General features: G+C 46.1%; 1 protein-coding gene and 1 pseudogene across 1 annotated transcript; both read left to right on the top strand.

The window, feature by feature from the left end:
- Nucleotides 1-8,968: 8,968 nt before the first annotated feature.
- LOC120842735 lies at nt 8,969-29,604 on the top strand. Its single transcript, XM_040213908.1, has 5 exons — nt 8,969-9,088; nt 16,877-17,034; nt 17,110-17,204; nt 23,441-23,524; nt 29,447-29,604. Exons 1-5 carry the CDS (start codon nt 8,969-8,971, stop codon nt 29,602-29,604), a joined length of 615 nt encoding a protein of 204 aa, XP_040069842.1.
- A 3,714-nt stretch (nt 29,605-33,318) lies between these two features.
- On the top strand, nt 33,319-34,594 carry LOC120842705 (annotated as a pseudogene).
- Nucleotides 34,595-68,413: the final 33,819 nt, after the last annotated feature.

Below are 68,413 nucleotides of genomic sequence, written 5' to 3' on the forward strand. Positions count from 1 at the left end.
AAAAGTGTCCAACAACCTAAACGTCGTCATCGACGGCCACGACGCATCGGCGCTTGTGGAAACCGGAGCAGACTACTCAGTCATGAGTGGGAGGCTCTCTCGCCGCCTTTGAAAAGTCGCGACGCCGTGGGAGGGACCTCAAGTACGAACCGCCGGAGGACACCTAATTACACCAGTGAGAAGATGCACTGCTCGGGTCGAGATCCACGGTGAGACGTGCCCTGTGAAGTTTGTCATTCTAGAAGACGGTTCCAGAGACGCCATCCTCGGCCTGGACTTTCTGTGTGAATAAAATGCCGTCATCGACCTTGGTGAGAACACATTGACGCTGCGCAAGCCTGTTCCACCTTCAGAGAAACCCCAAACAACGTCAGCCGCTGCCCGAGTCGCTGCCGACCGCGTGAACCTGCCGCCGCGATCAAGTGTTTTCGTACCCTTCGTGACCGATGAAGCGACCTGCGGGGAAGTTGTTCTGGAAGGCAACCTTCAATTTCTCCTTGGAAGAGGAATAGGCGTCGCAAGAGGAATGGCTGAACACCAGGATGGGCACGCCGTGGTCCTCGTGAAGAACTTCCGACAAGAAATGCAACATCTCACAAAAGGATGCGCTGTGGGCCACGTCGAGGAACTTCGGAACTCTGCCGGAATCGCCGTGATTGCTGAAGAATCAATGCCACCTCAGCAAGACACTACGCCGCCAGCGCAGCTCGACATTGACCGTAAGCTTCGGGGCCCGAAACGGTGGCAGGTTTGTGACCTCCTCGCCGAATACAGCGACTGCTTCGCGACGTCGTCGAGGGTGCGCCAAACCGCCGCCGCGAAACATCGCATCGTTACCAAGGACGACGCACTCCATGTGCACCGATTGCCGTACGGAGTCTTCCTAAAAGAAAGGAAGGTCATCCAAGAGCAAGTGCAGAAAATACTGAATGACGACATAACAGAGCCCTCAAGCACTCCGTGCGCCTTTCCAGTCATACTGGTTAAGAAAAAGGACGGAAAGCTTAGGTTCTGCGTCGACTACCGGCAGCTGAACGCCGTAACAAAGAAAGACGTCTATCCACTCCCCCGCATCGATGACACGCTAGACCAGCTACGCCACTCTCGATATTTTTCATCGATGGACTTGAAGAGCGGCTACTGGCAGACCGAAGTCGACAAACGGGACCGGGAGAAGACAGCTTTCGTCACGCCGGAGTGATTGTACGAGTTCAAGGTGACGCCCTTCGGACTATGCACGGCGCCAGCAACTTTCCAGCGTGTCATTTACACTGTACTGGCAGGACTGAATTGGCAGAGCTGTCTCGATCGTCTACCTTGATGACGTCATAGTGTTTTCAAGTGACTTCGAAGAGAACTTGCGACGACTTCGAGCTGTTCTCCAAGCCATATAGATCGCCAGACTCACCCTCAAGCCGTCAAACTGCCGGTTCACCTATGTCGAACTGAAATTCAAAGGTCACGTGGTTATAACGAAGGCGTCCGTCCAGACCACGAGAAGACTCGCGCCGTCGCGGCATTTCCAGCGCCCACAGACAAGAAGGCTGTGAGAATATTCCTTGGACTTTGTGCGTACTATCGACTCTCCGTGCGGGATTTCGCAAGGATTGCCGCACCGCTCACTAAACTCACGAAGGACGCCGAGAAGCTCGGATGGGCCGAGGAGCAGCAGCACGCATTCGACGAGCTGAAGCAACGCCTCCAGACTCCCCCTGTTCTTGGACACTTCGATCAAGATGCGGAAACCGAGATTCATACGGACGCAAGTAACGAAGGACATGGCGCGGTACTGGTTCAAGTTCAAGAAGGCACCGAGCGAGTCATCGCCTACGCAAGTCGAACACCGTTCAAAGCGTAGAGAAATTACTCCAAGATTGAGAAGGAATGTCTTGCGGTCGTCTGGGCAATCAAGAAGTTTTACCCGTACTTATACGGCAGCCCTTTTCGCGTTGTCACAAACCACCACCCACTCTGCTGGCTTGCGAACTTAAGGGACCCATCAGGACGTCTCGCTCGATGGAGTCTCAGACTGCAGAAGTTCAACATGACTGTGGGCCAGAAGTCAGGCCGCAAGCACAGCGACGCCGATTGCCTGTCCAGAGCTCCTGTTGAGAAATCTCCCGGCAGTAGCGACGACGATTACGACGACTGCTTCCTAGGCGCAGTGAACACCGACGACATGGCGCGACGTGAAAGAGACGATCCTGAGTTGCGTGCCCTGAAAGAGCACCTCGAAGGACGGGGGGGTACTATTCCCCGTGTCTTCTCGGAAGCCCTTCCGACCTTCGTCATTCGACAAGATGTACTCTACAAGGAGAACTTCGGAGTTCTGAAATTCGAAAACAGCGCGCAAAAAGACGAAGACGACGAGAGAAGAGCACAGGACAAGCGCTGACTATCAACTGAAGTTTTATTAAAAGCGGCTCAAACAAGAAAAAACATTTTCTTGAAAGAAAGAAAAAGAAAAGAGAAAAAAGAAAAAGATGCAAGATTTCTCGTCGTCTTCGTCTTTTTGCGCGCTGTTTTCCAATTTCAGAAGTCATGAACCAACTCGCTTGCATCGCCACCTTAAGAACTTCGGAGACAATAGCTCGCCATGGCTGCTGGTAATCCCTCCCGACGATAGAGAAATCTTCCAAGCCTGCCAAGACGACCCAACGGCTGGGCACCTTGGTTACAGCAGGACGCTCGCCAGTATTCAGGAAAAATACAGCTGGACAAGACTACCAAAGACCTATCACCTCTACACTCGATCTTGCTACGAGTGTCAGCGACGCAAGAAACCACCGACGAAGCCGTCAGGACTTGTGCATCCGATTGCTACCCCTTCCACGCCGTTCCAGCAGATCCGAATGGATTTACTTGGCCCTTTTCTACAGTCGACTTCGGGAAACCGATGGATAATCGTCGCCACAGATTATCTCACGCAATACGCCTAAACGAAATCCCTCCCTTCAGGGACTGCTGTAGAGGAGGCCAAGTTTTTCATCAAGTCTATTGTCCTCCGGCACGGCGCCCCTGAAGTCCTCATTACAGAACACGGATCATCGTTCATGGCTCAGCTGACGCAAGAAATTCTTCGTCTCAGTAGCACCAGCCACCATCGAACCGCTGCGTACCATCCACAGACAAATGGACTAACGGAACGACTAAACGAAATTATCGCCGACATCATCTCCATGTATGTCGACGTAGATCACAAGACCTGGGACGAGGTGTTACCCTACGTCACGTTTGCTTACAACACGGCGGTGCAAGAAACCACAGGAGTTACACCGTTCTAGCTGGTGCATGGTAGAAAAGTAACGACCATGCTCCACGTGATGGTGCCCCACGAACCAGCTGACGATGGAAGCCCCGACGCCCAGGTGGTGGCGCAACGAGCTGAAGAAGCTCGCCAGTTGGCCCGACTACGGAGTCAAGATCAACAACGTGTCGACGCCAACCGGCACAACCTTCGTCGGATCGACGTTCGCTTCAAGCCCAGAGACCGTGCGTGGGTCTGGACCCCGATACGACGACGTGGCCTAAGCGAGAAACTCCTGAAACGCTACTTCGGACCCTACAAAGCGCTTCGTCGACTCGGGATCTGAACTATGAGGTTATGCCCGACGGAATACGGACCTCATCACACCGCACTTAACGACCGGAAGTCGTCCACGTCGTGCGCATCAAGCCGTACGACGATCGATAAGACTGTGAATCGAGTTTCGTACTACGGTGGATAGGACTGGGAACGCGACAGAACAGCACACGACAAAACAGCACGCGACAAAACAGCACGGTCAAAACAGCACGCGTCAAAAGAGCACAGCGTCAAAACAGCACGGCGACAAAACAGCACGCGTCAAAATAGCACGCAACAAAACAGCACAGCGTCAAAACGGCACAGCGACATAAAAGCACGTGCCAAAACAGCACGGTGTCAAAACAGCACAGCGGCAAAACAGCACGTGTATAGCAAGTTCGAGCGCGCTTTTCACCTCTCTGTGCGCGAATAATTTCGAACCTCCTTGACCCCTTCATTTAATATCCCTAGGTTGTAAAAGAATTTATTGCCTATTTCAGTGCTTACCAAACTCCGCAACCCGGAGAAACCCCCACGTTTTTCACAAGTCTACAAGAGGCAGTTTTAATGATTCAATGATGATTACTAGTGTCAGTCAACATAATAAAATGTATGCTGAAACTAGCTCAACTGAAATCCATAAAAAAATACTGCGGGCAGCAATTGCTTCGCAACCCCCCACTGGATTTGTCGGACCCAGTTTGGGAGGCAGGGAAGTTGGTAGTGAACCACAATTTCTAGCACAACAGGAGCTGCCGATCGGCATCCATCGTAAAGCATTCCCGTATAGGTGACAGGCGGAAAGCTTTAAACAATTAAATGGAATTGTACGAACCTCCTTTTACAGTGAAGCTGTTGCTGGTACGTTTTTTTAGGATTTTTCCGTGCCTTTGATAGTCAGAAAAAAAAAGGGTAAAATGTCAAATGTACTCATAACACCAATTGCCATTGTGTTCATCAGCTTCGCTTGCCAAACATGTCAGCAAGGATGAGTTTCAATCAAGTTTCGTATCTTAATTCAGATGTAGTAGTGATGAGTGTCTTATTTGGCAAGCACTTAGTTTTACAGCCGCAATGAAGTGTGAACCTCATGGACGATAGCGGAGTCTGCAAAGTGAATGAAGCCATATTTCTGACAGCCCCTTAAAGTTAGAGATTAATCGTACGCTGTTAACCTTTTTATAGTTAGGGCGCTGTCATGAAGGTCTTGCAAATAATGCGTCGTGTAATCCGCAGAATATCAGAAGAATTCCAAAGGTCCTCACTTGGCGAATTGACCATCAGTCCTTCGCTAAAGTGCGCGATATGTCCCTCTTTGGTTCGGCATGTAAATTCCCAGAGGTTACTTTAGCAGGATATTTATACTGCTAAAAGTCTTCTGGCTACCGATTAACATCCACGATAGTAGGAAAAACAAACTTGGAGACAGAGACAAGAGTAAAAAAGGATGTCCTAAAGAATAGATTTTATTTGACCCGCTTTCTCCTTTAACATTCAATTTACATAGTGTAGGAAAAGCGACACCCAAAAAGGGTATCAATGAGGGGCTGAGCGTCATACTGGGATAAGATATTTCGTAGCGTTTGCGAGATCTTTGCATAGGGCTTTGAGCCCGACGGTCTGCATCCCCTTTGGCTGTCTACCAGATTCTGCTGGCTGAGGCTCTGCTCGGTTTTGAGTGCCTCGATTGATCGGTATGGATCTGGATGCTGGAAACCGAGGGAAGACTGCAGACTTCTGTGCTGTTTGTCATATTGTCAATGTCCTGTTTTGACGCTGTGCTGTTTTGTCGCGGTGCTGTTTTGACGCTGTGCTGTTTTGACGCCGTGCTGTTTTGGCACGTGCTCTGCTGTCGCTCTGCCGTTTTGACGCTGTGCTGTTTCGTCGTGTGCTATTTTGAAGCGTGCTGTTTTGTCGCTCTGCTGTTTTGACGCTGTGGTGTTTTGACGCGTGCTGTTTTGACCGTGCTGTTTTGTCGCGTGCTGTTTTGTCGTGTGCTGTTCTGTCATGGTGCCGGATAGGACTGTATTTCACAAGTTTACGCAGTTTGCCATTATTTTTGTTTGTTGCGTTTTGTTTCCCAGTATGTCGCATCGAGGCGATGCGCTTTTAAAAGGGGGGAAGTAATGCCACACGCGTTGCCGAGCAAGCACGTGCGGGGCCCAGTGGTTAGCGTGCTTGACTGTCGCACGAAGGATCCGGGTTCGATTCTAGGGAGCGGAATCTTCATTTATTTATTCTTTCTACATGGCGTTCTCGTAAGTTCGAGAACCTTCTCGTTCGATCTAGTTACGAATGTTCCAGAAGCTCACGCGCGTATAGAAGGGGCTCCGCGTGGCATGCCGGAGCCAATTTCGCCCCAGCGTTCGACTCCGCTGTCACGCCGACTTCGACGCCCGCAACGCTCTGCTTTCTTCTGTTCCCTTTTTGATTTTTGGGCACAAGTTCGCTCCATTAAACGTTTACTTTCTTCAGTTACTATCGCCTCATCACTTGTCATTCGTGACAATAAGTAAATTCACCCCCAAAGTATCCGAAATGTGCTTTGCAAATCTTTACTGGCGTTTTTATCCTCGATAGACACGTCTATAAGTGTCTGTGGGCTGGACGGAAACGAAGTACACAGTGGCGCGTTGCAAAAATATGACGATTGCGGGGGCAGGCCGTCAGAGAGTGAGCAGTTAAGTAGCTGCGATATCGAGTAGACTATGAAATACTACTTTGCTCTGTTTAAAAAAAAACGCAAAAAAACACAAGCGTGGTGCCTATTTGCAGATTGAATTGACCGGCATCTTGTCAAGAACAAGCCTCAAACGCCAAGCTGTGTCGAAAATGTTCATCTGGATTCACGCTATTTTAGATCGGACCCTGAAATGAGTGCGAGGGTCACTCTTTTCTGCAGAAGTTTTCGCCTGCATCACGGTGCTGAGTGCAAACAATTTTGGCCAGAAAAGCAAGCATTGTTATTGCCGCTCAGTGTTTCTATAGAAGGTACACTGAAAGGCTTTGTTCTAAAGCTTTCCTAACACTTCGAAAATATTATTGCTTCTAGCTCAGTCGCGTCGTGGTCATCATATATATTGTGAAATGTACTTTCTAAACCAGATTTCGCAATATATGCGGCGAGGACGTGCCCATTTTATGACCCTATGCACTGTAATTAATCCGTAAGTTCAAGAGCAGAACAGGATTCGACTCTTAATAGTGCGACGCAAAGTAGTAATAATCACGGGCATTTTAGGCGACCTACCAGACTGAGAATGTTTCGATTCAGTTTAAATATATACGACTACGGTAAAAAAGACAAAAAAACAACAACACAGATTTAGAGTTATATACGGTAATCAAGCTTTTATTTCGGTGTTCCATCGAAATTAAATACCGCAATTTATTTTTGGTCCCTGAAATTAAAAGTGGATTCAACGAACGATGAAAAGCAATGTAGTTACTGGTTTTGCTTTAGAAATTCTGCCTATTGCCGAAAGAACGCAGAAAATATATTCTAAATTCAGCGATTCGAGCCGGTACGAACCAGTTGAAACCGGTTTGAACGTCATTTTTGCTCCCCGGAACTGAACCGGAGCTGAACCGAAAGCCTTGGACCCCTAACCGGAACCGAACCGATAAAAATTTCGGTTCGACACTCTGCCCAGTAGTAATGGGCGGGGCCATTGATCTGTGGGCGGTGCTTAGAGCGTGTCGTGTCCTCCACCTAAATATCGTCTAACAGCGTAAATATTGCGCGATTTTTCTTTTTGTAAAACAATAATTACAAACAAAATGTATAAGTGTTTTATCTAAGCCCTCTAAAGAAAAATGTTTCTTTTCTTTATCCATTTAAACGTTTCTTTAAGTGTGAGCGCAGCGGATGCTACAAGAGCGAGCTCCGCGATTTCACCGTCTGTGCCAAGCAGTCGCGCTCGTGCAGTGCAAGCGCTGTTTAGGACCATATGCTCGCGTTCGTCTCATCGGCTGCGTCTGTACTTAAGCTAAAACGCAGAATCGCAAGCCGGCCCCGCTGGAGATGAAAAAAACTAGCCAGTGCGGTACCCGTGCTAGATGAGTTTTAGCGTGTGTCGCGCAGTAGTGGTACACGACGGTACGCCGATACGCGTACCGCGTACCGCCGCGCCCAATCTTCACTTCCTCACTGCCGCTGGAGATGGAACCCGCGGCACCTTTTACATGCTAACATTTCTAGTGTTTAGGAGCTTCCGTGCGTAAACACACACGTCAACTGATTCTGCTGGGATTAAAATTCCTGGGAATTTTAATATTGTTTGGTTTGATGTCACTTGGATGCAGCTGCGGAATGCGGATGATGGCGTCGTCAGATTGACGCGTCTATAGGCAGAATTCACACTCACTCGATTGTTTGAGTTGTCGCCCAACGTTGAACAATAAAGATATTGGAGTATCATTTTATAGCACTAAATGCTTTTTAACAAAAACCCCCATTCCCAATTATTTTTTTTTTGCCGTCCGTCCGTTTGTTTGGGCATTTCCCATAAATTTAGCGGGGAAAGTTCAGTAACGTGGCCAAAACACTAATTGAGTTTGACAAAAAATTAGTAAACGCCAAAAAGAAAGGGTTAGTACGTTATCAGAGGATTTAAAATATCCTAGAAAAACAAAAATAAATGTATATGGTGCTGAAAGCAGCATTACAGAAGATATGTGAAGCCAATGTAAAACCTCAATTAATAAAAAAAATACGCGTGTGATAAGAGCAAGGCTGCCAGAACTCTGCTAATGCTGCTTCGCATTAGGGGACAGAAAATCACGACGGTGTTTTGTGAAACGCGTACTAAACACGTGTTTCTCTTATTTACGTTTTCAGCTTTTTGCAATAGTCTAAACTATTCCTGGCACAAAACAAAATCCTGCCCCTAACTGAAGTCGAACAACGTGAACTATAAGACGCTTGAGTAAGACGTCATAATAGTCCGATCTCACTAAGCATTCGGCGCATGCCTGAAGCCGCCCTAACTTTAGTTCAAAAGAGGCATATGGCAGTGTACGAGAAGTCTCGTGGGGCTGCTCGTGGTCTACACGTGCAGAGCTCCAGCAAGGTTGTCGCACGTGCAGAAAGACTAAAGTTCCCTCGATATATTGCAGCAGAGGTGGCGTAGTCAAACTGGCTGGTGAGATCAGCCTATTGTCCATTTTCATCAATAAATAAAAGCATAAAATGACAGGAGCTTCGACGCTTTTGACAGGCCTTATGAACAATGTTTAAATGCCTGATGACGCAAAGGCCATAACAAACAATTGCTTGTGGATCTCCTTCGCTCAAAGCAGTGAAAGGTTAAACATATGTAATGTCAAAAATTAATTTTTTCCGACTATAAAAGCTCCGACTTGAAGTTACAAGAGTACTTGTATAGTTGCTGCTTTAAGATGAAGCTGATGCCTTGTTCCTTTTTGTTGTGCTTCTTAGCAATACTTGTCGATGCGAAACCTGGAGAAATACTACTTGACGAGGAAGACAATTATTGGCAATATCAAGACATGCAAAAGGCAAGTTCGAATTTAATTTGACGTGATGTTTTTGCGATATTTAGTAAGCCATATCACTCAAGTGAGATAGTCAAGTACATTCTGCCACATATCATTCTGAAAAGAGTTTATATGAACTGATGAATTTCAGTATGATTAAAATGGGAAAGAACAAATATAATTACTATATATTAAATTTGTGCTCGTTACTTGAAAATTTTAATGGGTTACAATTACAAATTACCGAGCCTAAAATATAATGGATTACCGTTAAAAATTACTTTCGCCCAAAAAAATAACGGATTACTTCACTTGTTACGTTACAAATTAGTTTCACGTTACGTTTTACGTAAATTAATCCAGAAAATAATAGAAGCAATTTTGCTATTTTGTGAAAAAGGTTCTGCTACACTAATTTTCCTTTCTCATGCGCCCGACTTATGGTGGTCTTTCTAAAAACAAAATCTCAAATTTAAGAGAAACAGTGTAGGTGTACGCCGTTCACCTGCAAGCTGACAAGGCACCGAAAGCTGCAACCACACACTCCATTCCGCTAGCTTATGGCATCCAAAAATGACCCCTCGAATTGTGCAGACAAATTCCTAGCGGTGCGCATCCTCAGTAGCAGTGTCTACCTCTGCTGCGAGATTCGGAGCTAAAGAAGTGATCTACGAAAGCTACCTTTTAACTCGGGTGTTTCGCCTGGTATTCACAAGAAAACAAACACTTGGTTCTAGCGTTACAATGTATAGCCTCTTTAAAAAAAAAAAACGACTAAATTTGCATATTTTGATCTGCTGTAGTCTCCATACTTAAGTCAGTTAGGAAAATAAAAGTGTTTAAACGGATCCCTTGAAGATGGCTACATTTCCCTTAGTCAGAAAAGAGTTAAGGATCACGGGAATTGATGTTGAATTTGCTGTCTTCAAGAAAGCCGTCGATGAGTTTTACTTCTCCCTTTTACGGAAGACTGCTCCCCCGGTGCGTCGATCGATCCCTTTTGCCGTCATGCCCTCGAGCATGGCCGTCCAGGGTGGGTGAAACTGCTCGTCAGAATGGGTGAAGCTGTACGTTGAGTCGTACTGTAACCGTTGGTCAGCGGATGGTACGGAGTGGTTCGTACCGATGGCTACTTTGGCTTAGCCGAAGAATCTCTTCAGTCAGCTGGGCCATCAATGTTGACACCGAGCTAGTTAGGAATTTCGGGAGCACCGTGTCGGAAAAAGATGGCCTACACGAAAAACATTGGCGACTTCTGCAGCAGTACCAGATAATAAATAATAAATAATAATAATAATAATCTCTTTCTTTTCCTTTATGTACAAAAAAGGAAATAGGGGGAAATGCTGCGTGACTTGCAGCTTGGCGAGGCCCTACCCTCTGTGGCAGACAAACAGCTGAAACCTTTTAGACAACACAAGCGTAAAAAACAAGATACTTCACCTTATTACATCGATTAGCTACAAAAAATGTTGTAACCATTGTTTCTAATAACATATCATGTAACATACGTCCCTTGATTTTTTAGTAATGCCAATATTTTCACTTTCGACCTTATTTAAAACAACGCTGGCCTATATCTTAAAGAGGTTATTCTATAATTAGTGCGGTGAGTATTCACACACCAGTTCTGGCTATGTCTTCTTTCATGCGTCCGGATTGTTCTCACCAAGCCCGACAGCACGGAAAGAAAAAAGTTGTTATTTTGTCTTACTACCGTACTGTAGACTCCCATCAAACGATAGTTGTACAAATGATTAATTATCACAATCTGTTTTCAAAAAAGCTCCTCAGAAGGATTAAAAAAAAAGAAGATTTTCAATTGTGAAAAATACCTTCTGTGTTAGAAGTAGTGATGTTAAATTTTGTTTCGTTGATCTTCCCCAGACCAGTTGACAGTACACGTAATGAGTGAAAATCAAAGAAATAATAAAAGAGGAACTTCACTCGCGCGGGAAACATAAATTGAGTTTTAGATATAATTGCAATTGCTTTGCAAACGTTTGGGGGGATACATTGAAAGTGTTCAGTTCAAGAATGTGATTCAGTAAAATGACACCAAGAATCTTAACGGTTTTTGCAATCTCTAAAGAAGATGAATTCATCGTGATACTTAAAGGCCACGAAATTTTACGATTCCGTGACCTAAACAGTATGCATTTAGTTTTGTCTGTGTTTATTTTTAGTCCATTGACTTGCGTTCATAAGTGTTGTTTTTCGAGAACAAATGCCGCCGTAATTTTGATCTTAGAAGTCGCTTGGCGCTTAAGAAAACGAGAGGTACTGCCCGCATATGAAATATGCCTAACGTTTGGTGCACATTGTTTGATATCTTTTATAAAAATTATAAATAACAGCGACCCAAGTACACTTTTTTGGTTGACTCCAGTCGACTTTTTTTGGTTGCTAAATTATACTTATTTAGGCTAGCTAACTGCGTTCGATATTGCAAATATGATTAAAACAGTTTAAGTCCAGTTCCGAGGATATCATAGTGCTGTAACGTTTTTTATAGTATGTTACGATTAATTAAAACAAAGAGCTAAGAAATGTCAACGTTCACACCTAAAATAAGCTCTTTTTTTCTTATATATTTTAATATTTCTTCTTTTTGCATTATCAACGCTGTTTCAGTTGAACGCTTGTTCCAAAGACCCCGTTGAAAATTAAAGTGTAGGCGTTCTTTTTCTAGATAAGAAGAAAATCTGTGGTGCATTTCCTTTTCCCGACTTTCGAAAAAAATCTATAATAAGAAAATCGGTCTATCATTTTTAATTATCTTCTTATCGCCGCCTTTAAGATAAGCACAACTTTCGCAACCCGCATAGTGTTTGGAAAACAGCCAGTTGAAATGGACACGTTAAATATATACGTCATCTGTCGGATGTAAAGAGAAAGACTGTATAATAACCTTTGATATAACTAAGTGGACCAACCTATTTCCAAACACCGCAGCGTCACCTGCTATGCTAACGAAGTAATTATTAGACGCATTCTACAAAGAACACCCAAAAAGTGTACCTCTTTTGCAAGTTACTTAATCTAAATTATGTTCCTGCGTATATGGATTCGTTACGCTATTACTTTGTTTCCAGAATACTCCTGCTTCCTTGTTATCTTCTTGCTTGAAGAGGTTTATATTATAGGTGGACTTCGCACGTTTCTACATATCAACACGCTTATGTCGATACGTTTTAAAACTCTATAAATCCTCTGGGTTTCTCCTTTTCAAAAAATTCTAAAGCAGACTTTTTTTTCGTCTATTTTGTTCAAAAGCTCACTTTTCATCCGAGGCTTGCGAATTCTTTTCCACTGCTTGGCGGCCCCGTGTGAAAAACTCTCCTCGCACAAATTTTGAAATGCCTGTAGAAAGTCTTCATACCTAACGTCCGCGTTTGTTTGCAAAGAAATTTGGTTCTAGTCAATTACATTTAAAGACGCCCAGAGTATTCTGATGCAGTGTTTGTTATGTTTTGAATTTGAAAAGTACGCTGCGCTGAACCTTTCTTAAGTTTATGAGGTGTGTTTATTAACATAAATATCGGGAGATTATCACTGATATCGGTGCTAATAGCGTTAGGGGTGATGGGGGACGCATCGTGGTTGCTAAGAAAAAATAAATAAGTGTAGCCGTTGTGGATGTAATTCTTGCTGCTGAAATTGCCGTTATTTTAAAACCGTTAACGGCAATGCTTGAATCAAGCGCTTTTTTATAAGTTGTATTTTCCTAGCATGTTATATTGAAGTCTCCGCGAAGAAAAATAATATACTTGTTTTCTACTAAAAAGTTTAGTAAGCCGTTAAAGAAGTTTAACAAATTATTCCCGATTCCAGGTGATGGACGATAAACCACAGCAACGATATATGTGCCACAGCGCAAACACAGAAACTCAAAATTACCCATAACTTGAGTAAATTACAATACTAGTTCGCATTTGTAGTCATTTCGTGCAAGCGATGACGCGTCTCGCCACCACCTCTTTTTTTATTACGGCAGAGTGAGCAATTTTGATATTCTGGCAAAGTAAAAATGCAAAATTAATCTCTATGCCAACTTTCCGAGAACATGATAACCGAGAAAGAAAAACCAAGGCGACCAAACAGTACATACAAACTGTCATATGTTTCTTTGGCTTACCGAACGTTCAAGCGAACAAAAGATAAACAAACGGGTTCTTTGTGTACAATATATAGCACGGAAAGTCATGCAGAGCGATAGCAACTTGGGACTGAGACAGAAGGCGTCAAGCCTTTGAAGGCGCTTTCCTCTCAGAGTCTTACCTAAAGATGGGAAATATCGATCGGCGTCGTTTTTTATATGAATCACTCGTGCCCCTGCAGTCCTTCGCACAGGAGCTTTTCCGCCTGTGTGCCATGCAAACGCATGTCCTTTTTTTTTTTTGCCTGATTGTTCGCTTATTGTAAAAGATATTTGCCGTCCCTTCTACATTTTCTTGTATAACAATATGTAGCATACTGTTCTTTAGAGTATTCCCTTTCTTTGGCTACGCGTCCGTGCCTTGTTGCCTCGCAAAGTGAACAATATTTCCGGGGACGTTATCTTGCCCCGCGGGCAGCCTGTGAACAGACACGATATTGTTCTGTGCTAGTTCGGGGACCTTGAGGTTGTTAGCAACTTGGTGTAATGAGATCATCAGCTACTCGCCCTGCACCGCAGGGGTCCCGTGAATTTTCGAGGTTCAGTCGCCTACTCAGAAATTCCAGTTCCTTCACTTCCTCCAGGAGTTGATCTTGCATTATTCTGTACGCCTTATCTTTTTCCCCTAGTTCTGTCAGTCTCTTTTTTAGTTCTTTAATATCTCTTTTTTTGGCGTTTGATTTTTTTCTCGAAGTCATCGAACTGCATCGACATGTACCGGAGAGAATGTTCCACGCTCTCTACTTTTGCGTTTAGAAGTGGCAGACATTCCAGATTCAGGTTGATCCACGCTCGAACAAACGCAATACTAAGTTCAGCCTGGTTGTCCTCACCGCAGCTAGCACGCGAGGAACCACTCTCACACGTTGGACCCTGGCAGGTCTTTTTCTGGATCTCTTTTTCCTTTGTACGAATTCTCATTTATGGCCGCACATTTTCCGAAATTGTACGTGCTCGCACACTTCATAGACTCTATGGACCCCTAACCCTCTTCCATAATGGGCGACTGACATGCCTAATATACACTGAACATTTCACAAATCACGGAAACACGGCAATAACAAGGCGGCAGTGGCAGTTGCAGCCTCAGCGGTGGCGGTGGGAACTTGGGTAACGTCAGAAAATAAAGAAAGTAATGTCTACCGACCTTAAACATTGGATGTGCTCAAATTAGCCAGGTTGTTCAGTTCCCGTCGCCGCTGCCAAATGACTTCCGGATGGAAGCACTCTGCTTATATGCTTTCGATGCCCAGAACTGCGCCTGTGCCGGCCGAGTCTAATGCAGTTTCAAGGTTTCCAGAGCAGCAGGGTAGGCCCGCCAACGAAAAAGCAGCAGAACGCTGGCGAGAGCAATCGCCACAGCACCGACAGCTTGGTTCAAAGCACCGAGTATGGCCGAGTCCAGCGCGGATTCAAAAAGACACTAAAACAGTCGAAGTGCTCAGATTAGCTAATGTATCCTGCTGCCGCCGCCACTACCCGAAATAAAAAAAAAAATTATGGGCCTTTGTGTAGGCATACCGGATAGGCGACTATCCAACGGTTCCCCGACACCGACGATAGGAATGGTCCTGGTAGGTCCGTTTCGACCTGCTGAAACGGAGCAGTAGGAGTCGCAATCAGTTCTAGGGTCCTGATATCTTCTTTGGAGGTTTCTTGCGGCGTTGGCACTCATGGCACAGTCTTGTGTACTGGCGAACTGTCTTCGGAAGATTAGGCCAGTAGTACTTCTCACGAAATCGGGCCAGGGTCCTACTGTAACCGTGACGTCCGGATGTCAGGTCGTCATGACAGGCTTGGAAGATCTTTTCTTGAAGACCGGAAGAGATCGCCAAGAGCCGCGTCGAGTTGCTGTATCTAAAATTATTCTTGTAGATGACACCTTGTTGAATGGCGAAGGTTGACAATGGTCTTGAGAAGACACGGATAACTGTACACCCTCGTCCTTCCAAGTCCTCTTTCAGAGTCCGCAGTACAGGACCGTCGCGCTGGAGTTTCGCCATGCCATTGACGTTCCTGCTCCCAGAAAGCTCTCGTCGTCGCCGTCGGTGCAGGTAGGAGCTGACTCAACGGGGCTCTGGACAGGCAGTCGGGTTCGCAGTCCTTTCTGCCTCACTCTAAGACGGTCACGTCGGACTCTTGCGACCGTAGGTTTCAATGAGCGAGGCGCCCTGATGGATCTTTAATGTTGTCGAGCCGGCAACATAGTGCCTTTGACCGCTCGAAACGGGTTCCGTACAAATACTGTCGGTATTTAGTTACCGGCCAGACAACGGTATGACATTCCTTATCCGTCGTCGAGTAATTTTGCTCCGCGTCCCAAAGGGTGTGGCTAGCGTAGGCGATCACTCGCTCGGGTTTTTCTTGCCTCGTCTCGACTATTAGTAATGCCGCGTAGCCGTAGCCCTAGTTGCAGGTAGAGACAAAGGCGGTATATGTGATCGGCATCCCCGCAGTGGCAGCACAGCGGCCAACGGGCGGCCGTTCGCTGCACGTCGGCCTTTATCGGTGCAGGTAGTTCAGGTGGGCGTACTGGGCCGGGTCGTCTTGGTGTTGAACATAATGTTGCCTGACCGTGTCCCGTCGAGTCGGCGCCTGGTACTGGCGAGGAACTAGGGGGACCTCCTGGAAATCGCGGGGAACGTTATCGCAGGGGCTTCATCAAGTACTGTTACAGCGTTGATGGTGTCTGCAGTTAAAAGGCTCGCTGGCATTGCTCGCTTATAGGTCACCTATAAGGAGCTCCTGAGCTCCTTATAGGTGACCTCGCGGAAAGAGGCCGGTGCCAGCATTGAGGCTAGTCAATGCGGGGGCAGCAACGTTGGGCAGTCACTGGTAATGGGTGGCTCGCGCTTAGAGGGCCCGCTCGATGCTTGTGGCCTTTTTCACGAAGGCCTCAATGGTCGCAGGCGGGTTCCGTACGAAGCCCCCAAAGGTGCTTTGTTTTACTCCTCCCATGAGGATGTTAAAATTCTTCGTCTTTTCCTGCGCAAGGGGATCTGCGCGGTCGAACAGTCGGAGGACGTCTTCGACGAACCAGAGGAAGCTTTCATTTGGTCCTTGATCTTTCGCCTGGAGCAGTTCTTCAGCGCGTTTCCGGCGCTGCTGGTTCGCAACGGCGTGGCCTAGCTGCTCTTTGCACGTTCCCTTGGAGGTGATACCCTCTTCATAGATTTCTAAGCAGAGCGGGACCGTTCCATCCAATGAGAAATAGATTTTACGGCCCTCGGCTCTTGTGTCCATCAGTAATGCATATGGACACAAGAGCAGAGCGTCCATAGTAAAGTGCAGTAGATAAAAAGCCCAGCGTGGTCTTGACGACTCACTCTCGGACTCACGCGCTATCCAGCTGTCACGCCGACACCCCAAAGTTCGCTGCTGCTTTCTCGGCGCTCTTTAATATATTTCTTGCACAAGTTCACCGGTTAAACCTTTATTTGGAGTTTTACGTTTGACGATCCTTTTCTATCCGCGACATTTTCGGTGAATGTACGTGCGGGTGGAGAGTAAACACGAATCTCCTAGAAGTATGGAGAAGCGTTCCCTCTCGACCATGCACGCGGCATTAGGTGGTGATATAAATCGTTCTCAAAAGTATATATCATAATCTGTTGACTACACGTATAAGATTGACCTTTTTAAAATTTCAGTTTCTGAATAACCCCGATCGAGAATCTTGGTTGTACTATCGAACATATACAACGGAGCACACTTGTGTGTATGTGAAAGTGAACGAAAATCAACCAAATGGAAGTGATTACGAATTTGTCCAGGAATATAGATTGGGAACACAAGAACATAACACAAAGTAAGCTAGTTAAGCATTTGATATAATATGTGAGGTAATTTTTCAGACATTGACCACTGTGTGCATTCTCTTTAGACAAACGGCGACACTTTATGCGACTCCTTATAAAACAAAGATGTATGCCACCGAACGACAAAATAACAACGCAATGCGTATAAGCCCACATAAAGGTAAGAAAATAGTACAACCCAGTTTTCATCAGATGCTCGCTTACGTAAAATAAGTATTTTTTATGATATTTTAATATTTTATAGTAGCTTCTGATCCTAAGGACTAATCGCATGCCTTAAATTGCGGGCACAACGCCAAAGTAAATTTTTTTATGAAGCATCGAATGATGACTAGCTGATTAGAAGCTTTGCGGCGCCACCGTTGATTTACAAAACTGCTCTTACCCTTGCGGTGGCTAGGATCAAAATTAGTGACAACTGTTAACATCTGTTTGCTCTACTAACTACCAGCTCCTGGCTAGCTCAGTAGATAAAGGGCTCCGCTAGCCTTGGAGAGATTCCGGGGTTTAATCCCGGACCAGGCTAATTTTTTCACCAGCCACCAGACGCCTACAGTGCGCCAGTGGCGCATTATTTCAGGAGGAAGTCAATTTATTTTTAAGTGAAGTTTATCTTCCTCGGGGACTCTTTACAATGATAATTATACCAAATAATATAGAAAAAAATAGTGCGTGCACAGGCAAGACAGGCACACGTAAGTTTAATATCATAGGATTTGGTGTAGAGCCACATTCGACCCCGAGTAACTGAATTACAAATTGAATTAGTAAAGGCCGAACAGTATTCTGAAGAACGTTAGGGAGCAGCACTAGAAGGCAACAATATAAGTTTTTAGTTTTATGACTTTCTCAATGTCTCTCCAGACTAAACGTTTTTACCTTGTCGTTCCAAAACCTATCCATGTTTAGAGTTACGTTGGTGTCAGTCACTGCTAGGAGAAGTAGATTGGATCAAATAAGCTGATATTTGGCAGATATTTTGGAAGCAGCATTCCTCGCGTGACAAGGCCTGTGCCTCGTGCCTTTCCCACCGCTCCTTAGTGTCAGCTGTACTGAGCATTTATGACTCTACAGCCCATGTTGAATCACAATTTTTTCTACTATCATAATAGGAGCGAATTAAATCTTGATTAGAAAAATATTTAAGCAATTTGAAAGAGGCCCCAGTAGCTTTAGTTATACTTCAATAGTATTGTGACAGAAGAAGAAGTGATGTTCGGATTAGGAGGATAGAAGACAACAGCAGGGGCGAGATACGCTGAGAATAAAGCGTAGCAACTGGTGTCAGAAGTGGGATCCCGTTCGGGACACCGTCTTCCGGCAAGCATGAACCCTCCTCGACAACCTGCGGATGGGCTTCCGCAACCTGGAGGAGGATCCATCTCCCCCCGATCAGTTCGTGATCCCGTTGAGCCTAACAGTCAAGCCGATGCCTCGACCGCAATTGCAGCTCTGCTGGATGTCCACCACCAGAGGGCTGCCCAAGAGCTCAGGCAACGCGATGCGGCTCTCCTGGAGGCCATTTCAAGCTCCTTCGAGAGAACATCAGTCGCAATCGTCGAAAGCTTTCGAGCGTTGGCACAACCAAGCTCCCTACCAACCGGTGAAAATGAGCTTCCACCCACGGCTCAACCGACCATCGATCCGTCTGCTACGTATCTCAAGCTACGGGCGCCACAATTTGACGGCACCGACACCTGGTCCGCCTACGCGACACAATTTCAGATCCTCGCTGCCGCCAATCGATGGACCGACGAGCAAAAAGCACAGGTACTTGCAGTAAATCTCAGAGGGCCAGCATTACAAGTCCTTCACCACATGTCGCCAGAATCTCGTACGTCGTACACCTCTCTAGTCCAAGCGTTGGAGGAACGCTTCGGTGATGGGCATCAACGCTACCGACACCACACCCAACTGCGCCACCGGCGACAAAATTCGGGTGAGACGTTGTCTCAGCTCGCTGACGACATCGAGCGTCTTACACGCTTGTCGTTCGTGGGTTCGCCTGAAGAGACTGCAGATGCCGCTGGCACTGCGACTTTTTTTGATGCAATTGCGTCAATTGAGATTCAAGATGCCGTTCGCCTTTCTCGTCCTCAAACACTTCGAGCCGCCCACATTCATGCGCTAGAAGTGGAGGCCGCCCGTAATGCGTCACGATTGGCTACGAGGAATCCACCTGCAGCACCCGCCTCAGTCCTACCAAAGATGATCTGCTGGAACTGCCGACAAGAAGGACACAGCAAGATGCAATGTCCCCTTAGACCCCCAGATGCCCGACCGACGGGTGCTCAGGGAGCGTCACGAAAAAAAATTACTTTTACTTCCTCGGTAGCTTCACCCTCATCCATCTACCTCCAAGGTACAATGAATGCCGTCCCTGTGCGTGCACTAATAGACACCGGAGCGACAAACTCAGTCGTCCGACCCACATCCTTCGACCAGTTACACCTCTCAGCCATGTCTGCGGGACCTGATTCCAGTCTTCGAACTGCAACTGGCGCTACCCTTGCAGTTTCAGGACAAGCCAATGTTCCCTTCCAAGTTGGTGGCCTGCAGACGACACTACCTGTGGTCATAGCAGAAGTAACTGAAGATTGCATACTAGGAATGGATTTCTTAAAGACCCACAAATGCGTGCTCGCTTTGCTCAAGGGACCCTTCACGTTGGGGCACAGGCATTTCATCTCGGCTCGGCGACTGTATCAGTGTGCTATGCGAATGGGCTGCCATTAAACTCGCTAACACCGTGTTCTAGTGGTCTGAAAACTCACGTTATACCTCTCTATGCTGCCACGGCCCCTCACCTTCAAGAGAATGACGCTGTTCAACTGCAGAGTTTACTTTCACCTTTTTCGGCTGTATTCAGCAGTAGCGACACTGACTTAGGAAATACCAGTTTGGCTACGCACCGTATCATAATCGGTGATGCAGACCCCATTCGGCAAGCGCCTCGCAGACTACCACTGGCGAAGCGTTCACATGTGAATTACCTCGTTGAACAAATGCTCAGAAAAGGTGTTATTTAGCCAGCCTATGAACCTTGGACCTCGCCGGTCACCCTTGTAAAAAAAGGATGGATCCACTCGATTTTGCGTCGATTATAGGAAGCTAAATAACATCACAAAGAAAGATTATTTTCCACTACCACGGACAGATGATATCCTAGACGCGCTCGCGGGATCTACTTGGTTCTCCACCCTTGATTTCAAGAGCGGCTACTGACAAGTTCCCGTACATTCATCAGACCGCGAACAAACAGCCTTCAACACCGGCAACGCCCTCTATCAACTCACAGTCATGCCCTTTGGGCTATGCAACGCTCCCGCAACATTCCAACGTCTAATGAAAGAAGTCCTTGAGGGACTAAGCTGGCCCGCTTGCCTTGTGTATTTAGAAGACATTGTTGTCCTTGGAAAGACCTTCACCGAACACCTGACTAATCTCGATTTGGTGCTCAAGAGACTTCAAGACGCAAACCTGAAGTTGACCCCTAAAAAATGCACCCTTTTTGCTCTGGAAGCCCGATATCTAGGACACGTTATTGCAACCAGTGGCGTCTCTCCTGATCCACTGAAGTTATCAGCAATCACCGACTGGTAAACTCCAGCATCAGGTGCTGACGTGCTGAGCTTCCTTGGCCTGGCGACGTACTACCGGCGCTTCGTCCCTGGTTTTTCACGAGTCGCCAAGCCTCTATATGCCCTGACCGAGAAGTCCAAGGTATTCAAATGGTCTACTGAATGCCAAGACTCCTTTGACGCACTAAAGTGTGCGCTAACGTCGCCCCAGCGCTGGCTTATTAAAGAGACAACGCGCTGTTCATTCTGGACACAGATGCGAGCAATACCGCGGCAGGTGCAATACTGTCTCAACAACAGGAAGGCCATGAACGAGTAATTGGCTACTACAGCAAAGCCTTCACAAGGCCAGAACGAAACTATTGCACCACAAGACGTGAACGTCTCGCTATTGTCAAGGCTCTTTCCCATTTCAATCACTATTTGTGTGGCAGAAAGTTTATAATCCGCACAGACAACGCAGCGTTGACATGGCTTCTTGGTTTTAAAGAACGAGAAGGTCAGTTTGCCCGCTGGATATAACATCTCCAGCAGTACGACTTCGAGATTAAACATCGTGCGGGATCACACCATAGCAACGCCGACGCCCTCTCTAGGCGTCCATGTAGTGAGGGTTCCTGTCGACAGTGCATGAGCATGATTCGCCGTAATTCGGGCCTGAGTCACACCCTCTGCCCTTTCACCATCTACAACAGCATGTGGTCACCGCAAGAAATACAAGAGGCCCAGTCACGTGACCCTGATGTCAGCCTGTGCATCCAGTGGAAACGAAACGGCCGTCGGCCACAACGTACTGAGATATCCCACCTATCTCCAGCAGCATTAAGCTATTGGGCCCAGTGGGACACACTAGAGTTACGTGACGGGCTTCTGTACCGACGCTGGGAAACACCCACTGGTGACCGCGTCGTGTGGCAACTAGTTGCATCACCCGAATTCCGCGCCCAGATATTTCGACAGCTTCACAGCAGTCCCGAAGGAGGCCATTTTGGCGTCAACCGTACCCTTCAGAAGACACGTGAGCGTTTCTACTGGTTGCAGTGCCACAACGATGTCAAGTTGTGGTGCCGTCAGTGCGACCTGTGCGCTTCGCGTAAGGGCCCACACAAAAAAACGTACAGGCGGTGTTGCAAGAACGCGTCAGTGGAGCACCATTTGAACGGGTCGCCATAGACGCTCTCTGTCCTCTACCACGAACACAAACTGGCAACAGGTTTCTCCTTGTCATAGTAGACTATTTCTCAAAATGGCCAGAGGCCATCGCTATTCCTGACCAAGCCGCCCCTGTCGTGGCAGACGCTTTGGTAGCCCACTGGATATCCCGGTACGGCGCACCCTTATCATTACATTCAGACCAAGGACGAAATTTCGAGTCACAGGTCTTTCAAGATGTCTGTCGACTGTTCAACATCACCAAAACAAGAACGACGCCGCTGCATCCACAGTCCAATGGCCTCGTGGAGAGTTTTAATCGCACCATAGTGCAGACTTTGGCGATGTTTGTCAACAACCATCAAGACGACTGGGACTGCTTTGTCCTTCTGCTCCTCTACTCCTATCGAACCGCAGTTCACGAAGTCACCGGGTACACACCCGCCATGATTCTTTTCGGACGGGAAATTCGCATGCCGTGCGACCTCGCTTTCTCAAGAACACCAGACCGTTCCTCTGACCCCGGGTCTTATGTTGGTGACCAGATGATGCGTCTCGAGCGGACATACGACTTTGTTCAAGGGCGCCTGTCTATCGCTTTCCAGCGAATGAATGCACGATACGACGAGCACACTACGCAAGAAATGTTTCAACCGGGACACAAAGTGTGGCTTTACAACCCTCTGCGAAGACGGGGGCTTTCGCCCAAACTACAGAGTAACTGGCAAGGACCATTCATTGTCGTCACGCGCTTGAACGATGTGGTACACCGCGTGCAACGCAATGCTTGTTCGCGCATGCTCGTGGCACACAGAAACCGCCTTGCTCGGTACGAGGTCTGCTCAGCTTGAACTGAACTTACTGCCCTTAATTTTTGAGAGCGTATAGTGTGACAGGAGAAGAAGTGATGTTCGGATTAGAAGGATAAAAGAGAACAGCAGGGGCGAGATACGCTGAGAATAAAGCGTAACAATATTATTACTAAGCACTTTTCACTGTTTTTAATGGAGGCGTGCATACCTCAACAAGCCGCACGCAAAACGCCGATCGGCTGAAAGAGTTAAAAAGACAAATTAGCAGAAACCTCATTTCAGACAAGGGAGGTCACGACTAAAGTGTTCGTGACAGATATTTTAATTTGATGCTTGTATATAAGCTTTTTTAAATATAAAAAGTAGCACGACTAAACCAGATTCTTCACTGATAACACGATATGTTGTAACATACGATTTGTTCCTTTATGGGCATGAAATCATTTGAGCTGCACAAATTTTAAAGGAACGTAAAAATATGCGGTTTTCAATGACGTTTCTCAAAGATTGTATTCCGGGAGCACCTAATTTCCCAATTCGCCAGAGCCTATCATGCCACGCCAAATAATTACAAAAAAGTGTCAACGTTCTCTTTGGAAGAGTGTCGAGTTGCGTTAAGACTGTCAAGTATTATAAAAAGTGAAATAAAGTTATTATCAATAAATGTCTAGACCAGATGGAAAGTGCCCATTTGAGAGGGACTAAATAAATAGCTTATTGCAAAAGAAAAAATATAAACGAATATATTTTTTTATAGTTACAAGCGATATATTCCGTCCCTGAGTGGTATCATCATGCTTCCCGAAGAATTTCACAGGCGTAGTTAATTGGAAATCTTTTTTTGTTTTAAGATGCCACAAGTGGAAAAAGATTCCAGTTGATTTACACTGACTCTGACAAATGCGATATTCTAAGAGTTCTGGATGTAAACAATGGTAAGTGGGAATGGTTTCTTTTCCTTAGTTTCCTCAGCTTTAAAAAATATATACGTAAATCGAAAAAAAAACTAGAAACATTATGGTGCGTTCGGCATCTTAAGCGCCCTAAAACATCCAAATTGGTCGCTCCATCAATGCTATTTATTTATTTATTAAATATTTTTGTTCTTTATTTATATATTACCTAGATCGCCCAGGAGACATTAATACGGGCGGTCTTTAAAATAACAGTTTTTCCCACATATATTAGAAACGGTGTTCCAAAGCACAAGTATTTCACAAAAGTATAATATACATAAAATAATGTTGCAAAACGAGAAGTACATCATAAAATAAGAGATAATAACACTAAAAAAATGTAGCAGTTTTATTGAAATGGGTAGAGCGTTGAATCAGAAGTTTTTTGTGACGACGTATTCTGGTAGACACCTGAGCACCACACACATGAACGGCCAACCGACGGCTGATTAATGTATGATCAGGCACATCTCGATGCCCGATGCCTGGTCAAAGAGCTCTGCAGGACGTCCAATGTGGTCCTTGCAGTAATGGACTGATCTTGGAAATAAGTTTTTGAATATTCGCACTCAACATCTAAACTTTTATTTTCAATGGATAATCTACACTTGATGAAATGTTATCTTGGATATAAAAATATTTGTCCTTCTTAACGCCTGAAGGCTTCAAGGAGATTTCGCAGCTGAATTAAAACTAAAATGTGGATATTTTACAATTCCAGGCGGCACTGCGGGTGCTGCTTCTTAACGGTTCGGACTGGGCTAGTCACGAAAGAGTCATTTCTTCATCAAAAAATTAAAGGACACATTCCCGCATTTTTCTCAGATTATTTTTGGACGCTTGTCTGGAAGATTATTTTATTAGTTTAGGATTAGGCGGAAACAACCGACGAAGACTATTAGAGCTTGGAGGCATTGTACGCCTTCGTCTGTTCCGTCTGCGTTCCGCGAGCTTAGGCTGCATGCGGGGAAACAAAAATGTTGTCGTAATAGTAACACAAGTTAGGTTGCCATGCTCCCCAAATCTCAGCGAAACGTATATCTTTCTCGCAAAAATCATGCATCCAACTCAAATAAAATAAAATTTGATTTTATATTGGCCAAGTTACTTGATGTTCGAAAAAACAAAAAGCCCCCAAAAATGTGGCTTGACTCGGCCCATGCCCCGACAAATTCGTATGGCAGTGTTACGGTTTACCATTGAAACAAAAGAATGATGTCTTAGTTGCCCCTTTCGAATTAATTTCTAGAGCAACAAAATTTTATTGTATTTCCACGTTCGACCACGGATCGGATGATACCGCAACGTGGTCCTCAGCTAATCGCTCCTTCATTAATAAAAGTGGCATCGAGCGCTGATTAAGGTTTTCTCTTCTCCTATGGCACCATGGTGCGTAAACAAATAATATATTCATCCGCGCGCAACCATAACTGAAGCCCAATACCAATGAAAAAATGCAGAACTCACTGGCAGACAAACTCGAAAAAAAATATTAAACAGACTAAATAAAAAATCCTAAAGCTGTCTAAGAAGTCATTCAACAATGCAATAATTTTAGCATCTCTTTTCGGTTTGAAAGTGATGCGGAGCGATTCCCAGTTTTGGGTGTTTCAGTCCAATAAAATACTCAAGCGCAACGAGTGTGCGCCTGAATTTGTGATAGTATTCAAACTTAAAGCTCAAGTACATGCAGAATGCAACCAGGACTGCCTTACCAGGCGACGCGACTTCGAAGTGACTTGCAATCCCACGTTGCTGGTCACCACACGACCAAGTAGGCTTGAGCTGACAGCCACCGGGTAGATTGCACTGCCTGCCTGGAACCGAAAAAATCTGAAAATCATATGATATAAAATTGAAGCCCATTATCCCCAATTTAAAGAAAACTTGAAGAAATCTTTGTTTTTCTCAGGCGCATTTGGAGCATTTGATGGGCCACTGATGCCATCGTTGAACAGCATTTGCGTTAGTCAACTGCCACTTTAGCTGTTGACCAACTACTTGTGAAGCAACACTATGAAAAAAATTAAACATTGAAAATATCGTTAGGTTTTTCAAAACTATCTATTGTGTCAAAAAATATCGATAGTGGACTATCGATATTACTAGCAATGGGGCAATTCGATAGTACTATTGATTCTACTATCAATAGTTGGCTTTTAGTCGAGTGTAGGAACTATCGAAAGTAAATTTTCAAAAATCTGTCGAGGTTAGATATAATTCAAGCACTACCCAAAAAGGTAATGACGACGGATATGTGTGGACAGACAAGGCATGGTTTGGAAAAACATGAAATTGAAGGGAGAGAAAACATAGACTTTCATTCTCGTGCAATTAATGTAGAAATAAAACAGAAATGGCTGTTTGCTAGTTTTCCTGCGCAGATATTTTGTGTATTCATGGGGTTCAAATATAAGGTTTCACACTGAAGTATGTCCGTCTTTGTAAAACTCTTCAGTATATTCAGTATATTTTTTTTGTCCTGCAGAGCACTCGCTGCGGAGATTTAGCATCAGGGTTTTCACAAATCGGTTTCAGGCTGATGCTTTTTTTTTACTATGCAATTGACACACATTTCTTTTCATAGCCCTAACCAACGACAGGTTAAGACGAACACTCTGCTTGGGATTTTGTTCTCTACTAATGACTATTTACAAGGAATTCCCGAAAATCTAAAATTAGCCGTTGATGAAAGCATTTAGGCTTGTGTTTCATGATATATTGTCACTTGTTTTTCGGTTATATTTTGGCAGAGTTTAATAACGATGGCTGGGAAAATGTTTACCTAGCTGTTGGTATAAAAAAAAATTAAAATACAGAGGCCGTCCCCTAACCTCTAAATAAATATATCTGTTTAAATTAATGTAACAGAACTTTTGTGGCACTGAATTCAATTTGAACATGCCAGAGAAAATGCTTATACCAAGAAAACATTGTAATTGATGCTTTTATTTTCTCGAATTCTTAAATACTGTATGTTTGGGAACACGACGTTAACTGAATCAAAACTAAATTATAAAAACGAAATTTATTTTTGTGATTCAAGTAACAATATTGTTGTAAATGAGGCATTATTTCAGTTCAATGAATATTGTAAATCCGAAAGAAAATAATGCTTTTTTCGTTCTTGAAACTTCGTTGTTTCAAAAGAAACGCCATACTTTTCTTTTCATGCGGGTAAAGTTATGACCCTGCACTGTACATTTGATCCCCATCGTTAGCTTTATATTCAAGCAGGTTTCGGGATTTATACAACACATACATAGTTTACGCATCAGAGGCTACAGAAATATTCATTTTTCTGATTGAGCTCATAAAAAGCACAGGGAACACCCCGGATAGCACTCTAAACAGCAAAAAACAAACTTCTCCAACAGCCTATCAAGTTGATATTTTTTATTCATAATTTTTCAATAGTATAGAATTTCTAATCTAATAAAATATTGTAAATAGTTTCTAAAAAGAGTTACTACCATTTTGTGATTGTTTTCAATAGGTTAATATCGTTCCTCGATAATTATGATGAAGTCCCTATTGCAGTTGCATTTTCTCCGAGCTACACGACATTTCCCGGACATTCTTCGTCCGTCATCGAATAAAAACCCATCAATAGCATTACGTTAGTTGGGTATCGCTATTTTATTGGTATTCGACGATAAACAATTTCGCGATAGCCAACTATCGATAGTATGCTATCGATTTTCATGATAGCCGACTATCGATAGCACTATCGATAATAGACTATCAATAGTCGACTATGGAGAGTGCTATCGATAGTCGAATGAACTATCGATAGTGAAGAAACTATCGATAACACTATCGATAGTAAATTTACATCAATGCTAACTACAATCAAATTATCCCGTGGGTTTGTTTTGGGTCCATTATTGTTTCTAATAGTTTTAATGATAATAATGACGGTGCAAATTCCCAGGTACGATTGTTTGCAGATGATTGTGTTGTTTATACACGATCTGATCTTAGTCGAATAGAGCAATGGTGTAAAAAGTGGAATTTAAACGTTAAAAATGTGCCCATGTTAGTTTTACCCGCAAAACCAAAAGTTGAAGCATGTTACCAACTGAATAATTAAACCGTAACAAAAAGCAAACAGTTAAATATCTTGGCGTCACTCTGTCAGCTGACTGCACCTGGAACGCACACATTAACGACGTTGTTATGAGGGCCCGCAGAGCGCTTTGATTTTAAAAAAAGCAAAATTTAAGGGAATCAAAGAGCTGGCCTATCTGTCTTATGTACGCCCAGTGCTTGAGTACGCCTGCACCGTTTGGGATCCTTCTCAGCAGAACCACATTGCTGCTTTAGAAAGAATTCAGAGTTGTGCCGCTCGTTTTGTTTTGGTGCGGTACGGCCGTTTTCAGAGTGTAACCGACATGAAAAAAGAACTGGGATGGTCAACATTGGCATTAAGACGAAGAAATTTGCGCTTGAAGTTTTTATACAACATCCATAACAATAAAACTGGCATTAATAGCTCATTTTACATGTTACCACCAAATTATATCTAAAAAAGGAAAGACCACATTCTTAAGGTTAGAGAATACCGCACCAGGGCGGAATTGGGCAAAAGTTGCTTTTTGTTAAAACAATTAAGGAGTGGAATGCCTTGCCCAGTGTTATTGTGTGTGCAGCGAATTCAGAAATGTTTTTTTTTTCAAGTTTATTCGGCCATTTCGATAATGCCTGATGGCGCTGCAAGACAATGATAAATGAAGAATAAATAAAGAATTACTTCTCAGAAATTAAATGCTTAATTAATAATTTTAAAGGTGTGGTTATAATCAGAAACGTGGTGCGAAGCATCCAGAAACACTAAATTCACCCACATTACAATAATATAAGACACGCACAGTATCATTTATGGCATTCCGAAATAATGCTCAATTTGGACGCGTTTCTAGGTTTTGGTTTTCTATCGGAGCACATCTCCGCGCCAGCATTCCGCTCCCCTTAGTCAAAACGCACAACGTTCTTGCGCTGCCACGCGTCTCACGCAGCGGTGAGTCGACACACTGGCACCGACGTCAAACAGGCAAACCAAATCTGACCGTCTGGAGGCTTTCTTATCTATACTCTTGTACGTGCGATGCGTGACGGCGCACGTACGTTGCGCGTTTTGGGCTCAGGGAGCGGGATTGCTGGCGCCGGAAATGCACTTCGATAAAATATATCAATTTTGAAATGCGACCATATGAATAATTTTTTGGAACACCGTAAAATGCCGCGCGTACCTTATATAATTATAATGTTGGTGGATTTAGTAGTTTTCAATGCTGTGCATTAAGATTCTAATTGAAACCATAGCTTTAAAGTTAATGATTGAGAATTAGGATACTAAAAGGTAAATTATTACGTAATTATACTGAACGCTAGTAATATTGCTCAATCGGCTTTTTGGCCCAATCTAGAACAGACCACTACGACATTCACCTTTTTCTGCGCGATGCGCAGTTTTAGCAGGAGCGATTTCGCCTGCGTTTCCAAAAACACCTGTATATTTGCGCCGAGTTAAGACTCTGGGTTTTAAAATAAAATTTCTTGAATGTCAGGCGCTAAACTAAACCTCTAGCGTCAAGGTAAGCGATACAAATTCAACTGTGGGATAATAAAATACTAAAAATCTTAACGCATTTTTAAAGACTAGTTTAATTATGTTATCTCCTCCCTTCAATTATGCACTGTTTCCACCTCGGCGGCAATACCTTCTCCTTCTTGAAAACGTAAAGTTGCAGTGTATACATTACAGACTTCCATGTGTTAAACCAGTGTAATTTTATAGGCATGCTGTAAAGAACAACTTAATGCTTGTCCACTCATAAATGGCAAGTTCCTTTCCAGCGGTGTTGTTAGTAAGCATAACAGTACTAATTTTCTTTATAGGGCGCGCCTGTGAGCTCTATCTTCACAACAACGCAGTTGATGCTGGTGTCCCTGAAAACTGCAAGAAAATATATGGTAATGCATGCGGGAAAGGTGATTCATCCTACACGCAGCAAGTGTATCACCCGTGGTGCAAGAAGAACGTTAAGGCCCAATAGAAAGAAGTTCAGGAGAGTGGTCCCAGTGAGAACCGACGGAAGAAGTTACAACCACAACATTACCTCCTGGCTGCTGACACTCTTTTTCTTTTAAGAATAATTATGGGCGATAAAATAAAGTGCTTACACATACGCTTATAAAACAGTCGTTATGAATCGTTATTTGATCCAATATAATTCTGTGTTTAAAGGGGCCGTGTTATAATACCGATTCGTCTGTCTTGTGTGAGAACCAGTTGTTCTGGGTTCAGGGCTGGTCCCTTGGGGCTTTCGTTGCCATTGTTCTTTTAAGGTCACTTGAACGTCCTATCGAGGTGTGTTTGGGCTCTGTGGGCGGTTTTGTGTAGGAATAGTATAACGGTCGGCCATGGGACGTGCGCAGTTGTCCGGATATCGGTGCGGGAAAAGACATATATAAGCGATGTTCTCAGTAAAAGTTGTTAGCTGAGTATGAGATGTATGTCCTGTACTGTCCCCATTCATTCCGCTCGTCTCGGTCTTAACAATGTTCAACCTAAACCAGCTCGCCTGGTTACAAGCTTTATCATGTGTCTTATAGTTCCTTTAAAATATCTTAACGCGATAGCATTCTTTAGCTACCACCCCCCCCCCCCTATCCGCTTTCGTGGACCTTTCTAGCCTCCTCATGCGCAGAAGTTATGCACAGTAGACCATTTCTGCTCTCTGTGCTTGTACCCCATTGCGCCGCGCATATGCTGAGCGAGTGGCAGTAGGTAATTCCTTCACCTCCGCACCCTCTTCGAAGGACCTGACGACTTTGACGTCAACCTCGACGTCATTCTAGAGGTCCTACTAGAGGTCGTCCCAGACGCTGTCCTCGACGTCGCCGTAAACGTCATTCTTGAGGTCGTCCTAGAAATCGTCCTTGAAATCACCCTAGAGGGTCTCTTCGAGCTTATCCTAGACATATTCTTTGACGTCGTCCCTTAGGACGTAGCACTCGAGGTCGTCATTCAGGTCTTCCTTAAGGTCGTCCTAGAGGTTGTCCTTGAGGTCGCACTAGAGGTCGTCTCGGAGGTCGTTCTAGACGCTTTTGAAGTCGTCCTCTAAGACGTCGCCATCGACGTCGTCCTAGACGTCATCCTTGAGGTGTCCTCTAGGCGGACCTCAAGAGCGACCTGCAAGGTGACCTTTAAAAAAAATATTGAAATATTAAAATATGTTTGTACCTTTTTGCATATGTATCTTTGGCCACCCGTGGCGTAGACAACTATATCTTAAGTTTAATGTTGAGTTGAAGGAAATATTGATGTTCAAATCCTATACTATAGTCAGTGACAGGTTACGAGTTTAGGGGAAGCTCCTCTTACCAATTTCTACTTGAGCAGAGGGAACGCTGGAGGGGAGGTGACCTCGTCTCCAGCGTTTGATTTGTTAAGGTATAAATAAATGGGAGTAGCTTCCCCTAAAGTCTTTACCTGCCACGAAATATTTGCGGAGAGATGTTTTAATGGCGCCCTCCATTGGTTCCCTCTGCTGACATCATTACCTTGCGACCGACAAGATCTTCGGTGTTTGTAATTAGCATAGTGGAAGCTTGAAATGATGGCACTCTTAAACCAACACTGCTAAAAGAGTCACAATTTAGTCCTTGCATTACTCTTATTTCCGACGATGAGAAATCCTTTGGCGACGTCATAATTCGGCCAATCGTGGAAGGCCGGCCACTGTGACGCTTTCAATCGTTCACGTTGCAAATAGCTATTTACAAAGAAAAATATCTGCTCGCGTGCCTTACGATAATTGTCACTGGGGACACCACCTGGGTAACTCTATCGGGCTCATTTTTATGAAATAAATATTTTAACAAATGCTCAAGTGTGCAAGTAAATAAATCAGTGATTTAGCAGGCTCGAAGTATAAGTTTGGAGCACACTCCAAATACCATACCAATAGAATCTGCAGTAACTCTATCAGTAACTAACTTAAATTTGAAAACAAAAAATTCTACAGAAAAGGGACTTGCCTGCTATACCTTCCTTTCGAACACCACATTTAAAAATGTGTGTAAATGTATAGTGGCTGCTGTAAAACTACCGCACTACTACAGTAATTATAAAAACAATACCAGTTCGAAATAACCGCCGACGATCTCTAAAACCAGCTTGCAGTTCCTAATCGTCCAGTCTGCTGCACTTCTCACCCAACAAGTGAAGTGAACTTTACAGAGGCAAATACCTTCGTAATATAGACAAGCCCTAAATATTCGACTTAGCGAATGCTCTGTGACGAGCACCTGCCTAATCCAGGCAGGTGCTCGTCAGGAGGTTTTGACGAATAAATCTCCACATGTTCAGGTGAAAGGCAATTCAATCACAGTTTAAATTCATATTAATGTACAAGCCGACTGGCCTTAATGCAAATATGCATTAAAAAGTGAAACAACGTACCCTATGGCGGCCTGTGGCGTTGTCGACAATCACGCCGGAAAACAATGTGGGTGAATGTGTCACTATCTCATCAGACGCTTCCACGGGAGAAATTTGCTCGCTATGGTTTTCTGCCCGATAGCGCCCAATATCAACAACACACTCCAGAGAAGTTCGATTATAAGAACGTGAAACACAAACGCAACCTTTTTAGGGGCGAAGGTCCTTAGGGTCTAGCCTTCTCCGTCCGGCGTCCGTCCTCACATCGATTGCCATCCCATCTGTCTTCTTAAAAAAGAAAAAAAAATGTTTGCGCAGTCGACAGGATTTGAACCTGTGCTTGGAGACGCCAATGGATTTCTAGTTCATCACCTTAACCACTCGGCCACGACTGCGGGACGAGTACGGGCTCTGAGATGTGGTAGTACCTCAAGAGCTGGGGATGTCATGGATGAAACACTGCATGTAGCCGCTCAACGTCTATACAAGAAAGGCGGCTGCGGTCAAATGCGTATATAATCGCGTTAAACTTTGCATGCATTGGCTCAACGTTTATAGACGAGAGGGCGAAACGGTCAAATGCTCAAATGCGTATATTACCACGATCCATACCAACGCTACCCGGAACTCAGCACTACCTATGAGCAATAAAAAAAAAATCAGCACCATCTACACTACCTATGAACAAAATCAGTATCATCAGCACCGCCAGAGCTTTCCTCCAATCATCATCATTCACCACGTGGAGATGCGGCCATTTTTTATATTTGGATGACATTGCATCAATTCACATGGTCACAAAAATGTCCTGGACATTGCATCAATTCACATGGCCATAAAAATGTCCTGGTTGCAATAAAAAAATTTAAAATAAATGTATCTTATATTGATACAATAAAAAAAATATTAGCTTTTAAAGGTGGAAAGCGATAGCGTTATCGGGCCCGTGTACATGTATGCAGGTTCAGAGAAAGCGAAGCTGGATCAACCGTTCCAGCTGCACATCCTGAAGGCGACCCTGACTAAAATGAAACGAGGAACGGCACGGGCCGGGACATGATGACCGTGAAACCGCTTGCCAATCTTCCCGACCCCGCCTATCAAACCTCCTCGCTTTTATCAAATCGATATGGCTTGGTGAGGCACCCCTACCACTCGAATGGAAGCCCGCTCTAATAACTTTCAGTCCAAACGCCGGAAAGACATAAACACAGACAACCTCCGCTCCATCTCTCTCACGCCTTGTGCGGGGAAGCTGATGGACACATTGGTGCAGGACAAGCTGTCTGAGTTTTTGGAAAACCAAAATGCATTCGCAGAAACCATGTTCGGTTTTCGCCAGCACCGGTCCGCGCAGGATATTTTCCTTCAACTCGACCGAGGAATTCTCAACCCTGTCGAACACCCTCAACGATAAGGCAGTACTCGCCCTAGACTTGAAGGGGGCTTTCGACAACGTCACACACGAAATCACCCTGCAACATCTCTCCCAGACCAACTGTGGACATAACAGCTTTTAGTATATCAAGTAATTTCTCCCGGATCGACAATCTCTCATCGGAATACAAGACGAAAAACACGGCCCCTTTCAACTGGGAACGAGGGGAACCCCGCAGGGCACGGTCCTATCGCCGTTACTTTTCAAACTGGCCATGATGAAACTTCCGGCTCAGCTGGGGAAGGTCGAAGACGTCCAGCATATGCTCTACGCCGACGGCATAACCATCTGGGCCAAACACGTTTCGGCTGGAGACATGGAGGCCAACTTGGGGCAAGCTGCGGAGATCATGGACGCCTACGCCTGCCGCTGCGGACTTTAGTGCTCGACGTCCAAATCCGAATTTGTGCGCATTCGCCCGTCACCTAGGTGCACCACCAAAAATGAACCTATCCCTGGCCAGCGGCCTGATACCCGAACATGATGAGATTAGAGTGCTTGGTCTCTTGATCCACAAACATTGACGAGATGACACAGCACTAGCCAAGCTGCGCAAGGTGGGGGAGCAGGTGGGCCCGAATGGTCCTCCGGGTTTCCAACAAACGCAGGGGGTTACGGTGCAAAGACGCCTAGCGGCTGGCACATTCATTCGTTCCCAGTCGAGCCCTCTTCTCGACTCCTTACCTCCACCTGCGCAAATTTGACGAGACCGCCCTTGAGGCGCTTCTCAGAAAAATGTACAAGCGTGCCCTTGATCTTCCGATGAACACGTCCAACCTGCGCCTTATGGGCCTGGGGATGGTAAACACTCCGGGAGGGCCACTTGAGCAATCAATATGCAACACTTTCAGAGACGCCGTCGGGACGCCGTCTACTACCCCGACTGCACATTCACCCCCCAAACACTGACGGAAGAGCGCGTACGCATTCCGGTGTAGACATACGCCCCTGCACGTGCACACTCTTCTAGCAAACATCACACGTGACGACAATAGTGGCAGGCGCCATGCGCGGGAGGCGCCACTGGCCCGCCACTATGGGACCAAACCCGGAATCATCTGCGTTGACGCCTCCGGCCCTCACCATGAAGGGGGTGGGATGGTACACGGCCGCAGTCGTCCACCAAAACGTCGCGGTGAACGGCCTAACGTTTAAGACATAACACATGCGGAAGAGATCGCCGTCGCTCTAGCCGCCGCAGCCCAGGACCTCGCGAGTCATCATCACCGACTCGAAAGGGGCCTGCAGAAATATTGAACATGCGTACATTCCTCTCTTTGCCTACCGCAACCTTAACGATAGCGACTACTTCGGGGCCCCCGCGTCTCAAACGATCGTCTGGGCTCCTGCTCACAAGGGCCTCCAAGGCAATGAAACCGACAGACGCCGCCGCCCGTGCGCTCACTCTCCGGGCAACGCCTTCAGACCCTTCCGAAACGGATCCCGAACCTAATCCGGCCTTCACTTTTTCGAGAAATTAATCAATTAAACTGATTCGGTCCCGCAATTTATCCTATGTGCCGTGAGGCCTTACAAAGGCGGAAGAACGCACACTCCTCCGTCTCTACACCAAAACCGTGCCGTGCCCGGCAGTTTTAAAACAATTTGATTCTGCTTATGCAGAAAAATGCCCGCACTGTGCGAAGTTGTACAGGGTGATTCAGGGAGACGCCAGGCTCTTTAAATCGACCGCCAAATTCGGTTTCTTAACCTATCGCGCTACGACTTTGAGCAGCGTTGCCCACAGATGGTGCTTTTTTTGTTTTGTTTTTTTTTGTAAAATTTGCAAAGAGCGAATTTACGTAAGGAAAAAGTAAAGAAAGACAAAGGCTTAGCTCCTATGGAAACGCAGCGACGCCACCGGTCTTCAAACAACACGGCGCCGTTTCGCACGGGAGACAAGAGATGTCGCAACGAACGCCGTCAACGAACGAGCATGCGGCGCCGTGAGCCAGTGTCTTGAGCAGGCTATCTTTTCGACTCAAAAGCGGCGCGCGTTCCGCAGGTGGCGACAGTCGCAGAAACAAAAACAGGCGCGGTAAAAACAAGGAACTGCAGTCCCTTGTCTGTTAAATACGCCGGCTCTCGTAGTCGTATGCTTGTACGTTGGCGGAAATTGGCGTCGCGACCGCTTGCGCCATCTCTTGTCTCCCTTGCGAAACAGTGCCGTGTTGTTTGAAGGCCGGTGGCGTTGCTTCGTTTTCATAGGAGCTAAGCCTTTTTCTTTCTTTAGTTTTTCCTCAGGTAAATTCGCTCTTTGCAAATTTTGCAAAAAAAAAAAAAAAGCACCATCTGTGGGCAACGCTGCACAAAGTCGTAGCGCTATAGGTTAAGAAACCGAATTTGCGGTAGATTTAAAGAGCCTAGCGTCTCCTTGAATCACCCTGTAAAACTCAAGTCCGAACACTCCACCATCCCCACACCATCCCGAGTTCGGCACGGCGCCGATGGCGCTTGCGCCGGGGCGTGGCGAGTCTTATGAGAGGACGCCGTCGGGCTGAAGCGGCTTGAGGATTGCCTCAGTTTTTCATTGCATCTGTCAGATGGCGCCACTTCCTGTATGATCCTCACGACCGGCGCCAAACTTCGAACACCTTCTAAAAATATCCTGCTTTTTTCCGCCTTTAATTTACACAAAATAATGGAAGCCACTTTTAGCTGCTCACGTCTTTAAAACATGGTTTGCAGTGTTTAGGCAGCGATCGTTCAAATATTTTTAGACGACATTGAACCGTTCTATCGAGAAGTAAAACGCAAAAAAAAATGCACAAGAAGTGAATTAACTAAAATTGTGTCTTTCACTTGATGTCACGTGACGTGACGTCATTTCGTCAAGTTATGGTTCCACGTGACATCGGGATGTCCCTTGACCTGATCTGACGTCACGGGCCATCACATTGTCACGTCGTAGTGTCACGTGAAGGCACATCACATGACACACGTCACGTGTTATGACGACAAGGTACGTGACAACATGGTGTGTCACAGGGCGTACAAAGTGCCACATCAAGGGACGTCGCATGCCATTACGACTTGACACTATGACACGGTGCTACCAGACGGGAAGTTACAGTCTTAATTCGTGGTGTCACTTGGCCCATCATTGGTTTATATACATATATTGAACTCTCTGCCGCCACGGCACTGTGGTGTCTCTGCTCCCGCAGTGTGCATGTGCGCACGCGTCACTTCAATAGAATCTGATTTCTGCGCGCGAGCAGTGGCCACACCTGTTGTGGGCAAACAGTGACCTGTTGGTGAACAATGTTTAGGTATATCCACAAAGATAAATTTTCTGTTAAATTTAGTAGGAATATGCTTCCCACACTTCCAGTAACGTACGACAGGACCTTGATTGGTGTATAAAAACTAAAGTAAATTTCGACTCTAAATTTAGCCGCTAAGCCACAGCCAGAGGGACGGACGGCCGACAGGCCTACCTCTCGAAATTGGAAGTTCTGTTAGAAGGCATTCTATGCTTTAAAGAAAAAAGTGAAATATTGTAAACTGTTACATTTTAGCTACAAGAGTTGCCAATAAAAGGAGACGTTTCGTGACTAAAGCAGTAATAATCTTTGCTGAAACCAATAAAACTACCAAGAGTTAAAAGTCGTTCTTCAATATTTTCTAGTATAACTTATTTTTGTCACAATCAAGCTGATTCTTCGAATTTACCTCTTCGAATAAACTAATTTGAAAATTTGTTAGTAGATAAAGTTTTACAAGAAATCTTCAAGACGTATCAAAATATCTTTCCGAGCCCTCTAGGCAAAAATAAGGAAGAAAAGATATATGTCTGCAATAGTTCAGAATATTTTTTTCACGTTCTCCGAAAATAACACATTATAAAGCTGGTTTCACATTTTGGGGTAACAAGTCACAGCTTAAAAATAAGTTGATATGTTATGAGTTTTGTGCAATATTATCGATAACGGTCCTAATGAGTTTAACGCAGAATGGATTAATGTCGCAGCTCTTGCTATTTTAGCGCCATAAAAATAATGAAAACATCTTGGTCATTTTAAGGTCCGAGAAACATAGTTCCATGGGTATGACGAACAACAGCGACATTCGTGGCATATGTCGTGAAAGTTGCTGTGCGCGCGTCCGTTTTCAGTTGGGACGTCAACCACGCAAACAGCACGGTTGTCCTCCTCGGCTCTTTGCTGTCGCCTCTTTCCTTTGCTGTTTTCGGGAGATTGGGGGACTGACGACAACGGCACCGCCCATTAAGTAGTCGAGGTGCGTATGAGTCGATGTCCGGGCCTACGTGATGAGCACGCTCTAGGCGTCTATGCAAAAACGAAAATGGTGGGAAACTTTGCTTCTAAATAATAAGCGTATTCGTACGCTATGTCTTTAACCACTGCTCCCACCGTAAACATTCGATATACCTTGTTACTGTATGGTTGTCTACATTTTGTTTATTATCGCCAATCTCAGCTAATGTTATATTTATCATAAAATGACTGATAAAAATTATATTCACAAATACGAGCACTATTGCTATATGGGCGGCGACTAGTAAAGAATGCTATAAAAGGTTCTTTTGGAGCTTCTATAACATTCTTGTGTGTGTGTCGATTTTACTTCCGGCAGTCTCAGGCGTCGAGTTAGTTAGTGATCTCGTACAGCTCGCTTGCGGCGTCACATTTTGTTCATCAATTTTCCAAGACCAAACTATTGTCACTTTTCGGTTGTTTCTCCCGAATCACTCCCCTTTCCACATGTGTACTCACTCTCGCTGTGGGTTCTCTGCAACCTGGGACAACAGATAGACCGAATCGAAGTCCAAGTATAGTACATCGGTATGTCCCTCAGACACAAGTACATCAATGCAACTAAGCTTGGGCAACTAGCATGAAAACGAGTAGCCTGGCATCGTAAGAAGGAATTCTAAACGACTACCGGACCTGCACAAGAAATCAGCTACAGATCTCTGCAGACCTTCCCTGCCGTCTGATATGGACCGCTCTTTTAGGCGAGAACTCTCGCTTTGTGACACACAGTGGCAACCATTACAATAGACACTCTGTGTGTGGCAGTGCTCTTTTTGCTTCCTGCAGTCTCGGGGGTTGAGTTATGAAGCTCCGACTCCAGCACGCGCTCGTCGGCATCGTACCTGTTTTGGTTGCGCAAGCCGGAGCATTACCGAAAGTTGAAATCCCGCGTTGAAGTTGGAGCTTTAATTGCATTCTTAACCTGTGAACGACCATACAATTTCTCCAGCGCTCATCACCCAGGCGAAAAATGCCGAGTTAGTGGGCTCTGAACGCAAGTGCTCCGCCGAATATTCGGTAGAAGAGGGTGACCACTTGCTGAGAACGCGCTACACAAAGCAATAGTCAAATGCGGCAGTGCGCAGAAGCGAATACTGGTTTTGTCCTGTAATATGTAGTTTCGATTGAAACCTTTGAATGGCACCATTATAAAACATAAATTTCTTATGGTCATTTAAGATTAGAAAGAGTCAAGAAGGTAAGACTTAATAAACTTTTATACATATAGCGGCCATGAGAAAGGCAGCGCAGCTCTAACCAGACAAATATGTTTTGCCCTGCAGGGCATCAAACGTTAATAAGAGATATGGACAGTGATTATAGGTATAACAATAAAAATAAGACAGAAAAATGAAACAGCATTATGCGATCCATTATCTGAAATGGCCTGGTAGGCCATTTTTTGTAGAAATTCACCGATTATATATATAAAATATAAAATCGACAAGACAAAACATGGACATATCTTGTCTTCCATTTTTCATATTGTGCATGGACCACTTGGACGGCGTTTATTTGTTTTATTTTGTGTACAACTGCGAGACCGCTAGTAAACAGAACTGATAAAATAAATGAATGGATTAGTTTGTATCATTGCAATTATTAATTGCCTCGTTGTTCTGTGTCTACGCTTCCTGTTATATTCTTACTTTTATATCCTTTTTTTTTGCGTGAATCAGAAAATTATAGTTACCGCCAACCGCTAGGTACCGCTCTCTTAGTGTCCGAATGAAATACTTCTCGGTGGGTGGTTCATCGGAACAGCGTCACCAACATCTATGCGGTTGTGAGTAGCGCCCTTGCGTCCATTTTGAAAGGGAAAGAAGAGATAACGTTTATGTTAGGGGTGGCCAGACAGACATATGCAGAGAGCCATTTCAACTGAAGAGCTGCAATAAAAAAGGAGACGCGGCATTTTTTTTTTTATAATTTCAAATATTTCAGTTGGCGGCCACGTTGATTTCCACTCTTAAAGCTGCTGCTTATTATGTCACTGACCCTAATGCCATTTATCCGTTGGATCCGATCTGTGCAGGTAGGCACAAGGCCGCCAAAACACAAGCTATATGTTTTCATATATCTTTCCTTCTGATCTAGCACTGCATCAAATAGGGAGCGTAGTGGTTGAGGCAACCTTACCAGGGAGCCGCGAGCAGCAGTTGAACCCGCGAAGAGCCGCGTGCGGCTCGCGACTCACAGTTTGGCCACCCCAGGTCTATGTAGTCGTTGATTAAACCAAAAAATGACTCTTCTTGAAGTAGATCGAGGTGTTGCTTGGAGCGGTTTGCCGGTTTCAGCAAAAATATTGCCAACTCAATTCGCTTCCCCTGAGTTGTATCCGCTCACAAGGTTCTGAGGTTCACAAAACATAAGACCACATTGCCGGTCGACAGCCTTTTCTGATGTGTACAGCTTCATCGGTTAGGTTGACAATGCGGACGGGTACGCATTCAATACAAAAATCTACGAGTTTTATTCGAACAGTAACGCCTGGAAATATGGGAACGTGTTACATGTTTTTGTTTTTTTCGGTGACCGCGTTACCTTGTGCACTAATTACGATCAGTCGTATAAAAAATGGCTTCGCTTCGTGGGGAAGCCAGAGTTGAAGAGCAGATGACAAGTTGACAAGAGCAATGTTTCCCAGAAGCGCTCGTCAGATGCCCAGAATAATGATTTACTCACTCGAACTCAAGGTTTGAAACTTTGGATTCATTGAGAAACCACGTGCTCTGAAAAAAATCGAGCAACGTAATACATTCTTCAAATATATATGCGACATAGATGATATGCCATAATTCTTACATGCCGAAGCAGAGCGTATACGTTCAGATGATGCCGTGACTGGTGCTACGTGGCCTCTTGCCGTACACAGTGAACATCCTGTAAACGTCTGTACGACGTTCGAGATCCCTTTATTTGCTTTAAGACAACATGCCTCACTAAATCGACTTTTTACCAGTGTTCACGAGCATGGTACTGCATGTAACACCTTGCATTCCCCATCAAAAACGTCCGTCCTTGTCAGCTCGCGACTTATGCACTTGTAGATCAATGATCGGCCCCTTGTCTTCTAGCTCTGCCGAGTTCTTACGTGAGGTTGGCCGTCAGTAGATTGCCCGGAAAACATTCATCGTTTCCTCTCAGCCGTGCCTCAATGCCAGTCCGGTTACAATAACGCCTGAGAACGAAATTCCTGCTACAGCTTCAGCATGTGGGCGGGGATATCTGGCACAAAAGGTTCCTGCATTCTTGTGCATTGGTTGGAAAACTGCATCCACTTGCCTTTCACTCTTACCACAAACCAAGCTTACGTGATGCCGGTCGAAAACTTTCCAACAGGAGCCAGATGGGTAGCCCTGACAGATCTCTTGGCCACTTCCACCTCCATGGCTCGAGCAACAGCATCGCGCATGCAGCCAGGCAACGAAAGACGCTCGAACTGCTGTATACTCCTTGGTTGGTGAAGGTTTGTATTTCTCGAATTTTTGGCCCAACCAGATCGAGTTCCGCCAAACGTGTTTAAGTTTAGAACATGCATCTCAATATATTTCTTTTTACAGTAGGGCTTCGTGTATCGGATTATTTAGAAGAATACCATTTATTATCTCTCTTCTTGTACATTTCGTGTATTTGCCTTCAGGTCTATAACGTGAGCACACAGTCCTTTCTAGCATACCCAGCGCACGGTGTTTCACACTGTCAAACAGCGGGAAAAAAAAAAAAAAAAACATTTCCGCAGACGCAACAGATGGCTTATTTTCGAGTATCGCCCTCCCCTGTCGGTCTCAAGCGACACGGGAGGATCTGAACTTCGTAGAGTCAAATTTATTAAGGATAAAAAGAAATAGTCTATTACTGCCTGAAGACTTGACAACACAAATAAAGGACCGATCACACTAAAGATATACATCATAAGTACGTGCACCCCCAAATTATTCGAAACATACTCTGCAAATCTTTACTGGCGTTTTTATCCTCGATAGGCACGTCTATAAGTGATTTGAAAGTTCCTGACCCATATTCAACTTCCCAAACATATAGAAGTATGTTTCCTCTCTTTTTTATATGGAAAACAATTTTAAGTGTCTGCGGTCTGGACGAAAACAAAGTACACATTGGCGCGTGGCAAAACTATGACGATTGCAGACGCAGGCCGTTAGAGAGTGAGCCGTTAAGTATGCTGCGATGTCGAGTAGACTATGGAGTACTACTTTGCCCTGTTTAACAGAAAAAAAGAACACAAAAGAACAAGGATGACGCTTATTTGCAAATTGAATTGACCGGCTTCTTGCCAAGAACAAACCTCAAACGCTAAGCTATGTCGAAAATGTTCATTTCGATACGCGCTATTTTATATCAGATCCTGAAATGAGTGATAAGGTCACTCTTTTCTGCAGAAGTATTCTCCTGCATCACGGTGCTGAATGCAAACGATATGGGTCAGCAAAGCAAGCGTTGTTATTGCCGCTCAGTGTTTCTGTAGAAGGTACACTGAAAGGGTTTGTTCTAAAGCTTTCCTAGCATTTCGAAAATATTATTGCTTCCAGTTCAGTTGTGTCGCCATCATATATATTGTGAAAGGCATTGTGCAAACGAGATTTCAGAATATATGTGTCGAGGACGTGCCCATTTTTATGACCTAATGCACTGTAATTAATTCTTAAGTTCAAGAGCACAACGAGATTCGACTTTTAATAGTGCGACGTAAAGTTGTAACCGTCACGGGTGCTTTAGGCGACCTACCAGACTGAAAATTTTTCGATTCAGGTAAAATATATACAACTACGGGAAAAAACGAAACGAATATTTCAAGTCATATACGGTAATCTAGCTTTAATTTTACTGTCCCTGGAAGTTAAGTACCGGAATTAATTTTTGCTCCTTGAAATTAAAAGTGGATTCTACGAACGATGAAATTCAATATAGTTCCTCGTTTTACTTTAGAAATTGTACCCATTGCCAAAAAGAACGCAGAAAATATATTTTCAATTTCGCGGTTGGAACCGGTACGAACCAGTTCAAACCGGTTCGAACCGTCATTTTCACTCCCCGGAATTCAACCGGAGCAGAACCGAAAGCCGTGAACCCCTAACCGGAACCGAACCGACAAAAATTTCGGTTCGACACTCTGCCCAGTAGTAATGGGCGGGGCCATTGATCTGTGGGCGGTGCTTAGAGCGTGTCGTGTCCTCCACCTAAATATCGTCTAACAGCGTAAATATTGCGCGATTTTTCTTTTTGTAAAACAATAATTACAAACAAAATGTATAAGTGTTTTATCTAAGCCCTCTAAAGAAAAATGTTTCTTTTCTTTATCCATTTAAACGTTTCTTTAAGTGTGAGCGCAGCGGATGCTACAAGAGCGAGCTCCGGGCTTTCAGCGTCTCTCCCAAGAACTCGCGCTCGTGCAGTGCAAGCGCTGTTCAGGACCACATGCTCGCCCTTTTCTCATGAGCTGCGGGGTCCATATCACATGAGCAAATGACGTTTTAGCGAACAGCGACATTTGAGCGAATTGACGTTTTAGCGAATAAGGGGGGCGCGCGTTAACCCATCCGCCACGCTGCGCTTACGCCGCTTCGCGGCGACAGTCTGCGGCGGCTCATTACGAAAATGTGAACTCATTTGGCCCACCCGAAAACGCCGCTTCGCGGCGTCCGACTATCCGCTCAACTGTCATTCGGTGAAACGTGGGCGTTCGCTAAAACGTCATTCGATTAAGTGAGCGCCTCCCTCAGCTGCGTCTGGACTTAAAGGGACCCTCCGGAGCTTTTTGAGATCGTCTGTTTATGTTTTTTATATTGCGTAGTAGGTGCAAGTTAATATGTATACAATGTTTTATATTACAAAACCGTTTATTAAGCAGATGGCACTAGAAATACATCGGGGCTATTTTCTCTTAGAAGACAATTCTACATTGCCTGCCAACCGCTGAAACTTGACCAACGGAAACGCTGCATCTCGCGGTGAATGCGAACGTTATTATTGCAACACTTTTTAAACTTGTTGTAAACTGAATGTGGTGCGGGAAAAATAGTTCGCAATTATCGTTCCAAAACCAGCGAACTATATTTTCTCCTCGCAAGTTTGTTGCTAGGGGGTGATGCGTCGGGGCGTCGGCTCGTCTGCTTCCCGGGGCGTGTGCAGGCGTGCGTTTGCGGGACACGCGTGTCGGGGTCGAATCACATGAAATGGCTCTCATGTCCGCTGTCCTTTTCAGGATTTCAAGCTCCAGAGACGTCAGGTCTGAAAGGTCCACTGCGCGACGGTGCCGCGAGACGAACGACGACTGCCGAGCACAAAGTCCGGGCCCCTTGACGACGGTGCGCGCGTGTTGGAGATTCCTCCGCGGGTCGGCGGTCGACCGCCTTGGTGACGCGCAGTGACGCCGGAATCCTTCGCTTGCTATTGGCTGGCGCGTAAAGAGATGCCCCTCCCGGTTTCCGGGGTCATCTCAGAAAGGGGGGGGGGGGCGTGCCGGGGACTTTGATAGCAATTTTAATAGGAAAATCCGCCGCTCATGACCGTAATTTTATGATTTTTAGGATCATTGGGACCTGTAGATTGAGTTACCGCCATAAATAGAACATCGCAGAAGGCTCCGGAGGGCCCCTTTAAGGTCAGACGCAGTATCGCAAGCCGGCCCCGCTGGAGATGAAAAAACTAGCCAGTGCGGTGCCCGTGCTGGATGAGTTTTTAACGTGTGTCGCGCAGTAGTGGTACGCGGCGGCACGCCGATACGCCGGAAGGTATGGGAATTGAGCAAAGGGACGTGAAGCCCAACAATTCTAAAATTCCTGTGGAATTTCAGTATTGTTAGGTTTGACGTCACTTGGGTGCAGCAGCGGAATGTGGATGTGGCGTCGTCAGATTGACGGTTCAATAGGCACAACTCCGACTCATTCGATTGTTTGCGTCGTCGCCCAACGTTGCAACGAAAACCTCCATTCCTAAATTATTTTTGTTTTGCCGTTTCTCCGTTCGTCCGGGATATCACCGCTAAATTTAGGGGGGAAAGTTCAGTAACGTGGCCTAAACACCAATTCTGTTTAATTTAGCGGGAAATGTAATGTTTAAGTGACATGATGTCAAGAGACCCACATATCAAACCATTTTCCCCACTAAATTTAGCGGGAAAATTGACGTCACGTTACCCATACACCAATTCAGTTGACCCGCGAAACTCGGCGAGGAAATTGAAAAAAAATAAATATTGGTCCATCTTCATTCTCCGAAATGACGGTTTAATGTGTTCTAAGGAAATATAAATGATCGCCTTTCGAATACCTCATTCTATGCATAATATGACCTCGTAGAAAGAGGTCATTGTCCATTATATTACAAGCAGAAAGGGAGGTATGACAAACTTTCACAAGAATATGTGGAACGACCAAACATACACCTTTGATAAGATTTCAAGCAAATACCATGTGAGTACTGGCCATAGAGTTATTATAATGTACGCTAGAGGTTCAACTGGCGCTAGTGTCTATGCAACTTCCGTGACGCAAATTGAAGCAGACAGCAACCAGTCTACTTTTGCGGTGCTCCTGTGCATTCCTATGGGAAAACGCGCATGCATTTTTCCTCTTCGCCAGAAAATAACACGGAACACTTTGGTTATTTGGGTCGTACCGAATAGTATGTACCTTGATTAACACTGTGAAAGTGTAATTGCTTCAGTTAGCGCATTTTTCTTCATCTGTGAACGACGTTTAACTTCGCTACATTTCAGTCCCAAACGTGTGTTCCGCAGCAGTTGTGTAAAAACAAGCGACGATTCAAAGCAAAATTACAATCGAAAGGAATATAGAGTGTGTTCAATGCTCGCCAGCATTCCGGTGACGCTTATACATTGATAATATGCAAGTCCTGTCACTATATGAAAATGACTCCGTCGTGCATGAGCCAGCGCAGCGCGATGCGCGAGGCGCGCAGATAAACACATTCAAAACGTAGAGAACAAAGTCCGTGGGCTATGAAAGGTGTCTCTTCGTATTGTTTTCTCTGCCGGGCAGCTTTTATCGCGCACTTGTTCTCAAAGATATCGAGCGCGCAGGTGATATTTTGAACGTAGAACAAGCAGCTTCGCTCAGGGCAGAAAGAATAAGCGGTACTTACTTATTTAAAATCGGAATAGATTACGTGGTCTTCAATTTATTTTGATCGTACATGCACTGCGAATTACTGATTCAGTGTTACTGCGTAGTTTTTGCCGCTGCTCTTGATTTTCCAGATGTCCTCCCTTCGTTTGGCATGTAATATCCCCCATGCTGGAAATCGCCGACGCCGCGTCCGCGCTAACAGTGTCCGACAGTGCACATAAATACACGTACGAAGCCGTGAAAGCACCGTTTTTAATTCGATGAATTCGAAAGAAAAACGCCGTAACTGACCAATTCTTTCGTCGGCCTGACTGAGAAATGTCCCAAACTACCTAGTACGTACGAATTATTTGGGATATTTGCTCTTATGATCAAGCGCAGGGAGAAAATGCACTCACTTTTTCCCATAGAAATGCATTACCGGAAGTCACTTTTGGACTGATTGCTGTCTGCTTCAATTTGCGTCAGCACACTAGCGCCACTTGAACCTCTAGCGTACATTATAATAACTCTATGGTACTGGCAATTCCCGCGAAAAGAGGGCGAAAAGTGATCGCAGCGCCCCTGGCGAGCTCGGAGTCTCCACAAGCAGACGAATTCTCCACAACGCATTGGTTTTGCCTAACTCTGTGCGAGGTGACCACTAAAAAAACAAACTCTCTGGTGTATTCGTTGCTTTCAATGTCAAAAAATAGGTGCTACCTCATGAGTGAAGGACATTTTCTTCGCGTGGGAAACATGTTAGAGATTTCAGCTTGCAATTTTGGGGCTCTCTTGAAGGAAACTTTTTTTCACAACTTATCTAAGCTGTATATTGATAAAGGGCAATGTACAAAAATCTCAACTTCACTGTTTGTATCAATCAATTCGTTTGTTTGTTGCAATTCCCATTTCTCATGATAGTCTGGCTTATAACTGTTTTGTCCAATAGGTGAGCTGGCTAACCCCGTTAAGATCGTCTCAGAATGAAGAAACAATATGCCATTTCAAACCACCTACGTTACTGCGATGTCAGTAGGCTCTAAAAGAAGTCAACTGCGCACATGCGAACCTGACGCTATTGCTCAAATTGATAAAAGCGGGGTCCCAAGAAAACCAGACTTCTCGCGCGTGCAAAAGAAAAAAATAGGAGAGCGTGCAACGCAAATAACGGTGATTTCAATCACGTTAGTGCCACTAAATAAGGTAAGCTTCAGAGTTACGACACTTGGCCAAATTATGGCTTAAAATCATGGTTGCCAGTTATCTGAAGCTTTATCTGAAATCGCAGAAAACAATTTTCCACCTTCCAGGAATGCTTAAACAGTTCGCGACAGAGCAAATCAATATTCCATGAGCTTCCTAGCACCGAATCTAATGCTGAGGAAGTCGAACTTTTGAATCATGACGATCGGCACTTGCGTCTGCTCCGCATACGACCCAAAATAATAGCACCCACAACAATATCGGGGAACAGAGTGCCGATACTCTACGCGCATTTCATTTTGTTGCTCTAGGAGACGTTATAGAACGTCTTACTGAAAGAGGGCAAAAGAGACGAGGAAAAAGGACTACCACGCCTTCCCCCTTACTTGGGCCTTAGAAAGAGTGAAAGACCCGGATGAGGGGCTTCGCCGGTGTTGGGTGCATGCATTTCCAGAACTTCGTTCGCGCTTTCTTCTCTGTTTTCAACTCCCAAACTTTATTAAAGCCATGTTCTTGGACGTCGACAGCCTCCGGTCATCGAGACACCATTGCTCCGTTATAGGGTGTGCAAATAACAAGATAACTCGAATACTGTGCGAGGACCTATGTACCTCCCACGGAATCCGGCAAGGCGAGTGCGGCTGCAATATCTTTAAACTTTATCGCTTTGCACATCACCCCGATCTCCGGCTGCAGTGCGTTGCGTCCAGAAACCGATAAGACTTTTCCCCAACGCCATGCTCTTCAGTGTGTTCGGACCATTTCGTGAATGGAACACGCACCCCCTTAACGCTGTACTGTCGATGAACATGGGGTACGTTTGCAAGGTGCGTGCCAGTTTTCTCTTGATAATTGCTCTTTTAGCTTGTAACTTCTTGTGACGGAATTTATCTTAATACTGATATTTTTGAAGTGGGGACACTGACTCAATTTCATCATCTACAACACTTAATTGAAGGCTAATTTCAGTGCAAGTTGAAGCCGCCCACTACCATCAAGGTCCTTGCATCGCTGCACCCACGCCGTCCAGCTGCGCCGTCAGCCACAACATCACGGGGATCGGCGAAATCATCCGGGACATTGTCCGCGAAGAACGGAAGAAGCTGGTACCTGTCGCCGAACGTAGAGCTTCAGCCTTGATCGCCGAGATTCTTCGAGAGGAGGTCCAGCAAGCGCTCCAGCCAAACGTTCTCGCCGACGACGCACGCGAACCACCAGCTTTAACCTACGACGTTTAGGTTATTCTTTACCGTTGCAGTAGCGTCGTTTCGGTCTATGGTGGCGTTCAAGTGGGGGCCCTTCGACGTTCGTGGAGGATCTTGGCGTCGGTCGTCTTCGGCAACTCCACCTCCAGGGGTGTCCTCGCCTAGTTTCCCCGGCGAGGAATGAGGGGCGACAGGCTTTTACGTCGGGGTCGATGCATTGGTAAAAGTGGACATCGTGGCGACGGCGACCAGAACTTTCGGGGGCACAGGGTGGAGGGACTGAGGTCGTCCCAGGTACTCGTCGATCTCCCGAGGGCGTTCACCATAACGGGGGCGCGGGTCGTTCGTGTGAAACCCGCGCAGCCCGAGTCGTCGGTATGGGCATCGGCGGGAGATGTAGTCTGTTTCCCCGCAGTAAAAGCGCAGAGGGCGTCAGGTAGGCGTCCTTCAAACGTCGACCTTCCTCGCACCACGCTGCTCTGGGCTTGGGGCATACCGCGGCGCCGGTGCCTCGCGTCGGGGAGTTGGTTGGTAGTGTCCTGTGAACGGGAAGTGCTCTCTTGACGGCCGCATCGGCGTAGGTCGGGGCCGGCTGTTTGGGAGCCACTGCGACGGAAACCTCTGTCTAGTGCGCCCGGTGTACCTCCTCGCGAACAGCCTGCAGGATCGAGAAAGCGGCTGGTCGTTCTAGAGAAGGAAGCATCCATTTCAGTTTTTCTCGAATCACCTCGTCAATGACCTCCCGAAGGTTCTCGATGCCAACGCTGCCTATTACAGGGAGGGAAGATTGAAGGGATGAGGTGGGAGCTACGCCGGAGAGTCTCTGATATTGACCCGCCCTGGCCGACAGTGCTCGTTTAATGTGTGTTGTCTAAGCAAGGAATTAATCCACGGTCGTCGAGGAATCGTGAAAAAGGCCTCCAAAAATCTCGCTCTTCACGCCTCTGATCAGGACGCGCAGCGTCTGGTCTTCAGTGGCCCCAGGGTCGCCACAAAGGCACACGCGCAGGACATCTTCAATAAAGCTTGTCACGCTCTTGTTCAGACCTTGGCACCTTGTCTCAAGGATGTCCTTGGCTCGCTGTCGTCGGTGTTGGTTTGTGAAGGTTCGCTCTATCCCCTCCATGCACGTGTCCCACGTTGTAAGGAACTCCTCGTGGTTCTTGAATGTTGCCTTGCCGTTCCCTCCAGCACGAAATAAATACTTTGGCGGCGCTGCTCTGCCATCCACGTGTTGTAGCGGGCCACACGTTTGTAGTGCTGCGGCCAGTCTTCTACTTCCTCATATATTTCATCGCGAAATTGCGTCGGCACACGGGGAATCACAGGCAAGAAGACGTATAGATGACGCTGTTTGGGGATTTTCCGTCTGCTGGACCGTGGAATTCATTGCCGGCTTCGGCAGCTTCTTTGTCTTGTCCGGTAGTTGTCCAAGCTCAGGGGTTGTCCTCGGAGACGCTGGCTTGCCCGGGGCCCTGTCTCTTCTACAAATGGCCGTTTTGGAGTGGGGCCTGTCGAGTGGGTCCTCGGAGGGGTACGGTTAAGAGATATAAGGTGCTACCCCACACCCATATTAGAATGTCATGGGTGGTGACCAAAAGGACCAAAAAGAAACAGGAAGGAGAAACGTTTAATGGGGCGGACTTGTGCCCAAAACAAAGGGGTCAAAGAACAGGTGTCGTAAGCGTGCGACGATGTCGGCGAAGATGAAAAATCCGGCGCTAGCATTAAGCGGGTTTCACATGCAGCGATTTTGACCCTAGTTCGGCGCGATTTCTGCCGTTCCGGCGCTCCGGCAAGACGCAGCAGCTGAGGGCACGGTTCCACCAGGTTTGACATTTTTCGTCGCGGCAGAGCGGCAGCTTCCGCGCTGGACACTCACAACGCGGCGGGAAATCACGTGATGGGAGGAGAAATATTGCGGGAAAGCTGGCGCATAAGACGACGGCGTTTTCACGATTTTGAAGCAGACGACAACCAGAGAAAGTGCGCAAATGACTGGTTTGCGGTTTTTTTTTTTTCGGCTGGTCGAGCTTCTTTGCTTCAGCAGTCGTGTCGGAACTGTTCAGGAGATTATGGGGGAGAGGGATTGCTCTCCCTTTCCTCGGAATTTGTTTTCTCGATGAATTACGTGGCTCTTTTTTACTTTCGTCTCCTGAGTACCAACTGTAGCGAGCGCAAGGTACGCTAATCGGAAACGGCTTGTGCGAGCGCTAGTGAGAAAAACAAAAGAAGAAAAAAAAAACTAAACGAAACTGACGTGTCGTTTTCAACACAGATCGTCACACCAAGTTAGACAAAATGTATCGTGCCCAGTTCAATAAACTGCTTATCAGTGAAGTGTCGAAGCATCGGGTTCTTTTGGGACGCGTAGATAAAAAATGAAAGCCGTTTACAAATCCCTGTAACGCCGAATTGGAGCGCAGTTCTTGAGGAGGAGTAGGGAAGGGTACTGAGGGGGGTCAGATCACCTGCGGGTAGTCACGTGACCCCGGGGGGTCACGTGACCTCGGGGGGGGGGGGGGGGCGTCACGTGACCTCGGAGTGGGGTCACGTGCCCTCGGAGGGGGTCACGTGACCTCGGAGGGGGGTCAAGTGACCTCGGAGGGGGGTCACGTGACCTCGGAGGGGGGTCACGTGACCTCGGAGGGGGTCGCGTGACCTCGGGGGGGTCATGTGACCCCCCCCCGGTTACGCCGACGCCGACGCCGACGCCGACGCCGCTCAAGCTGGAAACGGCCCCTAAGAGCTGCGCTCTAAAAAATTGAGGAACATCTGCTTGCGGCAGCTGCGTATCTGCTTGCTGCAAACAACACTGGCCATCGCAAGGGCAGAAAACGCTCCTGTGAAATGAAACCTCGCTATCCGTGCCTCCGCGCCGCTAGCGGCAGCAATTTCGGCCGCAGAATCACTGCTTGTTAAACCCGCTTCAGGCGCCTGTTTGCGGGCTGAGCGGCGTCAACGTCGGCGTCGGCGTAACCGCGCGAGTTGCATTACGGGATGTCCCAGTTTCCCAACTATATTGAGCAAGGAAGCATAACCCGCTAAATTTAGCGGGAGAGTTTTCGCTAAATTTCTCAGATAAATTTAACGGGAAAATTTCCCAGATATATTTCGCTGGAATATTTTTGATAAATTTAGCGGGAAATTTTGCGAAAGTTTTTCGCTAAAGAAGAAGAGAGACGGGGAATGGAGACGAAACTACGGAGGGGTAGGAGAGGCATACCGTCACCCTCTTCCTCCTCCTCAAGAGCTGCGCTCTAATGTCGCATTACAGAGAATTGTACATTTGTTTCATTTTTTTTATCTGTATCGCGTTCCCTCAAACTAGTGAGTGGGACTCTAGCAACAAATTAAACATACAGTAAAGAATGAAATATTGAACACAATAGGTGCAAGAAGTTCAGAATTTTGAGCACATTTGTTTTTGTAGGTGACTTCCTTGGCCTGAACCAATAGAGAACCGAAACAAGATCGTCCAAGAAGTATGCGTGATCTTCCTAAATGTTAAAAAGTAACATCCAGTTACGAAGATGTGAACGCTCCACCAATTTACGGGTATTCCAAGCAAAAATTGGAGTTAGAGTCATGTGCTTGAAAGGATCACTTGCGCCTATCCAGCCAGTCCTATATCTGAACTTCTGTGTCATCATTATATGACGCTACAGACCAATATTTTCACTAAAGGCTCGTGTTTCACACTGATAGGCATGGCTTTGACACTGATAGGCACCGCTTAGAACGGATCTTTGAAGTTAATTACCTGTGAAACACCCGTTCGCTTTTCACCACGCGCAATCGAAGTCGCAGAAAAAATGAAAAAAAAACCAGCTGCTTTACCCCCCCCCCCCCCCCAACTCGCAGTCAAAACAAGCGGCCACGTGACCTGGATCCGATTATATGCCGCTAATGTTGATCATAAGCACGCGCTGGGTTTGGCAAGGCACAGGACAGGCGCTTAGTTCCAGATATTGTTATGGTTCGGCTATTGTCGGTATTGCAGCGATTGGACACGGGCCACTACTTCAATGCTTCTCGTGTTATCGCTTATCACGAACCCAAATTGAGTGCCGGTGCATTGCCCGGGTCCAATCTATGATCTGCATTCAAATAATGTCACTGGGTGGTACTGCGACCGCCCAGCTACGTCATTCCTTTTTGGGAAGGAAATATGGAATGAGACCGCTCGCTTTTGTCCTTGAAATCACATCCCAACAAAGTAGCTTTTCGGCCATTTGCGTTGAGTGCGAGTATCCTTGTATTCAACTATAGTGCCAGTAAGCTGGTGAAAGTGAAAACATTCCAATTGAATATCGCTGCACCGCCCCTTTAAGCCGAAACGAAGTAGAGCAAAATGGGATTTCCAAATTGTACCGTTCTGCAGTATATATGTCTCGCAACGATTAGCGGCAGCCCGATAAATTGTTAAAGGACGCATAAATGATAACGCACAGAGTTGTAAATTGAGGCCCCAGAAGCGCGCGTAAAATTGAATATAACTTTAGCCTCCCGACACAGTATTCTGCGAAGTTTCGAGCTTGTGCAAGCCGATGTCCAAATGTGAGAAAAATTAGAAATATATTGTCTCCTCTTCGCGCTATTTAGATGTAAATAGGAACATCACTGCACGCATTTTTATTAGAGAAATGCGGACCATCACCAACCATGTCTAAAACAGTTAGGAGCCCGACGTTTCAAAACCGATTCAGTTTTCCGTTCATCAGGGTCAACTATTTTTTTCATCAGGGTCAACCTGGAGAGCAGCAGCTTTTTTTTTCCATCTACGGTGTGTCGTTTGCTCCACTCGCTTTCTCTTCTTCAGGTGTCCTACTTTGTTGACATACCCCAGAGCTCAAGTGCCTTTCGACGTATTTAGCCGGACCTATTGAAATGACGCGTAAGCCGTGATGGAGTGCGGGCAGGTTAGTAATGAATCAAAATGGGGGGGGGGCGGGGGGGGCGGGGGGGGGGGGGGGGCTCTTGAATGAATGTTTAGGATTTGTTTGGTGAAAGTTTGGTGGAGGTTTGTATTCCTCGAATTTTAGGACCAACCAGACGGAGTTCCGTCAAACGTGTTTACGTTTAGAACATGCATTTCAATATATTTATTTTTACAGTCAGGCGTCGTGTATCGGATTATTTAGAAGGAAGCCATTTATTATCACTCTTCCTGCACAATTTGTGTTTTTGCCTTCGAGTCTATAACGTGAGCACACAGTCGTTTCTGGCACGCCCAGCGACCCGGTGTTTCACACTGTCAAACAGCGAAAAAAAAAAAACACATTTCCGCAGACGTAACAGATGAGTTATTTTCGAGTATCGACCTTCGGTGTCGGTCTCAAGCGACACGGGAAGACTATAAGCGACACGGGAGGATCTGAACTTGATACAGTAAATTAATAATGACACAAAGAAATAGTCCATTACCGCCTGAAAAGTTGACAACATAAATAAAGGGCCGATCACAATAAAGATATACATCATAAGTAAATACACCCCTAAATTATCCGAAATATGCTTTGCAAATCTTTCCTGGCGTTTTTATCCTCGACAGGCACGTCTATAAGTGAAATGAGAGTTCCTGACCCATATTCAACTTCCCAAACATAAAGAAGTATGTTGCCTGTATTATGTGATGCAAAACAACTTTTAGTGTCTGTGGGCTGGACGAAAACAAAGTACACAGTGGCACGTGGCAAAAATATGACGATTGCGGACGCAGGCCGTCAGAGAGTGACGAGTTAATTTGCTGCGATGTCGAGTAGACTATGATGTAAACTTTGCACTGTCTAACAAAACAACAACAACAACAACAACAAGACTGACGCTTATTTGCAAATTGAATTAGCCGACATCTTGCCAAGAACAAACTTCAAACGCCAAGCTATGTCGAAAATGTTCATTTCGATACGCTCTACATTAGATAAGATACGATCTGAGTACGAAGGTCACTCTTTTCTGCAGAAGTTTTCGCCTGCATCACGGTGCTGAATGCAAACAATATTGGCCAGAAAAGCAAGCATTGTTATTGCGGCTCAGTGTTTCTATAGAAGGTACACTGAAAGGCTTTGTTCTAAAGCTTTCCTAACACTTCCAAAATATTATTGCTTCTAGCTCAGTTACGTCGTCATCATATGTATTACGAAAGGCATTTTGTAGACCAGATTTCAGAATATATGTGGCGAGGACGTGCCCATTTTATGACCTTATGCATTGTAATTAATTCCTCAGTTCAAGAACACAACAGGATTCGACCCTTATTAGTGAGACGTAAACTGGAAACAATCACGGGTATTTTAGGCGGCCTAACAGACTAAAAATTTTTCGATTCAGGTAAAATATGTACAACTACGGTAAAAAAATAAAACGACTATGTCAAGTCATATACGGTTATCTAGCTTTAATATTACTGTCCATGAAAGTTAAGTACCGCAATTTATTTTTGGTCCTTGAAACTAAAAGTGGATTGTAAGAATGATGAAAAACAATATGGTTACCCGTTTTACTTTAGAAATTGTGCCTATTGCCAAAAAGAACGCAGAAAATATATTCTCAATATAGCGATTCGAACCGGTACAAACCGGTTCAAACCGGTTCGAACCGTCAATTTCACTCCCCGGAATTTAACCGGAGCAGAACCGAAAGCCGTGAACCCCTAACCGGAACCGTACCGAAAAAAATTCGGTTCGACACTCTGTCCAGTAGTAATGGGCGGGGCCACTGATCTGTGGGCGGGGCTTATAGCGTGTCATGTGCTCCACCTAAATATCGCCTGACATCGAAAATATTGCGCAATTTTGTTTCTTTTTTTTGTGTGTGAAAAAATTACACAAAAAAAGTATAAATGTCTTATCTAAGTTTTATTCAAGTGTAAGCGCAGCGGATGCTACAAGAGCGAGTTCCGGGCTTTCAGCGTCTCTGCCAAGCTCTCGCGCTCGTGCAGTGCAACCGCTGTTCGGGACAACATGCTCGCGTTTATCTCATCGGCTGCGTCTTGACTTAAGCTGAAAAGCAGTATCGCAAGCCGGCCCCGCTGGAGATGAAAAAAACTAGCCAGTGCGGCACCCGTGCTAGATGAGTTTTTAACGTGCGTCGCGCAGTAGTGGTACGCGGCGGCACGCCGATACGCAGGAAGGTATGGGAATTGAACAAAGCGACGTCAAACCCAACAATACTAAAATTCCTGTGGAATTTTAATATTGTTGGGTTTGACGTCACTTGGGTGCAGCAGCGGAATGCGGACGATGGCGTCGTCAGATTGACGATTCAATAGGCACAACTCCCACTCACTCGATTGTTTGAGTCGTCGCCCAACGTTGGACAATAAAGAGATTGGAGTATCATTTCATAGCACGAAATGCTTTTTAACGAAAACCCCCATTCCCAAATTTGTTTTTTTGCCATCCGTCCATTCTTCCGGACATTTCCCTCTAAATTTAGCGGGAAAGTTCAGTAACGTGGCCAAAACACTAATTCAGTATTCCTGCTAAATTTAGCGGGAAATGTGTTGTTTAAGTGACCTAACGTCAAGAGACCCACAGATCAATTCATTTTCCCCACTAAATTTAGCGGTAAAATTGACGTCACGTTACCTATACACCAATTTAGTTGACCCGCTGAACTCGGCGAGGAAATTGAAAAAAAAAAATATTGGTCCCTCTTCATTCTCCGAAATGACGGTTTAATGTGTTCTAAGGAAATATAAATGATCGTCTTTCGAATACCGCATTCCATGCATAATATGACTTTGTAGAAAGAGGTCATTGTCCATTATATTACAAGCAGAAAGGGAGGTGTGACCTAAACTTTCACAAGAATATGTGGAACGACGATACACCTTTGATAAGATTTCAAGCAAATACCATGTGAGTACTGGCAACTCCCGCGGAGAGCGGGAGAAAAGTGATCGCAGCGCCCCCGGCGAGCTCGGACTCTCCACTAGAACACGAATTCTCCACAACGCGTTGGTTTTGCCTAACTCTGTGTGAGGTGACCAATAAAAAAACACTCTCAGCTGTATTCGCTGCTTTCAATTTCAAAAAATAGGTGCTACCTCATGAGTGAAGGACATTTTCTACGCGTGGGAAAGATGTTAGAGATTTCAGGTTGCAATTTTGGGGCTGTCTTGAAGGAAATTCTTCTTCACAACTTATCTAAGCCAGAAAAAACACGTACCTTCGCGCTGTATATTGAAAATGGGCGATGTTCACAAATTTAAAATGCAGTGTTTGTATCCATCAATTCGTTTGTTTGTTGCAATTCCCATTTCTCATGAATGTCTTCCTTATAACCGTTTTTTCCAATAGGTGAGCTGGCTAACCCCGTTAAGATCGTCTCAGAAAGAAGAAATAAAATGGAATTGCGGACCACGTACGTTACTGCGATGTCAGTATGCTCTAAAAGAAGTCAATTGTGCATATGCGAACCTGACGCGATTGCTGAAATTAATAAAAGCGGGGTCACAAGAAAAGCAGACTTCTCCCGCGTGCCAAAGAAAAAACTAGGAGAGCGTCGCAACGCAAATAAAGGTGATTTCAATCACGTTAGTGCCACTAAGTAAGGTACGCTTCTGAGTTACGACACTTGGCCAAATTATGGCTTAAAATCATGGTTGCCAGTTATCTGAAGCTTTATCTGAAATCGCCGGAAACAATTTTCTACCCTCCAGGAGTGCTTAAACAGTTCGCGACAAAGCAAATCAATATTCCATGAGCTTCCTATCACCGAATGTAATGCTGAGGAAGTCGAACTTTTGAATCATGACGATCGGCAGTTGCGTCTGGTCCGGATACGACCCAAAATGGCGGCACCCACAACAATGTCGGGAAACAGAGTGCCGATACTCTAACCGCAGTTCATTTTTGGCTCTAGGTCACGTTATAGACCGTCTTACTGGAAGAGGGCGAGAGAGAAGAGGGGAAAGGGCTACCACGCTTTCTCCCTTGCTGGCGCGTTAGAAAGAGTGAGAGTACCGGATGAGAGGTTCTGGAAATGCATGCATTTCCAGAACTTCGTTCGCGCTTTCTTCTCTGTTTTAAACTCCCAAACTTAAATGGAACCATGGGCTTCGATGTCGACAGTATCCGGTCATCGAGACACCATTGCTCGGTTATAGGGCGCACAAATAACGAGAGAAAGTGTCGAATACTGTCCGAGGACCTATGCAGCTTGCACGGAATCCGGCTAGGCGAGTGCGGCTGCAATGACTTTAAACTAAATTTTATCGCTTTACACATGACCCCATCTCCGGCTGCAGTGCGTTGCGTCCGGAAACTGAAAAGACTTTTCCCAAACGCCATCCTCTTGACTGTGCTCGAAACATTTTGTGAATGGAGCGCGCACCCCCCTTAACACTGTACTGTCGATGAACATGGGGTGCGTTTGCAAGGTGCGTGCCTGTTTTATCTTGATAATGGCTCTTTCAGCTTGTAACTTCTTGTAACTGAATTTATCTTAATATCGATATTTTGAAGTGGCGACACTGACTCAATTTTATCATCTACAATACTTTATTGAAGGCTAAGTTCAGCCAACGGCTGTGGCTGGAAATCGTTGATAAGTTAGTTCTATCGGTTTTCCTGAATCGCGATCTCCTGCGCGATACCAGAGAGCCGTGAACCTATGTTGACCCTATCAAAGCAACTAGATTCTTCTTTTTTTAAAAAATGAGTGCATAATGTAGCTGGAACAAAGCCTTAAATTTCTGTTGCTGAAAATTGAAACACGCTAATGCATCAATTTCGAAACGCTGAATTATTGATTGAGTCGCTCAGGCAATAGGCCCTTCTCAAGTTTGCTCTTTACAGTTGTCGACAAGAAACACACTCGTCGATGCGGAATCCTGAAATAAAGGGTTTAAAAAGAACCTTCAAGTAGCAAGTGCCCTATTGGATACACTTTATTTTCATACATGTTGTATGGGTTACGGTGCAGAAACTTTCGGGGAACCGTTAGAGTTAAAGAGCGACAGCAACCAAGACTTCTAGTTGATGAAAAAATGAAAGTTTCGCAATAACGGCCGTAAAATGTTAAAAAAAATTAAAGACGTTTACAATTTTCTTTGACGCCAAATTAGACTGCATTAAGGAGCTGCGGTCTGAATCTGTTGTCACGCCGACTACGACGCCCGCGACGCTCTGCTTTCTCTGTTTGCTTTTTGATTTTTGGGCACAAGTTTGCCCAATTAAACGTTTAGTTTCTTCAGTTATTATACCCTCATCACTTGTCATTCATGACATTTTGGTGGAGGTGTGGGGCACTGCATTCTATGCCCGTTAAGCGTACCTCTCCGAAGACATCCCGGCAAAGCGACGTGCTCGGCCCCGGAAGGCTAACCTTCGTCGAAGACGCCGAAGCCCGAAGAAGACGTCGTACCAGAGGCCAGTCCCTCGAACACTGTCTCTCGCCCGTGAAACGGAAGAACAAGATCCCGACATTGACCACCCCGCCCGTCGTCGTCCTGCCCGTCGCTCCGCGTTCACCTGCCCCCTTCCTCGGCGAGATCTACGAACACGTCGAAGATTGGATCAACCAGTACGAACGTGTCACTCGCCACAACGGGTTTAGCGACGAACAGCGCCTGAAAAACCTCTATTTCTCGCTTGAAGGAACTGCCAAGCGCTGGTTCGAAAACCATGAAGCTTCGTTGATCACGTGAGACCTTTGCAAGAACGAGCGCACCCGAACATTCTCCAGTCAACACTGAAGGGAAAGGGCCGAAGACCTGCTGCGATCGAGGACCCAAGGCCCCAATGAAAGCGTCAAGAGCTTTCTGAAAGACGTGCTTCGCCCGGGCTCCCGGCCGACCCTCAGGCCACCGAGGGAAAGAAGCTCCGCATTTTGATGCCTGGCGTGAAGGACGACATTTTTGGTGGACTCGTACGCAACCCACCGACGACCGGTCAAGGATTTGTCACGGACGCGACGAACATCGAGCGTGCTCTGCAGGCCCGAGCCAGCCACTACCAGAAACTTTCCGGCGTCAGCGCGGTTCCGCAGTCCCCTTGCCACCCTGCCCACGGCATCCCGGGCATCTGAAAGCTCATTCACGAGGTCGTCCGGGAAGAGCTTAAGAAACTTCTGCCGACTGCTGAGCGCCCGGCCTCAATCTCCATTGCTGAGGTTCTTCGGGACGAGGTTCAGCGATCGTCCCATCCGGATGCCCCTGTCACCGTGGCCGCAGCCGATGAGCCGACGCTGACCTATGCCGCAGTGGCCCGACGACCGCCGCCAACTGCTCAACATTACCCGGTTGCGCCACGACGAGACCCACCAACGCAGGCGTTCCCCCGACGCAACGACGAGGGACGTCAGTTCGACTGCCGAGAACAGCCGGCGCCGAGGAAAACGGACGTGTGGAGAACAGCAGACCGACGACCCATCTGCTACCACTGCGGGGGGGCCCACCATACCTATCGCCGTTGTCTCTACCGGCAAATGGGCCTGCATCGGTTCCACCCGAACTACCCACGCCCGAGGTACGGCGAACGCCCGAGGTACGGCGAGCGCCCTCACGACATCGAGGAATACCTCCGCCACCAGCGCCAACGGCACCACGAGGTTCCCGTTCTCCATCCCCCAGAAGTTCCGCATCGCCTTTCCGTCGGTTGCGCCGTGACAGCCTGTTGCCCCTGTGTCGTCGGGAAAACTAAGTGCGGCAACGCCTGAAGTGGCGTTGCCGAAGACGACCGAAGAACAGAGCGTCCAAGAACGTCGGAGCGCTCCCGCTCTCTCGACGCCACGGATCACAACGACGCGCCTGTAAAAGTGTCCAACAACCTAAACGTCGTCATCGACGGCCACGACGCATCGGCGCTTGTGGAAACCGGAGCAGACTACTCAGTCATGAGTGGGAGGCTCTCTCGCCGCCTTTGAAAAGTCGCGACGCCATGGGAGGGACCTCAAGTACGACCCGCCGGAGGACACCTAATTACACCAGTGAGAAGATGCACTGCTCGGGTCGAGATCCACGGTGAGACGTGCCCTGTGAAGTTTGTCATTCTAGAAGACGGTTCCAGAGACGCCACCCTCGGCCTGGACTTTCTGTGTGAATAAAATGCCGTCATCGACCTTGGTGAGAACACATTGACGCTGCGCAAGCCTGTTCCACCTTCAGAGAAACCCCAAACAACGTCAGCTGCCGCCCGAGTCGCTGCCGACCGCGTGAACCTGCCGCCGCGATCAAGTGTTTTCGTACCCTTCGTGACCGATGAAGCGACCTGCGGGGAAGTTGTTCTGGAAGGCAACCTTCAATTTCTCCTTGGAAGAGGAATAGGCGTCGCAAGAGGAATGGCTGAACATCAGGATGGGCACGCCGTGGTCCTCGTGAAGAACTTCCGACAAGAAATGCAACATCTCACAAAAGGATGCGCTGTGGGCCACGTCGAGGAACTTCGGAACTCTGCCGGAATCGCCGTGATTGCTGAAGAATCAATGCCACCTCAGCAAGACACTACGCCGCCAGCGCAGCTCGACATTGACCGTAAGCTTCGGGGCCCGAAACGGTGGCAGGTTTGTGACCTCCTCGCCGAATACAGCGACTGCTTCGCGACGTCGTCGAGGGTGCGCCAAACCGCCGCCGCGAAACATCGCATCGTTACCAAGGACGACGCACTCCATGTGCACCGATTGCCGTACGGAGTCTTCCTAAAAGAAAGGAAGGTCATCCAAGAGCAAGTGCAGAAAATACTGAATGACGACATAACACAGCCCTCAAGCACTCCGTGGACCTTTCCAGTCATACTGGTTAAGAAAAAGGACGGAAAGCTTAGGTTCTGCGTCGACTACCGGCAGCTGAACGCCGTAACAAAGAAAGACGTCTATCCACTCCCCCGCATCGATGACACGCTAGACCAGCTACGGCACTCTCGATATTTTTCATCGATGGACTTGAAGAGCGGCTACTGGCAGACCGAAGTCGACAAACGGGACCGGAGAAGACAGCTTTCGTCACGCCGGAGTGATTGTACGAGTTCAAGGTGACGCCCTTCGGACTATGCACGGCGCCAGCAACTTTCCAGCGTGTCATTTACACTGTACTGGCAGGACTGAATTGGCAGAGCTGTCTCGATCGTCTACCTTGATGACGTCATAGTGTTTTCAAGTGACTTCGAAGAGAACTTGCGACGACTTCGAGCTGTTCTCCAAGCCATAAAGATCGCCAGACTCACCCTCAAGCCGTCAAACTGCCGGTTCACCTATGTCGAACTGAAATTCAAAGGTCACGTGGTTATAACGAAGGCGTCCGTCCAGACCACGAGAAGACTCGCGCCGTCGCGGCATTTCCAGCGCCCACAGACAAGAAGGCTGTGAGAATATTCCTTGGACTTTGTGCGTACTATCGACTCTCCGTGCGGGATTTCGCAAGGATTGCCGCACCGCTCACTAAACTCACGAAGGACGCCGAGAAGCTCGGATGGGCCGAGGAGCAGCAGCACGCATTCGACGAGCTGAAGCAACGCCTCCAGACTCCCCCTGTTCTTGGACACTTCGATCAAGATGCGGAAACCGAGATTCATACGGACGCAAGTAACGAAGGACATGGCGCGGTACTGGTTCAAGTTCAAGAAGGCACCGAGCGAGTCATCGCCTACGCAAGTCGAACACCGTTCAAAGCGTAGAGAAATTACTCCAAGATTGAGAAGGAATGTCTTGCGGTCGTCTGGGCAATCAAGAAGTTTTACCCGTACTTATACGGCAGCCCTTTTCGCGTTGTCACAAACCACCACCCACTCTGCTGGCTTGCGAACTTAAGGGACCCATCAGGACGTCTCGCTCGATGGAGTCTCAGACTGCAGAAGTTCAACATGACTGTGGGCCAGAAGTCAGGCCGCAAGCACAGCGACGCCGATTGCCTGTCCAGAGCTCCTGTTGAGAAATCTCCCGGCAGTAGCGACGACGATTACGACGACTGCTTCCTAGGCGCAGTGAACACCGACGACATGGCGCGACGTGAAAGAGACGATCCTGAGTTGCGTGCCCTGAAAGAGCACCTCGAAGGACGGGGGGGTACTATTCCCCGTGTCTTCTCGGAAGCCCTTCCGACCTTCGTCATTCGACAAGATGTACTCTACAAGGAGAACTTCGGAGTTCTGAAATTCGAAAACAGCGCGCAAAAAGACGAAGACGACGAGAGAAGAGCACAGGACAAGCGCTGACTATCAACTGAAGTTTTATTAAAAGCGGCTCAAACAAGAAAAAACATTTTCTTGAAAGAAAGAAAAAGAAAAGAGAAAAAAGAAAAAGATGCAAGATTTCTCGTCGTCTTCGTCTTTTTGCGCGCTGTTTTCCAATTTCAGAAGTCATGAACCAACTCGATTGCATCGCCACCTTAAGAACTTCGGAGACAATAGCTCGCCATGGCTGCTGGTAATCCCTCCCGACGATAGAGAAATCTTCCAAGCCTGCCAAGACGACCCAACGGCTGGGCACCTTGGTTACAGCAGGACGCTCGCCAGTATTCAGGAAAAATACAGCTGGACAAGACTACCAAAGACCTATCACCTCTACACTCGATCTTGCTACGAGTGTCAGCGACGCAAGAAACCACCGACGAAGCCGTCAGGACTTGTGCATCCGATTGCTACCCCTTCCACGCCGTTCCAGCAGATCCGAATGGATTTACTTGGCCCTTTTCTACAGTCGACTTCGGGAAACCGATGGATAATCGTCGCCACAGATTATCTCACGCAATACGCCTAAACGAAATCCCTCCCTTCAGGGACTGCTGTAGAGGAGGCCAAGTTTTTCATCAAGTCTATTGTCCTCCGGCACGGCGCCCCTGAAGTCCTCATTACAGAACACGGATCATCGTTCATGGCTCAGCTGACGCAAGAAATTCTTCGTCTCAGTAGCACCAGCCACCATCGAACCGCTGCGTACCATCCACAGACAAATGGACTAACGGAACGACTAAACGAAATTATCGCCGACATGATCTCCATGTATGTCGACGTAGATCACAAGACCTGGGACGAGGTGTTACCCTACGTCACGTTTGCTTACAACGCGGCGGTGCAAGAGACCACAGGAGTAACACCGTTCTAGCTGGTGCATGGTAGAAAAGTAACGACCATGCTCCACGTGATGGTGCCCCACGAACCAGCTGACGATGGAAGCCCCGACGCCCAGGTGGTGGCGCAACGAGCTGAAGAAGCTCGCCAGTTGGCCCGACTACGGAGTCAAGATCAACAACGTGTCGACGCCAACCGGCACAACCTTCGTCGGATCGACGTTCGCTTCAAGCCCAGAGACCGTGCGTGGGTCTGGACCCCGATACGACGACGTGGCCTAAGCGAGAAACTCCTGAAACGCTACTTCGGACTCTACAAAGCGCTTCGTCGACTCGGGATCTGAACTATGAGGTTATGCCCGACGGAATACGGACCTCATCACACCGCACTCAACGACCGGAAGTCGTCCACGTCGTGCGCATCAAGCCGTACGACGATCGATAAGACTGTGAATCGAGTTTCGTACTACGGTGGATAGGACTGGGAACGCGACAGAACAGCACACGACAAAACAGCACGCGACAAAACAGCACGGTCAAAACAGCACGCGTCAAAAGAGCACAGCGTCAAAACAGCACGGCGACAAAACAGCACGCGTCAAAATAGCACGCAACAAAACAGCACAGCGTCAAAACGGCACAGCGACATAAAAGCACGTGCCAAAACAGCACGGTGTCAAAACAGCACAGCGGCAAAACAGCACGTGTATAGCAAGTTCGAGCGCGCTTTTCACCTCTCTCTGCGCGAATAATTTCGAACCTCCTTGACCCCTTCATTTAATATCCCTAGGTTGTAAAAGAATTTATTGCCTATTTCAGTGCTTACCGAACTCCGCAACCCGGAGAAACCCCCACGTTTTTCACAAGTCTACAAGAGGCAATTTTAATGATTCAATGATGATTACTAGTGTCAGTCAACATAATAAAATGTATGCTGAAACTAGCTCAACTGAAATCCATAAAAAAATACTGCGGGCAGCAATTGCTTCGCAACCCCCCACTGGATCTGTCGGACGCAGTTTGGGAGGCAGGGAAGTTGGTAGTGAACCACAATTTCTAGCACAACAGGAGCTGCCGATCAGCGAGAAAGCTTTAAACAATTAAATGGAATTGTACGAACCTCCTTTTACAGTGAAGCTGTTGCTGGTACGTTTTTTTAGGATTTTTCCGTGCCTTTGATAGTCAGAAAAAAAAAGGGTAAAATGTCAAATGTACTCATAACACCAATTGCCATTGTGTTCATCAGCTTCGCTTGCCAAACATGTCAGCAAGGATGAGTTTCAATCAAGTTTCGTATCTTAATTCAGATGTAGTAGTGATGAGTGTCTTATTTGGCAAGCACTTAGTTTTACAGCCGCAATGAAGTGTGAACCTCATGGACGATAGCGGAGTCTGCAAAGTGAATGAAGCCATATTTCTGACAGCCCCTTAAAGTTAGAGATTAATCGTACGCTGTTAACCTTTTTATAGTTAGGGCGCTGGCATGAAGGTCTTGCAAATAATGCGTCGTGTAATCCGCAGAATATCAGAAGAATTCCAAAGGTTCTCACTTGGCGAATTGACCATCAGTCCTTCGCTGAAGTGCGCGATATGTCCCTCTTTGGTTCGGCATGTAAATTCCCAGAGGTTACTTTAGCAGGATATTTATACTGCTAAAAGTCTTCTAGGCTACCGATTAACATCCACGATAGTAGGAAAAACAAACTTGGAGACAGAGACAAGAGTAAAAAATGATGTCCTAAAGAATAGATTTTATTTGACCCGCTTTCTCCTTTAACATTCAATTTACATAGTGTAGGAAAAGCGACACCCAAAAAGGGTATCAATGAGGGGCTGAGCGTCATACTGGGATAAGATATTTCGTAGCGTTTGCGAGATCTTTGCATAGGGCTTTGAGCCCGACGGTCTGCATCCCCTTTGGCTCTCTACCAGATTCTGCTGGCTGAGGCTCTGCTCGGTTTTGAGTGCCTCGATGGATCGGTATGGATCTGGATGCTGGAAACCGAGGGAAGACTGCAGACTTCTGTGCTGTTTGTCATATTGTCAATGTCCTGTTTTGGCGCTGTGTTGTTTTGTCGCGGTGCTGTTTTGACGCTGTGCTGTTTTGACGCCGTGCTGTTTTGGCACGTGCTCTGCTGTCGCTCTGCCGTTTTGACGCTGTGCTGTTTCGTCGTGTGCTATTTTGAAGCGTGCTGTTTTGTCGCTGTGCTGTATTGACGCTGTGGTGTTTTGACGCGTGCTGTTTTGACCGTGCTGTTTTGTCGCGTGCTGTTTTGTCGTGTGCTGTTCTGTCATGGTGCCGGATAGGACTGTATTTCACAAGTTTACGCAGTTTGCCATTATTTTTGTTTGTTGCGTTTTGTTTCCCAGTATGTCGCATCGAGGCGATGCGCTTTTAAAAGGGGGGAAGTAATGCCACACGCGTTGCCGAGCAAGCACGAGCGGGGCCCAGTGGTTAGCGTGCTTGACTGTCGCACGAAGGATCCGGGTTCGATTCTAGGGAGCGGAATCTTCATTTATTTATTCTTTCTACATGGCGTTATCGTAAGTTCGAGAACCTTCTCGTTCGATCTAGTTACGAATGTTCCAGAAGCTCACGCGCGTATAGAAGGGGCTCCGCGTGGCATGCCGGAGCCAATTTCGCCCCAGCGTTCGACTCCGCTGTCACGCCGACTTCGACGCCCGCAACGCTCTGCTTTCTTCTGTTCCCTTTTTGATTTTTGGGCACAAGTTCGCTCCATTAAACGTTTACTTTCTTCAGTTACTATCGCCTCATCACTTGTCATTCGTGACAATAAGTAAATTCACCCCCAAAGTATCCGAAATGTGCTTTGCAAATCTTTACTGGCGTTTTTATCCTCGATAGACACGTCTATAAGTTTCTGTGGGCTGGACGGAAACGAAGTACACAGTGGCGCGTGGCAAAAATATGACGATTGCGGGGGCAGGCCGTCAGAGAGTGAGCAGTTAAGTAGCTGCGATATCGAGTAGACTATGAAATACTACTTTGCTCTGTTTAAAAAAAAAACGCAAAAAAACACAAGCGTGGTGCCTATTTGCAGATTGAATTGACCGGCATCTTGTCAAGAACAAGCCTCAAACGCCACGCTGTGTCGAAAATGTTCATCTGGATTCACGCTATTTTAGATCGGACCCTGAAATGAGTGCGAAGGTCACTCTTTTCTGCAGAAGTTTTCGCCTGCATCACGGTGCTGAGTGCAAACAATATTGGCCAGAAAAGCAAGCATTGTTATTGCCGCTCAGTGTTTCTATAGAAGGTACACTGAAAGGCTTTGTTCTAAAGCTTTCCTAACACTTCGAAAATATTATTGCTTCTAGCTCAGTCGCGTCGTGGTCATCATATATATTGTGAAATGTACTTTCTAAACCAGATTTCGCAATATATGCGGCGAGGACGTGCCCATTTTATGACCCTATGCACTGTAATTAATCTGTAAGTTCAAGAGCAGAACAGGATTCGACTCTTAATAGTGCGACGCAAAGTAGTAATAATCACGGGCATTTTAGGCGACCTACCAGACTGAGAATGTTTCGATTCAGTTTAAATATATACGACTACGGTAAAAAAGACAAAAAAAACAACAACACAGATTTTGAGTTATATACGGTAATCAAGATTTTATTTCGGTGTTCCATCGAAATTAAATACCGCAATTTATTTTTGGTCCCTGAAATTAAAAGTGGATTCAACGAACGATGAAAAGCAATGTAGTTACTCGTTTTGCTTTAGAAATTCTGCCTATTGCCGAAAGAACGCAGAAAATATATTCTAAATTCAGCGATTCGAGCCGGTACGAACCAGTTGAAACCGGTTTGAACGTCATTTTTGCTCCCCGGAACTGAACCGGAGCTGAACCGAAAGCCTTGGACCCCTAACCGGAACCGAACCGATAAAAATTTCGGTTCGACACTCTGCCCAGTAGTAATGGGCGGGGCCATTGATCTGTGGGCGGTGCTTAGAGCGTGTCGTGTCCTCCACCTAAATGTCGTCTAACAGCGTAAATATTGCGCGATTTTTCTTTTTGTAAAACAATAATTACAAACAAAATGTATAAGTGTTTTATCTAAGCCCTCTAAAGAAAAATGTTTCTTTTCTTTATACATTTAAACGTTTCTTTAAGTGTGAGCGCAGCGGATGCTACAAGAGCGAGCTCCGCGATTTCACCGTCTGTGCCAAGCAGTCGCGCTCGTGCAGTGCAAGCGCTGTTTAGGACCATATGCTCGCGTTCGTCTCATCGGCTGCGTCTGTACTTAAGCTAAAACGCAGAATCGCAAGCCGGCCCCGCTGGAGATGAAAAAAACTAGCCAGTGCGGTACCCGTGCTAGATGAGTTTTAGCGTGTGTCGCGCAGTAGTGGTACACGACGGTACGCCGATACGCGTACCGCGTACCGCCGCGCCCAATCTTCACTTCCTCACGACCGCTGGAGATGGAACCCGCGGCACCTTTTACATGCTAACATTTCTAGTGTTTAGGAGCTTCCGTGCGTAAACACACACGTCAACTGATTCTGCTGGGATTAAAATTCCTGGGAATTTTAATATTGTTGGGTTTGATGTCACTTGGATGCAGCTGCGGAATGCGGATGATGGCGTCGTCAGATTGACGCGTCTATAGGCAGAATTCCCACTCATTCGATTGTTTGAGTTGTCGCCCAACGTTGAACAATAAAGATATTGGAGTATCATTTTATAGCACTAAATGCTTTTTAACAAAAACCCCCATTCCCAATTATTTTTTTTTGCCGTCCGTCCGTTTGTTTGGGCATTTCCCATAAATTTAGCGGGGAAAGTTCAGTAACGTGGCCTAAACACTAATTGAGTTTGACAAAAAATTAGTAAACTCCAAAAAGAAAGCGTTAGTACGTTATCAGAGGATTTAAAATATCCTAGAAAAACAAAAATAAATGTATATGGTGCTGAAAGCAGCATTACAGAAGATATGTGAAGCCAATGTAAAACCTCAATTAATAAAAAAAATACGCGTGTGATAAGAGCAAGGCTGCCAGAACTCTGCTAATGCTGCTTCGCATTAGCGGACAGAAAATCACGACGGTGTTTTATGAAACGCGTACTAAACACGTGTTTCTCTTATTTACGTTTTCAGCTTTTTGCAATAGTCTAAACTATTCCTGGCACAAAACAAAATCCTGCCGCTAACTGAAGTCGAACA

This window comes from Ixodes scapularis, unplaced genomic scaffold (assembly GCF_016920785.2).
Source record: "Ixodes scapularis isolate PalLabHiFi unplaced genomic scaffold, ASM1692078v2 PGA_scaffold5__190_contigs__length_132052651, whole genome shotgun sequence".
Classification (NCBI taxonomy): domain Eukaryota; kingdom Metazoa; phylum Arthropoda; class Arachnida; order Ixodida; family Ixodidae; genus Ixodes; species Ixodes scapularis.

Bases quoted from the DNA above. Each gene is read 5' to 3' on its own strand.
- LOC120842735 (XM_040213908.1), top strand. From the start codon at position 8,969: ATGAAGCTGATGCCTTGTTCCTTTTTGTTGTGCTTCTTAGCAATACTT. The intron at 17,035-17,109 runs GTAAGCTAGTTA...CATTCTCTTTAG, and splicing joins ACACAAGAACATAACACAAA to ACAAACGGCGACACTTTATG. The intron at 23,525-29,446 runs GTAAGTGGGAAT...TTTTCTTTATAG, and splicing joins AGTTCTGGATGTAAACAATG to GGCGCGCCTGTGAGCTCTAT.